This window comes from Amborella trichopoda, chromosome 7 (genome assembly GCF_054954075.1).
Source record: "Amborella trichopoda isolate Santa Cruz 75 chromosome 7, AtrichopodaSantaCruz75HAP2 v2.0, whole genome shotgun sequence".
Taxonomy (NCBI): Eukaryota; Viridiplantae; Streptophyta; class Magnoliopsida; order Amborellales; family Amborellaceae; genus Amborella; species Amborella trichopoda.
Genome location: NC_142342.1, coordinates 5,694,052 through 5,766,140, shown reverse-complemented (window position 1 = coordinate 5,766,140; position 72,089 = coordinate 5,694,052). Strand labels below are relative to the sequence as shown.

At 32.9% G+C, this 72,089-nt stretch overlaps 3 protein-coding genes and 2 pseudogenes across 7 annotated transcripts in view; 3 read left to right on the top strand and 2 right to left on the bottom strand.

The window, feature by feature from the left end:
* Nucleotides 1-18,228: 18,228 nt before the first annotated feature.
* Nucleotides 18,229-25,278, top strand: LOC105421672 (SKP1-like protein 1A). Of its 4 annotated transcripts, none has more exons than XR_016058839.1 (6): nt 18,229-18,958; nt 21,775-21,936; nt 22,584-23,318; nt 23,600-23,661; nt 24,252-24,469; nt 24,783-25,278. XR_016058839.1 is itself a non-coding variant. In XM_088871156.1 (2 exons), exons 1-2 carry the CDS (start codon nt 18,581-18,583, stop codon nt 21,916-21,918), a joined length of 522 nt encoding a protein of 173 aa, XP_088727282.1. In that variant the 5' UTR covers nt 18,229-18,580; the 3' UTR covers nt 21,919-22,161. The 4 variants fall into 4 exon arrangements, 1 of the variants encoding a protein (XP_088727282.1); XR_002283218.2 differs by having other exon boundaries at nt 23,593-23,661; XR_016058838.1 differs by lacking the exon at nt 22,584-23,318 and having other exon boundaries at nt 23,593-23,661.
* Nucleotides 25,279-26,679: 1,401 nt separating this feature from the next.
* On the bottom strand, nt 26,680-32,942 carry LOC18447319 (putative inositol transporter 2). The gene is made up of 6 exons (XM_006857419.3): nt 32,627-32,942; nt 29,941-30,011; nt 29,475-29,810; nt 29,203-29,310; nt 27,574-28,170; nt 26,680-27,491 (listed from the first exon to the last, which is right to left on the bottom strand). The coding sequence occupies exons 1-6, from the start codon at nt 32,757-32,759 to the stop codon at nt 27,030-27,032; spliced, it is 1,707 nt and encodes a 568-aa protein (XP_006857481.1). The 5' UTR covers nt 32,760-32,942; the 3' UTR covers nt 26,680-27,029.
* A 10,979-nt stretch (nt 32,943-43,921) lies between these two features.
* LOC18447318 (cellulose synthase A catalytic subunit 7 [UDP-forming]) lies at nt 43,922-54,625 on the top strand. The gene is made up of 12 exons (XM_011629891.3): nt 43,922-43,957; nt 44,926-45,124; nt 45,798-45,916; nt 45,994-46,060; nt 46,186-46,333; nt 48,193-48,805; nt 49,604-49,741; nt 50,375-50,500; nt 51,315-51,527; nt 51,754-52,254; nt 52,574-52,924; nt 53,572-54,625. The coding sequence occupies exons 1-12, from the start codon at nt 43,937-43,939 to the stop codon at nt 54,151-54,153; spliced, it is 3,078 nt and encodes a 1,025-aa protein (XP_011628193.2). The 5' UTR covers nt 43,922-43,936; the 3' UTR covers nt 54,154-54,625.
* A 12,851-nt stretch (nt 54,626-67,476) lies between these two features.
* Nucleotides 67,477-69,115, top strand: LOC110008386 (cellulose synthase A catalytic subunit 4 [UDP-forming]-like; annotated as a pseudogene).
* Nucleotides 69,116-71,973: 2,858 nt separating this feature from the next.
* Nucleotides 71,974-72,089, bottom strand: part of LOC105421671 (cytochrome P450 86A22 pseudogene) — a 1,921-nt pseudogene continuing 1,805 nt past the window's right edge. Inside the window, exon 1 of the transcript XR_016058836.1 lies at nt 71,974-72,089. This exon is cut by the window's right edge and continues 1,805 nt beyond it. The product of XR_016058836.1 is annotated as a cytochrome P450 86A22 pseudogene (transcript).

The window sequence follows — 72,089 nt, the reverse complement described above, 5'->3', positions numbered from 1 at the left end:
TCACAACAATGCTATAATCAAATGCAAAAATATCAATTTTCAGATAATAAGGCAATCATTTGCACATGAAATTTACAATGTCTAAATATTTAAAAACAGTAGAAAGAAATCTCACAATTTTACTAAAAGCATAAATATCACATTTATTTCTAATAATTTGATAGTATCTAAAATTTTCTAACAATAGACAAGAAAAATCAATAAATTTATTTTTCTAAGAATTGACAGCATTTAAAATTTCTAACATAGATAAAATATCACAATTTATATTAAAAAAGATTATTTTTCAAGATAATGAGGTCGCGTGCGCCTAAAATTTATCACGCTTAAAATTCATGATAATAAGCAGAAATAATTATTTCATTTTATTTTTTAAAAGAATGGATTATTTTTCGAGACAATGAGATCACTTATACACAAAACTTATAAAATAAAGATCCTGGACGGAAATATCACTATTTATTAAAAACAGACTATTTTTCAGAAAGACGATGTCACTTACACACAAATATTTGAGAAGGAGCTTCCGATAAAAATTCGGCTCGAGAGAGGAGTTCACTGTGTTTCGACCAGAGAGAAAAATCTCATAAGTTTTTTAAGGTAGGAGTCTTCACCTCTCTGAATTTAAATTCCACTAACATATTATTTTATTCTTTTATTACGTTACAGGTGTGAGCGTTAGTTTACGCTTTAAACACCTAAAGCTTTTATTACGTTATAGGTGTGAGCGTTAGTTTACGCTTTAAACACCTAAAGCCCACGTCCTTTAGTGGATGTGGCAAGAGCAAGGAAACACAAAGCTTTTAAAACAAAAGCTTTTAAAAGTAACGATGGTCTCTAAGGACCATCATGTTCAAATGAATTGTCATGTATTAATAGTTTTTTTTTTTGAAAGTTTAGGATTGTTACAGTGTTTTACCTGTTTTTCATATTTTCTTAATCCTTCTAAAATGATTTTGTCATCATGTGCTTTTTCATAATTAGATTGAGGTACTGAAGAAGTCGAACTTCTAGAAGGAGTATAAGTTGAAGGTACAATATTCCTGGCATGCAGCCTAGGAGCTAAAACAGTATTTGGAATACTCAATCTTGTTTTTTTAAGGGATAGAAACTGTATTTCAATTTCTCCATTTGGATATTCAATTATTTGTTCAGGCTCTTTATTTTCGGGAATAGGTAAACGAGTCTCAGTTTGTAGAGACCAATTTTCAGGTAAGTTTATCTGCTTCCGGCATATAGCTTTCGGTGTGACAAGATTGGATTTTTCCATATTTGTTTGAAAAAATATTGTCTATCCCTTGTTATCCATTACTCTTGCATTGGGACAAAGAGTGTTCATGACCTTATAACAAATTCCATAAACAAAAGCCAAATTCTGGGATCTGGGGTCCATGTCAAAACTTTGAGTTTTAAGGTTAAGGGTTAGCACTTTTAATAAATTCGGATCGGATAACGACACAGAAAAATTTGGAAAGCAGTTGAAATCAAGGTTTAAAAAATCGCCGAGTCGAGCCGGACTCGTCCGGTTCGACTCAGGAATCACCACAGAACGAGCCGGTTCCACAAATAAAGCGGGAATCGCCCGTGTTCGGAGAGAACCGGACGATTCCCAACAGTGACTCGCGAGTCAGGCCGAGTCACTTGGACGAACACGGGCTGCACAGTGTTCTTCACGGGGATTTCGATTTTTTTGGTCATTTTGTTATCGATTTTCAACTTTTTCAGCCTTATGAATGAATCTTACAGGCTTTAATTCAAATTTCGCATCAATTTCAATCAATAAAACAAATTAAAAAGCACCGTTTTTTATCAACAAATTTGGATCTTAGAGTTAGAGTTTTAGGGTTTCTGCCATTTCACTGATTTTAGGCTAAAGAGCGTATCATTTTTTGCAAAATTTCAGGCTGAGTGATCGTAAGAGTGTTGGTCGAAATTTTGTGTTCATAATTTGTGATTATCTTGGAGGAATACATATCAATTTTGAGTTTGAAGGCACGGGTGCATGAAGAACGGATAAAAACTGTGTTTTTTTTTTTTTCCCGCCATGTGATCAAATTCAGTTAATATTTTGCAAATCATGTATTAAATTTATAGGGTTTTGATTCATTGTAGTGTTGTTTATCATCACATGTATTCAATTTGATTGTATTTATTCAATTTGAGTTGGATTTTATAGAAAAAAAGACTGATGTCTGTTAAAAAAAAATGGACTGTGTTTTTTTTTCCATCATTTTCTCAATTTCAGTAAATATTTTGCAAAGAATGTGTTGAATTTATAGGGTTTTGATTCGTTATAGTGTTGTTTAACATTACATGTATTCAATTTTATCTGATTTATTCAATTTGAGCTTTATTTTTTAGATTGAATGACTGATGTCTGCGAAGAACTGCCTTTTTTTTTTCCTTCAACTCAATCGATTTTATTTAATATTTTAATAATAATGTGTTAATGTTATAGGGCTTTGATTCATTATAGTGTTGTTTATCAAAACAAGTATTCAATTTGATGTAATTTATTAGATTTGAGGCGGATTTTTGAGTGAATGATTGATGTTAGGTTGGTCTGTAAAGAACTGGTTTTTTTTTTTTTTAATTTATGATAAATTATTTTGAGAAATCGTGATTTTTCGAAACAATGTTTTTTATTAACATTAAGAATTAAACAATATTTTTAATTTTTATTGTTAAATTTATAGTTCAAACGGTTGCATGTTGATAGATTATTTATGCAAAAAAATACATTTTATTATATTTTTAATGCAAAACTATATTTTTTAATTTGTTGTTAATACAAAAAAATACATTAACAAATACATGCTGTTAAACTGTATTATATTTTTAATGCAGTTTTGCATTAAAATTTTATTTTTGATTTTTTAAATTTTTAATATAAAAAATACATATTGTTAAACTGTATTATCATGAGGAATTAAAGTGAATATCATTGTAAAAAAATCATGGAACGTTATTATATTTTTAATGCAAAACTGTATTTTTTAATTTGTTGTTAATGCAAAAAAATACATTAACAAATACATGCTCTTAAACTGTATTATATTTTTAATGCGGTTTTGCATTAAAGAAGTATTTTTAATTTTTTAAATTTTTAATACAAAAAATACATGTTGTTAAACTGTATTATCATGAGGAATTAAAGTGAATATCATTGTAAAACAATCGTGGCATGTTATTATATTTTTAAAGCAAAATTGTATTTTTTAATTTGTTATTAATGCAAAAAAAAATACATTAACAAATACATTCTATTAAACTGTATTATATTTTTAATGCAGTTTTGCATTAAAGAAGTATTTTTAATTTTTTTAAATTTTAATGCAAAAAATACATGTTGTTAAACTGTATTATCATGAGGAGTTAAAGTGAATATCATTGTAAAAAAGTTGTGGCATGTTATTATATTTTTATTGCAAAACTGTATTTTTAATTTGTTTTTAATGCAAAAAAATACATTAACAAATACATGCTCTTAAATTGTATTATATTTTTAATGCAGTTTTGCATTAAAGAAGTATTTTTAATTTTTAAAATTTTTAATGCAAAAAATATGTGTTGTTAAACTGTATTATCATGAGGAATTAAAATGAATATCATTGTAAAAAAATCGCTGCATGTTATTATATTTTTAATGCAAAACTGTATTTTTTAATTTGTTGTTAATGCAAACAAATACATTAACAAATACTTGCTATTAAACTGTATTATATTTTTAATACGGGGTTTTGCATTAAAGAAGTATTTTAAATTTTTTAAATTTTTAATGCAAAAAATACATGTTGTTAAACTGTATTATCATGAGGAATTAAAGTGAATATCATTGTAAAAAAATTGTGGCATGTTACAATGTTTTTAATGTAAAACTGGATTTTTTAATTTGTTGTTAATGCAAAAAAATACATTAACAAATACATGCTCTTAAACTGTATTATATTTTTAATGCAGTTTTGCATTAAACAAATATTTTTAATTTTTTAAAATTTTTAATGCAAAAAATACATGTTGTTAAACTGTATTATCATGAAGAATTAAAGTGAATATCATTGTAAAAAACTCGTGGCATGTTATTATATTTTTAATGCAAAACTGTATTTTTTAATTTGTTGTTAATGCAATTACATTAACAAATACATGCTGTTAAACTGCATTATATTTTTAATGCAGTTTTGCATTAAAAATTTATTTTAAATTTTTTAAATTTTAATGCAAAAAATACATGTTGTTAAACTATATTATCATGAGGAATTAAAGTGAATATCATTGTAAAAAAATCGTGACATGTTATTATATTTTTAATGCAAAACTATATTTTTTAATTTGTTGTTAATGCAAAAAAATACATTAACAAATACATGCTGTTAAACTGTATTATATTTTTAATGCAGTTTTGCACTAAAAATTTATTTTTAATTTTTAAAATTTGTAATGCAAAAAATACATGTTGTTAAATTGTATTATCATGAGGAATTAAAGTGAATATCATTGTAAAAAAATTGTGGCATGTTATAATGTTTTTAATGTAAAACTGTATTTTTTAATTTGTTATTAATGCAAGAAAATACATTAACAAATACATGCCCTTAAACTGTATTATATTTTTAATGCAGTTTTGCATTAAAGAAGTATTTTTAATTTTTTAAAATTTTTAATGCAAAATATATATGTTGTTAAACTGTATTATCATGAAGAATTAAAGTGAATATCATTGTAAAAAACTCGTGGCATGTTATTATATTTTTAATGCAAAACTATATTTTTTAATTTGTTGTTAATGCAAAAAAATACATTAACAAATACATGCTGTTAAACTGCATTATATTTTTCATGCAGTTTTGCATTAAAAATTTATTTTAAATTTTTTAAATTTTAATGCAAAAAATACATGTTGTTAAACTATATTATCATGAGGAATTAAAGTGAATATCATTGTAAAAAAATCGTGACATGTTATTATATTTTTAATGCAAAACTATATTTTTTAATTTGTTGTTAATGCAAAAAAATACATTAACAAATACATGCTGTTAAACTGTATTATATTTTTAATGCAGTTTTGCACTAAAAATTTATTTTTAATTTTTTAAATTTTTAATGCAAAAAATACATGTTGTTAAACTGTATTATCATGAGGAATTAAAGTGAATATCATTCTAAACAAATCGTGGCATGTTATTACATTTTTAATGCAAAACTGTATTTTTTAATTTGTTGTTAATGCAAAAAAATACATTAACAAATACATGCTGTTAAACCTTATTATATTTTTAATGCAGTTTTACATTAAAAATTTATTTTTAATTTTTAATGCAAAAGATACATGTTGTTAAACTGTATTATCATGAGGAAGTAAAGTGAATATCATTGTAAAAAAGTTGTGGCATGTATGATAATTATATTATCTTGTAATCTTCAATTTTTTTATTAAATTTTTAATACAAAAAATGTATGTTCTTGATAATTGAGTTGTAGCCATGTTTGGAGCGTGTTTTTTTTTATTATATTATCTTGCATATTTGTAATTGAGATGTATGAATATTTGTGATTATTTCAATCGAGTTGGGATTGTGCCGACTATATCATTGTAAATTTTATTTGTGGCATTGTGAGTGAATATATCATTATAAATGTTTTTTGTGTCAAATATACGTGTAGTGGCATTATGGATGACTATATTAATGTAATTTTTTTCTTGATTCTAAGTGTGAGTTATAAAGACTTTTTTTTATCTATAATGTTGCATAAATATTATTTTTTTCTCAGTAGGAACTAATTCATGTTTGTCGAAATGAAGATTTGTGACAAGTTCATATGTATTGGCATTGTGAATTACTATACCATTGTAAATATATTTTTTATTGCTACTATATCAATGTAAATTTATTATTCTATATGTAGTGGCTGACATAGGTTCTTTTTATCTATAATGTTGCATAAATAAATTATTTTTCCCAGTAGGAATTAAAATATTTTTGTCAATAGAAGTATTTTGCATTAATAACAAATATAACTTCATGAACTACCCCTATATATTATCATTATACATGGTGATTATTTTTCATGTTCAACTGTCAGGTTAATTTTTAACCTTTTACATATTAAAGTTGAACCATGGCAAGTTCTACGGAAGACCATACAAGGCAATATGGGGTCAGACTTGATCCCAACAAAAAAAACCAAATTATTTGTAATTACTGCCAAAGAGTGATAAGTAGTGGGGTTCATAGGTTCAAACAACACTTGGTAGGGGTTAAGGGAGATGTTTCGGCGTGCAATAGTGTCCCTAATAATGTAAGAAAGCAGATGTCGGCATTTCTCAAGGCTACCAAAGGTAAAATAATTGCTAAGCAAAGGATAAATGAGGAGATAGCTAGTTTATATACGCCATCATTCAGGAATGATTTAGAAGAGCAATATAGTAATGACTTGGAGATGACTACAAGAATGAGTTTACATGAAACATACTAGAGGGAACGCGGGTTTAGAATGCCTGGTGGTTATGATATGGGCATGCATGGTAGGGCTAGCTCAGACATGCATGGCGGGCCCAACTCGAGCATGTATTGCGGGCCCAGCTCAAATATATATGGAGTGGTTTGTGGCAATATGTATCAAGAGGAATCAAACTTTGAAGAAATTTTTTCTAGTTTACCTAAGAGTGCCAGTATTGCAGGCGATGGTCGTATAGATCCATTTCTCTCATAGCCTAAGTTAGAATAGATGACCCTCAAAGGCATGGTGAAAGGTACGAGAAACACGTTGGGCAAATATATAAAAAAATGGTTATACGATAAAGGTATCCCCTTTGATGAAGCCAATAGCCCATTTTTTCCACCTATGGTCAACACAATCCAGAGAGCCGGGCCAAGGGTAAACCCCCGACGACATATAAGCTCAATGGGCCAATATTGGATGAAGAGGTAGAGGAAGTTAAAAAGTGGATTGAAGTATATAAACAAAGTTGGCCAAGAACAGACATTACTCTCCTGAGTGATGGTTGGTCGAATAAAGTTAGCAAAAAGGAGTTTGTAAACTTCTTGGCCTATTCCCCAAAAGGTACAACTTTTTTGTCTAGCAAAGACGTATCAGGGACGAAGAATGATGCAAACTTTTATATACGCCTATATGATCAGATAGTGGAGGAGGTGGGAGATAAACATGTAGTCCAATTTATTACGGACAATGCGCATGCATGTGTTTCTGCGGACAGCAAGTTGATGGATAAGAGGAAGCATCTAGTATGGACCTCGTGTGCTGCATATAGCATCGATCTGATAATAGAGCATATCGGTGAGATCAAAATTGTGAAGGGGACTCTACAGGAAACGAGGTTGGTGTCAAGATTTATATATAACCATTCTAAAATTTTATTTTTGTTCAGAGAACAATCTAAAAAAAAAAGAGATAATCAGGCTTGCCATAACCCGCTTTGCAACAGATTACTTGGATGTGGACTCCATTCGAGAATCTGAAGGTGCAATAAAGAGATTGTTTACCAGTGAAGAGTGGTTAAATGACCACCTCTCGAAGTCCAGTACCGGGCTAAAAGTGGACGACATAGTCACAAATAGGAGGTTCTGGTCTCAATGTTTCAGTATCCTAGAGGTCACTGCCCCTTTGGTCATGGTGTTAAGAATGGTGGATGTTGATAAGAAAGCTACCATGGGCATCTTTTTGAAGGTATCGAGAGGGCCAAATCAACTATTGGGGAGAAGTGTAGTTTTGCTAGTAAAGTGATTGAGATTATAGAAAGAAGGTGGAACACCAATTTGGACGTCCAAGTCATTATGCAGGTAAATATATATTTATATCATTAGAATGTTTCATTGTAAATTATTTTTTTATGAAATTTTAAATGACATTTCTCTATCTATATATTTTCCAGTTTACTACTTCAACCCAAAATTTTTCTATTTGACACCTGAACATCCCCACAAGATTATGGAAGGGGTCAGATACATTATTGCCAGGTTGGAGAGAAGCCATCGAAACCAGGTAGCAGCAATATAAGAGGTATTATTTAATATTTTGGTAAGAACTTGATTGAATTGTTATATTTGTGAGGAATAATGCACTAAAACGAAATATTTTGTTTTAGCATGCTATGTATAGGGATGCTATAGGATCCTTCAAAACTAGACTTGCCAGGAATTCTCGAACTATGATGGATCCAGGTTATCCCCTAACTAATATTTTGCTCATTCATATATTTAATCTTATGAGTTGTTCTTGCCCTTACAATGCTTTTTGCATTTTAGTCAAGCTGAATGGTGGGAGATATATGGTAGTGATGCACCTCACCTAAAGAGGATAGCAATCAAGGTGCTCTCCCAGGCATGTTTTGCTACTGGCTGTGAGCGAAATTGGAGTACGTTTCAATGGTTGTACACTACTAAAAAGAATCGACTCGCTTCGAAGAAGCTTCATAAACTAGTCTACGTTCATTACAACTTAAACCTCCAAGAGCAACAAATAAGAAGGAAGCTTGAAGACTATGAGCCGACAGACTTGGACACAATATTTGTCACAGACACAACAGAACAATGGATAATAGAAGAAGAAGAGCCAGTGTTGCACAAGAGAGCATTCATTGAGGCTATCAGTGAGGAAGATCTTGAAGAAGGTGATGAGCAACATGAAAGTGGAAGCAGCACGCCAACATATCCACAATTTGTCGGAGATGTCGGTGATATTGTACCAAATGAGGGAGAGTGGGAAAGGGGTCTAAGGGAAAATGAGAGAGATGATGATTCTGAGGCCACCCAATCCCAACCAAATTATTCACATATCGAGTCCCAACAAGGAAAGGGTGGGGATGAGCACGATAGTGTAGGTGAGCATGAAGGATGGACAAGCTTTGGGGATTTTAGATTAGGACCACAACAAAATACTAACGCTCAAGGATTTTGGGATAGTCAGGTGCACACTAATTTGGATGATTCGTTTTTAGATCGAGTCAATGAATTGTCACGCGAATTCAATCAATGGCACCAGCATGACCAAGATGAAGAACGACGTCGTCTGTCATTTGATTTTTAGATCGTATGTTATGAATTGTATGCTTTATTGTAGTTCATTTACGATGATATACTTAATCCATGATAATTCTATGTTTATCCTTTTGTATGATGTAAATTAAATGGTAAATAGTAGTTTATGCAGGGAAAGAACATATCAATATTCGCATATTCAAGCAAAGAAATGAAAATTCTTAATGGAGTACCCTCATTTCTTATTGAATTCCTAAAAACATCATTTATAATGAATTTTAATAATTTTCTCTGATTTTTTTTAAGGTTTAATTCGACCGATTCAGCCGATTCCCGATCCGGATCGTCGATTCGTCGATCCGAATGGGTTTTGAGATACCCGATTCGGGTCACCGATCCGTATTTTAAGCCACTGGTTGAAATATATGGGTCTATTACAGACACTCGACTCAACGATCCCTAAAAGAGAGTCACTGAATCTTCTATGTCTACTATCTCTTAGACATAGTAAAACCGAATTGTTTAATCCTTCTCTAGTTAATGGTTTTACTGCTATTTGAATAAGACCTATTCATGGTATCAGAGCCGAGTTTATTCAGTAGAAAACTGAACCAATTTGTACATTTTATTTGGTTAACATACCTAAAGTTGCTGTCACCCAAAGACCACCGTGAGCTAGGAAGGCTGTAAAGTGCAAGGACTGTTTCCGGTTGACTCAGGAAAAGAAAACCAAAATAAAATGACAAATTTGTTTCGAACACTATCGAGTAGAACCGCTTCTGGTAGTTCTAGTAATAATACTTTATGAGTGAATAATAAAGAAGAAATAATAATAGATAATATTGAGAAACAATTGCAAAACTGGAATATCCCAAAGGTTCCTACAAATGATATTTATGAGAAGGGAACATTTGAGTTTAAAAGTAGTTTTTCAATAAAAATGATTGAAGAAACTCTCTCAATTATGGAAAATCAAGATAGCTTTCAACTCTTTTCAACTAGAATAATTGTAGATCATATTAAAAAGGGTTATAACTATCTTCATATAGGTTGGTACGAGGAAAATCAGTTAATAACTATCTTCATAATGTTGATCATATTAAAAAAGGTTATTAACTATCTTCATATAGGAAAATCAGTGAATGTTAAACTGAACCAATTAATATATATATATATATATATATATATATATATATATATATATATATATATATATATATATATATATATATATATATATATATATATATATATATATATATATTAAATGGCTTAGATATATCCTCAAGAAGGAAGGAGTAAAATACCCAGAAGTTCAGGATAATACTATCCATAATATTAATATTGTCCAAAACACTTTTCAAACCTTTCATACAGTTAAAGGAGAAAGCATTGAAGCTATCCATCCTCTTGAAACTAGTTTAAATACAAGATTATAAATATGTAAACCTCCTGAATAAAGTGATAACCCAAAGATGATTTACCATCACATAAAAAGTGGTACAAAAGGAATTCACTTTTCAAACTACTGCTCTTATCGATTCAGGAGCCGATCTAAACTGTATAAATGAAGGACTGGTTTCAACCAAATATTTTAGCAAAACAACTCAGGTTTTGAATATTGCTGATGGTAGTAAAATGATAATAAAATATAAACTATTTGATGCAGCAGTTTGTAATAATGATGCATGCTTTAAATTTCCTTTTATAATGGTTAAAGGATTAAGTCAGCCTGTGATACTTGGAACTCCCTTCTTAAACATGCTCTATCCTATTAAAATTGAAAATACAGAGATAAAAGCTGATATTGAAGGATATGAAGTAAAAGTTGACTTCATTGATAAACCAAGAATCCATGAAATAAATAACATCAAAAATAAGATTTGTACAAAAGAAAGATTTCTTTTTCATTTAAAAGAAGAGGTTAAGTATAAAACTATTGATGAAAAATTAACATCTCCACAAATACAAAGTAAAATCAATAACTTCAAAACGATATTGGAAAAAGAAATTTGTGCAAAAATCCTTAACGCTTTTTGGAATAGAAAACAACACATTGTGGACCTTCCTTATGAACTAGGCTTTAACGAACAAAAAATGCCAACTAAGGCCAGGTCAATACAAACGAATAGCAGACTCCTAGAAATTTATAAAACTGAAATACAATAACTCCTTGACAAAAACCTAATCAAAAAAAGTTTTTCACCTTAGAGCTGTGTAGCTTTTTATGTAGAAAAAGCTTCGGAGATTGAAAGGGGAGCCCCACGCATTATTGTAAATTATTAACGCTTGAATAAAGTTCTGAGATGGATTCGCTACCCTATTCCAAATAAAAGGGATCTCCTTGATAGATTAGTCAATACTTGTATTTTCTCAAAGTTTGATTTAAAATCAGGATATTGGCAAATTTAAATTTTGGAGAAAGATAAATATAAGACAACATTTAATGTTTCTTTCGGGCATTTTGAATGGAATCTAGTGCCTTTTGGGTTAAAAAATGCCCTTCAGAATTTTAGAACATTATGAATGACATTTTTAATCCATATACTAAATTCATTATTGTCTATATTGATGATGTCCTCGTATATTCTGATAATATTGACTAATATTGGAAACATTGAAATATATTTTTTAAAGCTATAAAAAATGCCGGACTAGTGGTTTCTGCAAGAAAAATAAACCCTTTTAAAACAAAAATTACGTTTCTTGGACATAATATCTTTCAAGTAAGGATAATTCCTATCGATAGGGCAATTGAATTTGCTTCCAGATTTCCTAACATCATAAAAGATAAAAAAGAATTACAGAGATTTTTAGGATGTCTAAATTATATTTCAAATTTTTATAAATATTTAGCCTTAGATGCTAAACCTTTATTCCAGAGACTAAAAAAAGATCATCCAGATTGGACTAATGAGCATACCATGGCAGTCAGAAAATTAAAACAAAAGGCCAAAAAATTACCCTATTTAGCTCCATCCAATCCTATAGCGTTTAAAATTATTGAAACAGTTGCTTCTAAAATAGGATTAGGAGGTATCCTTAAACAGAAAATCTTAGATGATGAACAACTTATAGGCTTTACCTCTAAAGCTTGGAATCCGGCATAACAGAAGTATTTTACTGTTAAAAGGAGGTCTCAGCAATAATACATTGTGTCACAAAATTTCAAAGTGACCTACTTAATAAAAAGTTCCTCATACGAACTGATTGTAAATCAACCAAAGACATTTTAGAAAAAGATGCCAAAAATCTCGTCGCCAAGCAAATTTTAGCTCGATGGCAAAGTCTTCTTTCCATTTTTTATTTTGATATTGAACATATTCAAGGGAAAAATAATCATCTTCCTGACTTTTTGACTAAAGAATTTTTGCAGGGAGGGAAGGAGAAGCCAACAGCCGATGGATATAGTCCCTAGCTCAGGAAAAGGCTTGACTATATATAATAGTCTAGAAAAACACCTGGCTACAAATAGTTCTAGCTCAAGAAAATTCCTGGCATCCTCATCAAATCGGGATGCTTTAATAAGAAAGCAAGCTCAAGAGATTCAAATATCTCCTCAACTATCCCCTCTGAGCTATAGTAGTCCAAACCCTGATAGAACACCATTTCTTGATACAGCTTATATACCACTGATCACTATATATATATATATATATATATATATATATATATATATATATATATATATATATATATATATATATATATATATATATATTAGATGCGCATTGATGAGAATAATGAATGCTTAAAATTTCAAGTGATTTGGTTTTTTCTTAAAAAATAAAAATTCAAATACAAAATGAGATTGTAACCGTTAGATCTGATTAGATTGAATCTGGGTCATTGGCTGACACTGTAGTAGTTAGCCCGTGGGCTAACGGAAATCTACTCTTATATATATATATATATATATATATATATATATATATATATATATATATATATATATATATATGGAAAACACTACGCAACGCCTATAGGCAAAAATGAACAGTGATTTCGCCTACCCTCATCACCGTCCAAAGTTCATCGTGTGGTCATGATTTGTCTGGTAGTGTTTCATTTTTCATTTTTTTTTTACAAATCAGAATGGCTTGAAATTTGGAGTGTAAATTCATAAAAAATAGATGAATCTTCGAAAAATATAAAAAAAATATTTTATACGGAAAATTGACCAAAATAGCCCCGAAACATTTAGGGGGTATTTTGGTCAATTTTTTTTCACGGATAAGTTTTTTGATATATTTTTATTAGATGCGCCTCAGTAAAATGTACATGCCCTCCAAATTTCAAGTCATTCTGATTTATAAAAAAAATAAAAAAATAAAAAATTACCAGATAATCGTGACCGTACGATGAAATTTAGACGGTGATGAAAATAGGCGAAATCACTACTCATTTTTGCCTATAGGAGTTAGAAAGACTTTTCCTATATATATATATATATATATATATATATATATATATAGCAATGATCCAATTCAACGGTTGTATCATAGTATAATGAAACGACACTTCTAGAAAACCATGTTTGTGGTATTTGTATGACCCCAAATTTTGCACACACACTCTCTTCATCTCAATAATCAATTTCCCAAAAAAGAAGATTCGATTTGAACCCTAGATATTGTCAAAATGAGTCCCCTCCAAAAATGAATCTAGACCATTTATTTTGTGAATTTCAAGATCTTAGCGTTTCTATGTTCAAAGTAATTTTTTTCATTTTTGACATTGTTCATCTAATGATAATAAAGCCAATAAAATGAAAAAATCCTTTTAAGGCCTAGATTTAAGCATCTCACCAAAATGAACGGTCTATGTTAATTAGGCTAAAATAATACTTTATAAGTTGTTGTTTTCAATTTTTTCTTTTTTTTTATGATTGATCATTAGAATGAAAAAAATGTATATTTCAAAATTTGGATCAAACAAATAGCTATAAGATGGTTTTTTAAGGTTACTGCATCATTACTATACAACGATTGCATGAAATCATTGCTTATATATATATATATATATATATATATATATATATATATATATATATATATATATATATATATATATATATATATATATATATATATATGATTTGTTCAGGTTAACAACCCCCCAAATTACATAGGTTCAAGTTAGAGACCCATGTGAAGCGTATTTTTACTTTTACTGCCCCTATATTACTTGAAGACCAAAGGATACAAAAGGATATTTTGAACTTTTTACTTCCAAACTTGTAAAAATTTGAATTTTAAAATTTAAAGCTCTTCTCTCTCTGATACACATTCTTACTTTTTCTATCTCCTTACTGTCCCCCATCCTCTCTCTCTTTTTTTCTCTCATTGCTATCCCCCTTCGTATTCTTTCTCTCTCCATGCTATCCCCTTTTTTTTTTTTTTATTTCTCTCTTTTTCTCTCCTTGTTGTTCCCCTTCCTATTATTTCTCTCTTTCTCTTTCTTAATCCCATATGAGAGATTTCTGATCAAAAGAGAGTGAGGATGGGGAGGGAAAGGAGAGAGATAAAGAGAGAGAAGATGGGGGACAACAAAGAGAGAGAAAGAATATGAAGGTGTGAGAGCGGAGCTTTAAATTTCAAGTAAAAAGTCCAAAATACCTTTCTATATCCTTTGGTTTTCGAGTAATATAGGGGCAATAAAAGTAAAAATACAGTTTATAAGGGTCTTTAACTTGAACCTATGTAATTTGAGGGGTTGTTAACTTTAGAAAATCTATCTATATATATATATATATATATATACATACTTGATTTTAACCATTTTTGGATTTAAAATTTTTTAATTAGGTATGAAAATAGATTTTAAGATAATACTAAGAATTTTTTACAACAAAATTACATGTTATGATAAAATTTTAAGGTGCAACTTAATTGGATTGTTTAAGGATGCAACCTTATAGAAACCATACCCATATGTAAAAGATCCAGTTTCTATGCTACTAATCCCGCATATGTAAAATGCGGGCTTATTAATGAATCTATTTTTGAGATGGATTTTTGCACGTAATTTTTAAGGACTTGTAATCTCTAACATGGAGATCATGAATATGAAAAAATAAGTAAAATTTTAAAACTAAAAATAATTATAGTAAGAAAATATTTGGACGATTAGCTTCCACTGTTTTTAGATGAAACACCTACTTGCATTCATCTTTAAGATGTATGCTTTAAACTTTTTGGACCGCATATGTAGTAGTCATGCGGTCTATTTTATTTTTTATTTATTTCTTTTACAAATCGAAATGATTTAAAATTTGGAATGTGTGTACATCTTAGTAAGGCGGACCTAATAAAAATATAAAAAAAATAATTCGTGAAAAAATAATTGACCATAATAACCTAGAGTCGTTTTGGGGGTACTTTGATAAATATTTTCCATATAAAATATTTTTTTGATATTTTATTAGATTCTTCTATTTTTGATGACTGTACGCTCCAAATTTCAGGTCATTTTGATTAGTAGAAAAAACATTAAAATTGAAACACTAATGGACAATCGTGACCGTGCGATGAACTTTGGACAGTGATGACTGTAGAAGAAATCACTGTTCATTTTCGCATATAGGCGTTTTGTAGTATCTTCCTGTGTATAGGGTGAGCCCACTAGCTCAAAGGAAAAAATGAGCTCAATGGCCCAAATTGAATCTGGACTGATCTGACGATCATGGATGTCCAGTAGTGTTTAAATTTTAATTTTTTTTCTACAAATATAAATCACTTGAAATTTGGAATGTGTGTACATAAAAAAATAGATGAATCTTTGAAAAATATCAAAAAAATATTTTACATGCAATAAGTAGACCAAAATACCCTCGAAAAGGTTATTTTAGTTAATTTTTTTTTGTGAATTATTATTATTAATTTTTTATATTTTTATTAGGTACGGCTTGATGAGAAGAACACACACCTAAAATTTCAAGTGATTTGGATTTGTAGAAAAAAAATTAAAATTCAAATGATTTGGACATCTGTGATCGTCAAATCGGTCCATATTCAATTTGGACCGTTGAGTTCATTTTTTCTTGTGAGTTAGTGGGCTCACTCAAGCTTTTATATATATATGGAAATCATATATGGTACGCATACTCCCTCGCCTAAATTTTCTCTTCCCCTAAGCATCTTAAGCAATGTTTTTCTACATTTCTCTCTTAAATTTTATTTCTCGATAAAAGAGTAATGATCCTATAGGACCCTCCTCCATCTATTTACGTAAGACCCTAAAAGATCACCGTTAAAGTTGGTACGGATTTTAAAAAAAGTTATCACATGGGTATAGGATTTGGCTTTTTTGTAAATTCATGCCAAATTTAATGGTGATTCCCTGGGGTCTTACCCACATGGGCAGGAGCGGGTCCTATAGGATCATTTCTCATTATAAAATAAGTGTTTACTCTCTCTATTCCCCTAAATACGATAGACATCTTTCTCTCTCTCTTAAATTTTATTCTCATATAGGAAATGGTATGTTCTTCAATGTTTTGGGTAGTAAATGGTATGTTGTATTTGGTGCATTGTCCAATGTTTAAACAAGGATTGATTTTATTGTAATACAGTAAATGCAGTGGATGAGATCATTAGATCGATTTTAAATAAGGATCAAATTTATATAAAAGATGACAATGCAAAAATATGGTATTTTTAAATTTTATTCTCGTGTATGAAACGGTATGTAATTCAATGTTCGTATAGTAAATGGTATGTTGTATGTGGTATATAATATGTGGGTCCGATTGGCATACGGATGCATTCGTAGCTGTAGAGGTAAGTTGCACCTTCAAATTTTATCATGGGTATATAATTTTGATGTAAAATATTTTTAGGATTATCTCAAAATCTATTTTTATATCTAATTATAAATTTTAAATTTAAGAAATAGTTAAAATCAAGTGGATCTATAAACATATGAAAATCTTGAAAATGGACGGTGTAGATAATATGGTGTAAAATGCACTATTTCTGAGACGTAAAATCTTTTTATTTTTCATGGTCATACATTTTGATGTCAAGATGATTAATCAAAAGGTTTTTCAACATTAAAACGACCTTTTTCGATGGATTTTTGAGGTGCATCCATAGCTCTACATTATAAGATTGCATCTTTATATAAACTTTTTCCATAATATGTTGTCTTAATTTTATTGTAATAAAAAGAATGCAATGAATGAGATTATTGGATCGATTTTAGATAAGGATTAGTTTTATACAAAATATAGGAACATAACCATGTTGTATGTTCAAATAAGGATGGATTACACATCTCTCTCAAAAAAATAAAACATGAATGAAGCAGCTTTTCCATTTTGTAGACATGATAACGTAAGTATTTATAAACACTTTTAAACTATTAAAATATAGTATAGATAGTTTTATTTGCATTATAATAATACATATTAATTGTTATTTTTAATATCATAATGATATTTTCAAAAACATGTTATCATGTGAGTGTATTGTGAGGAGAAGAAACATCGTATCATAACATATACATAAGTATGATAAATAACATTGTTAAAGGCTTATTTTATCAACCACTTGATTCTTACAAGTAAGTAAGAATGAAAAGAAAAGAGAAAGAATAAGAGAAGGCAGGAACCACATTTCTACATTTGCGGTCCCTCAATATAACTATAAAACATCCAGCTTAAAAATGGATGCAAATAGGTGGTTTATTTAAAATCAATTGAAACTAACTATCCAAATGTATTTTTAATAGAATTATTATTTTTATTTTTTATAAAAATTATTTATTTTTCATATTTATGATTTCCATTTTAAATGTCTTAATAATTAGGTCAAAAAATTCTATCTAAAAAATAACTAGAAAATTGTTTCATGCGAGTTGGACCGCATTTCTACATATATGTGATTTAGAAAATATAAAACATCCATTTTAAAAATGGATGTAAGTAAGTGTTCTATCTAAAAACAATAAAAACTAACGGTCCAAATGTTTTCTTACTAGAATTATTTTTCTAAATTTTAAAATTGATTTTTTTTTTCATATTTATGGTCTCCATGTTAGAGACTGCAAGTCTTAAAATCCATTTGATAGATTTACTAAGGGGCCCGCATTTCTACATATGCGGGATTGGCGGCATAAAAACCGGGTCCTAACTAAAATTTTAAGAGGTGACTCACTTCAAACTGGACATACAGAAACTGTGTAAGGCGATGGTGCCGAAGAACCTTTATAAGCTTCCAAGGATTCGCGGTTTTAGGCAGAGAAGCAGGATTTTTTTTCAGCTTACAAGGGATCGCGCAGAGAATTAGGGTTCGGTTTTCTTTCTTTTTACTGGAACGTTAGAAAGAGAGAGAGAGAGTTTTTCTTTGATTTGAGAGATAATTAAGGAGAGAGAAGTTGGGTTAGAGTTTCTCTGGTTACAGAGAAGGGTAGGGAGAGAGATTATTAAGCAGAGAGAGAAAGGGTTGGGGTTTCTCTGGTTTTCAATTTTCTCCAGAGAGAAGGGTAGAGAGAAGTAGGGGTATAGAAAGTAGGGTGGGAAACACTTACCCTGACACAGAGAAGAAGTGACCTTAAGATGAACCAGTTCCAGCAAGATGACTGAAGAGACCAGTTCCAGCAAGATGACTGAAGAAACCAGTTCCAGCAAGATGACTGAAGAGAAGAAGACGATCGTCTTGAGAAGTGGTGATGGAGAGATTTTTGAAGTTGCACAAGAGGCTGCTCTACAATGTGAGACAATTAAGAACATCATAGAGGATGGGTGTACTCTTACTGAGAAGGGGATCCCACTGCCTAATGTTTCGGGCAAGATTCTTTCGAAGGTAATCGAGTACCTCAATCACCATATGAAGGACCACAAGGGAAAGGGGAAGGATGGAGAGGAAGAAGAGAAGAAGGCTGAGAAAGACCTCACGAAGTGGGATGAGAAGTTTGTCGAGGTTGATTGGCCAACCCTTTTTGATATCACACTGGTACAGATACTCTTTCTCTCTCTTCTTTATTTATCTTTCATTTCTCTGTCATGTTTCCTTTTCATATTTTATTTTTTCTTTGTTTTCCTGATTATTTGCTTGGAATTTTATTTTACTTTCTTGTTTTAACTTTGCTTATCCATCATCACTTTTGATCATGTAAAAGAAGTGGTTATGTTTTATATGTTTGTGTAAATATTTGATCATGTGGTGGTTATTGATGGATTCCTTTGAGTTTGTTTTTTATCTTGTGATGGGCTAATTTCCTTTATTTGGTGGGCGTCTTTATTTTCTCGTATAACGATATCCTTTGATTTTCCCCTTTCTGCAATGTTGCTTATCTTTTGTTCTTTGATGTAAAATTTCTTATTTGACACTGTGAAAATTTGTTTTGGCTAGCTTTACTGATGCCTTGTTTCCGTTACAACATAAGCAGAGTGTTTTCTCCAATGGATTAATTCATGGAAGTATATTTATTGTAATGGTCCTTTGGTTATAGTATTTAACTCTGTCCCTCTCTCTAAGTCACAAACTAGGTTTTCTTTGAGATTTTATTTTGTGTTTATTTTAGTGTTTGTAAGTTTGTTTTATTTAGTAGGGTTATAATGGGATATATGGTGGAGATAATAATGGGTCAATAGCTATGATTTCATTGAAGCTTTTATGGATTTTGGTGTTTAAAGTTATTTAAACAATGATTTAGGGAGTTGAGGGGAGTCTTTGTATATTTACCTCTTATTATTGATTTATTCTGGAGAAGAAATCTAGAGAACAAAGAAGCTTGTGATGCTTTGGTGATTGATTTCGTTATTTGGTCACTTTGTACATGAATTTGTGTTTGGTGGTTTGATTTTTTTTCATGCTCTAAGATTTTCATTCAATTATAAGATATTAGGGCTTGAGTCAAGATGTTGATTAATTTGGAGGGGTATACACTGTTATGAGCGGAGTTTTGGTTAAACCTCTTATGACTAACATTTTCACTGCTAGATGATTATTATTGGAAGTTCTTTTCGAACAAATTTTAATTGTTTATTATTTGTATCAATTAGATATTCTTCCTCTTGACACCTTAGTTTTATATTTGCTTGTTTCTTCTTGTCTAAAATTGTGAACATTATATGGGGCTAGTCATTCTTTATCTAAATTCAAGCTTTAGTCCATGCGTGCTTCTTGGTGAAGTGCCCATATGTTGAACTCCTATTTTATGTTTTGTATTTGGGAGAAATTTTTTCATTATTTCTCTATAATTGTCAAGTCAACTCGTCATCTTTCCATTTGTTTGAGCTTTCCATGAGATTGAGATCGATCTTGTTATATCTATATATATATATATATATATATATATTGGCTATGAGTTCCCTTCTTGACTTTGTATTATTATTATTAATACATCATAGCTTTCTTATTGGCAGCTTAGGCAGTCGTTTGATCTGGGAATTGATACACTAATGGTAGCACTTTGTTGTTTTGCTCTTTGAAATATGACATTGAGTGGTTAGTGTAATATATATCAAAAAGAAAAAAATAAAAGAGGAAAACTCGAAAGCCCTGATGGTTTTTTTTTTGGGTAATTTAGTAGGGAAGACATGCCCCTACCCGTTTTTTCAATAGATTGGGGAGTTACATTTTGAAGGTGTTAATTGGGGGTATCAACGGTAGGAATGGATACCATGATGTAGTAACTGGGTGTGGGGATGCTACCACCACGACCCCAGCCCCTTTCCTTGAAAAAGTGGTAAGTCAGTGGGGATTTGGGCCCTTACCCTTTGGTGAGAATGGAGTCAGAGACCTTACAATGGGGCTTGGCAATACTACCGCTAAGGCCCCATGCCATTCTTAGAAAAAGTGGTAAGTCAGTGGGGATGTGGGCCCCTACCCTTGGGTGAGAGTGGAGGTAAAGACCTCGTCATGGGGCTAGGCAATAGTACCGCTAAGGCCCCATACCTTGATGGGTGACTATCAAAATATGGTGATCAAACTTTCAAAAGAAGAAAAAAAAGAAAAAACGAAGAAGAAGAAGAAGAAGAAGAAGAAGAAGAATTGCAAATTTCTCAATCCTGGCTTTTTGTAACATATAAACCCCATATTTACTTGAATATTTACTATTAGGATAATTATCTAGAACAACCATTTACTTTTGGTTTGTCTACTTGTAATACTTTGTGTAATGCATGTTGTGAGTTTTTTGCCCTACTAGCTTGAGTGCTTGACGTGGTAAGAATGGTATATACATTGAGTTGAATTTATCGGACTTGTAAGTTATGCATGTTGTAAATATTGTCTCTTCATGTTGTAAACCTTGTGTCGTGCTAGCTAGATTGGCCTGGTGTTTGTGATGTGTCAGGCCTTGGGTTGAATTCATTATACATGTATGTCTTTCTCCCTTGCCATTCATCCTTGTTCTACAATGTGACCAATGGATTTATTTCCTTCCCGAATTTTGTCAGTAATGGAGTTTATATCAAAGATGCGTAAGTTGCTCTCTCAAGTCTCAAGTGCTATTAATTTATATAAATGTGAATCTATGTTATTCTGAGCTTACAGTTGATATGTTACCATATATTTTTTTTCACTTAGTTTTGTTTTTTCTCAATTGAACTCGACTTGAGGGTTTCTTGAATTGTAAACTGAGCCTTCATCAGTTTCCTTTCTTTTTTCCATTTTGTTTTCTTATTGTCTGTCTCTTTTGAAGCAGAATGTTTCGAGTTTCTGTGAATTCTCTTGACTTTACAGAACAAATGATGCCTCTCTCGGCATCCTGGGGGCGTCTATTTCTTCCATATTGATTAATTACCCGTGTATTGTTTTTGCAGGCGGCAGATTACCTGAACGTGAAGAATTTGCTTGACATGACTTGCTTGACTATCGCAAATCACATGACTAATAAGAGCCTTGAAGAGATCTGGAAGATTTTTGGAATTGAAAAGATCTTTCGCCTGAAGAAGAGGATGAATTGAGGGAGGAAAACAAGTGGGGTATGGAATGAGGGCGCTCTTTTCTTCTATAGTACTCTCTTTTCAAATAATTTTGTTTTAGGACACTGGAATTTTTTGTTTTAGAACCATAGCTAAGTGATTTACATGGTGGATTTTGGCACTTGGTATCAATACCATGAGTCCCATTAGTGTTGATTTTTTGGTGATTTGGGCATGTAAGTACAATTGGATTAATGTGAAGGCTTGAGTTGCAGATTTTGTAAAGGTGATTTGCCTATCTCTCCTTATTTAGAAAGATCTTTTTAATTCAAAGTATTTTGCATAATGATTGAATCTTGGTCTTTAGAAAGAGCTAGATGATATTTGCTTGGATCAGAAATGGGATCAAATAGAAGTCCTTTTGATGTGGAATATAATTGGGGATAGGCTGAGTATTTACCCAAAATTTGGGGTACTTCGCTTGGCTTTTGAGCGAAGTATCATAGACCTTGGGGTTTTGCAGTGCCACAAAGCAAAGTTATGAGAATTTCTATTGGCTTCTTTTTAATGCAATTTCTACAGAATTGCTGTTGACTTCGTTCCAAACGCCCATTTTTTAGTTGGATATTTTAAATAAAGAAAATGGTTTGGTAGGTAATAACTAGAGCTGCAGCCCTCCTCACTGTTCCTTATTTTGGATGGTGCAGATGTTACAAGGGAAAGTCAATGGGAAACTGGAGCACCTAGAGCCCTTGTAGCCCCAGCCCTTTCTGAATCAGTTTTTTTTAGAAACCTCCCTTTATATTTTTGTGAAAGGAATATTTTGATGAAGAGAGAGAGAATAAAGAAGCGTAGAGGAGGAGCAGCTAAGATCTCATTTCTTACACAAGTATACTGCGTAACGATTGAATTTTGGTCTCTAGAAGCAGTAAATGAATATTTCCTTGGATCTCACATAGGATAAAATAGAAGTCCTTTTGATTTGGGATATATATTCTACACCACATATGAATATAATTAGGGTACTTTTCTTGGCTTCTGAAAGAGGCATCTTGGGCCTTTGGGTTTTACCTTAGCACCAAGTCCGGAGAACTTCTATTGGCTTCATTTAATGCACTTTTTATAGAATTTGTGATTCCTTTGTGGCCATGAGTCAAGGGACATGCATCCCATCATGGGTTGGTATTGCGTCCAATTTGATCCAAGCTCGGTATAGTTGGGCGCACTGGAAGTGGCATGTCCGCTTTGATCCAAGCTCTTCCGTCTTATTGAACCTGCGGATGGAAAGATAATTATTGGTGGCATTGATATCTCCACAATTGGCCTTCGTGATGTGCACACTCGTCTTAGTATCATTCCCCAAGAACCTGCCTTTTTTGAAGGAATCATTAGAGGCAACCTTGATCCCCTTGAAGAGCATTCTTGATCTTCAAGTATGGGAGGTTAGTGTTTATCTCTTACCCATTAATCTTTCTGTCTTTGCAAAACCTGACTTTCAAAACTGAAGTTCACCAGTGAGGCTCTCTGGGTTGGCTCTAGTTTCCTTGATGAGATTATGAAGTATCAGAAAATGCAAAAGAAAAACTAATCTCAAATGCTTTAGCATGTGGGCTTTTGTGTTTCCTTTTCTTTTTCTTTAATGAAATTGTGAAGTTTCATTGCTAGTGGATAAAAAGATGATATTAACTTTCATTCCTATCTGATCTTATTTGGTAGTTCCCAGGCACTTGAAGGGTGTCAGCTTGGAGAAATTGCCAGCAGAAAAGATCGAAGCTTGAAACTCAGGTATGGGTGTTTCTGCTGAATACAATTGTTTGTGTGTGCTTGCAGATTCCTTTAGCTAAGATGTTACTTAGCAATTTAGATTAGCAATTAACATCTGTTTTTTTTCCCTTGAAAATTACATGAAAGCTTTAGATATTATGGCAAGATCTCGACTCTTTTTTTAAAAAAATTTAAAACAAATTTTTGAAATAAAATATGTTTATGTGCAAATGGAAGTATAAGTTTTTGAGAAATTAGAAGGATATGTTGATAGTATAAGATCAATATAGTTGTAAGAAACTCTTTTTTTGTTTTTAAGTAGTTGAGCCGTGGCTCAGATGGAGGGTATTTGTTGCAACCTTGAGGGTATAAGTTCAAACCCATGTAACCCATTGAAGTTAGCATAGAAATGAAAGAGTAGAAAATAAATAGATTTTCAAATTTTTATCATTCTCTCCAATGCTTGTTACTTTTTAGCTTTCTTATTTTTCACCTAGAATTCCTTAAAAATAAAAGAAGAATTCCTTAAAATCTCCCTAGAAATTTCTTTTCCTTTTCAATATGTGGGAATCAGATTTTTTTTACATTGGTCTTTATATGTTCATATACAGTTCTGGAAAATGGAGATAACTGGAGTTGGGCAGTGGCAGCTTGTGTCACTGGGTCAAGCCCTTACGAATCAGGCACGTATGTTGGTGCTCGATGAAGCAACAGCATCTGTTGACACGGTCACAGATAACTTAATTCAGAGGATCATTTGAACAGAGTTTTGAGACTGCACGATCCTCACTATGGCACATCGTATCCTCGGTTCTAGTTCTTAGTGATGGTGAGTATAGGTTTAGTATTTGGATTTGTATTTATAAAAAGGCAAACTATACCATAATTCAATGGACAGTGGAAAAAGTGTAGGCCATGGTTCAAGACCATTCTATAAAAAATAGATGATGATGGACAGTGGAACCCATCATCGGGTTCATGTCTTCCTGTACTAGTACCCTATTGTTTTCATAACAAATCATAGTTAGTAACTCTCTTTTCATGCCCTGTTCTGATATTTTTCTACCATGCAAAGGCAAAAGGGACCATTGTTTTTTTTTTCTAATTCCTTTTCGTTTTTTTTTTTCTTTATGCATTTACAGGGCCCTTGTGTTCCGTGACGAATAGATATCTCCAAACCATGCTCTGATCTGAATTCCCCTTCTCCATATGAAATGCAACATCCTATGCCAGATGTGATACTGGTGAGAAATTACAGTCGCCTTCGAGGATCACAACGCTCTTCTTGCAGAGGTGCAAGTCATAAGTTATGCTCAAGCATTTCTTCTATTTGTTTGTTGATTATCGAGGATCACATCGCTCTTCTTGCAGAGGTGCAAGTCATAAGTTATGCTCAAGCATTTCTTCTATTTGTTTGTTGATTATCGAGGATCACATCGCTCTTCTTGCAGAGGTGCAAGTCATAAGTCATGCTCAAGCATTTCTTCTATTTGTTTGTTGATTAGTGTTTTTTCTAGGTCTCTAGACTTTTTCGATATAGAAATTGGGTTACCCGAATGCATGTCTTAGGCCAAGGACAGGGCGCCCTTCTTTTGCATATGTTTTACAATACATTCAATCTAAATAACGTTTTTACCAGATTTTCGGGCCAAAAATAAGTAGAAATAGATTTTCAGGCTAACAATTTTTGGAGCTCTTAATTTCATAATTAGGAGTGGAAATGGATTTTTGGTTTACGGTACTAGAACTACTATTGCAAGGACTCCAAAATCACACATATGAGTGTAATCATGTTTGCTTTGGAGCATTTGTTCTAGAACTATTATTACAAGGACTCCAAAATCATGTTTGCTTTGGAGCATTTGTTCTAGAACTATTATTACAAAGGACTCCAAAATCTCTCATATGAGTGTAATCATGTTTGCCAAAATCTCTCATATGAGTGTAATCGTGTTTGCTTTGGAGCATTTGTTTTAGAAGGTAGCATTTCTTTGGAATATTCGGGGAAGTTTTCTGGTCGTTTTAAAAGCTAAAAAAAATAAAACACATGTATAACTTAGCACTTCTATAAAATTGTTTAGAAATAAAGGCATATCTTATAAATTATGAATATTATGAGTTATGCTTTTTAAATTTTGTATATTTTATGGCTGTTTATGGAAGGTAGATTTTAAAATTTACCTGAGAATATGTACCACCTTCGGAGACATCCAATAAAATTGGAACAATACAGATGGGGAAAGCAGAGAATATCTTGTGAAACTGTTATCACACATCAATGATTCCAATCCTACCATACTTAACAAACTCTTAAAACTAAAAATAAAATGGACAAAAAAAGTTCTGAATTCATAAAACTGCTTTACAGAAAAAACTCTTTTAAGGCAGAGTTTTTGATGCCCCATACCATAAGAAAAGGGAAAGCTTTCTATGAGATTGCCTCCAACCGTCCATTTTTTAATGGAGGGCTAAAATTGCCCCAATCAACCCTCCATTTTTTTAATAGAGGGTTAAGATTGTCTCAATCACAATGTCACGTCTCTACACTATTTTATTTTAATTTTTTTTCTATAAACTATTAGACGTCCATTCCTCTATTAAACTCACTAACGAAAAATATAAAAAAATATTTTCAATAATAAAATGATCAAAATACCGTATTTTGGTCATTATTTTTTATCGAAAAATTATTGTTAATATTTTTATTGGTGCGCCCCAACAAGAAGATGCACGTACCAAATTTCATATTCATAAAATTTGTATAAAAAAAACTAAAAATAAAATGCTTTGAGATGAAAAATGAAGAGTCAGATGGTAGGGGGAGTATAAAAAATGGAGAGCTGGATGATAGGGGGAAGATAAAACTTCTATGTTGTAAGGGGAACACTAGTTTTTTCTTGCTGAAGTTTTTTCTTGCTGAATGGTGGTGCATTATTGTGCAAATGCTTTAAAATATCTCTCTCTCACACACAACCGAGAGGTCCAAAAATTTCATAATTAATGTGGAATGTTTCAAAAAAACAAGACTGCAAGTAGTAGTTATCTCAAGGAAAATATATATGTTTATTATCAACCATTACAGAAAGCGTCTAACCATTAAGGAACTGTCTTAATATATGGTTAACCATTATTATTCACAAGAAGATAAATAGATCTAGGAGAGCTCAGCTCCAGCTAGTACAAATACCTCTGTATAATGAAGTACTAATTCCAACCGAAAAAAGAGCTAAATAAAAAATCTCACTCGAGCAGAGAGAGAGAGAGAGAGAGAGAGAGAGAGAGAGAGCGTAAATGTGTCAAATAAACCTGTTGGAAAGATCAACATTGGCAACTGTAAACCTGAGTGTTGATGTGTCAGACTGAAAAAAGGATTGTCCTTTCTCTATCGACTAAGGCTTGCCAGAAGGTGGACTCTTCCTCCAAAAACTAGACTTCTCCTCAAGCATCCTCTCAACCTCCTCAAACTGCATCCCCTTTGTCTCCGGCACGAAGAAGAACACAAATATTAAACCAATGAAAGCGAAACCACCGAAGAGTAGGAAAGTCCATGAAGGTCCTAGGGACTCGGTTAGAGTGAGGAACGTTTGGGAAACGATCAAATTAGAGATCCAATTCGAGGTGGCTGCAATTCCTCCACAGAAGCCTCTTACATGCAAGGGGTAGATCTCAGAGTTGACAATCCATGGAACTGTTCCCATACCAGGAGAGTAGCAGATGATGTACAAAGCGAGACCGACAAGTGCAAGCCAACCAAAGCTGGTTGGGCAGCCCTGTGTGTACCAGATGCGGTGCTCACCATTGCACGTGCTCTTCACAGCCTTGTTGTTAAGGAGGCATGCCCCTGGTTGAAGCTGCACACCACAGAGAGATTGAAATAAAATTTGAGAGAGAGAGAGAGAGAGAGAGAGAGAGAGAGATTGAAACAGAGTATACCTTGTTAATTTTGGAGGAGCAAAACCCACAATCTGGCGCTTTGAGGCATGTAGTGCAGCTCCATGCTGCTCTACCCGACGATTTGTACAAGGGGCATGTCAAGTTCCCACCGAAATGTGAGGTCTCAATACCACTGACCGGTGGAGAATGTGATGCAGTTTGGTTGAACACCACCATCAAAACCACAAGGGAAGCGACAATTCCAAACAAACTGCTGAGCAAAAGCTTTCGCCTCCCATTTCTGTCGACAAAATACATACTAACAATCGATCCGATAGCATTAAGGCCAGACGTGATGAGAGAGAGCAAGAGAGCTGTTTGGTTTGATGCGACACCCGCGAACTGAACAATTGTGGGACTGTAATACATAACAGTGTTTATTCCCACAAATTGTTGAATAACTTGAAGACCAATACCAGCAGTTAGGCCTCTTCTGGTTACTTTGTTTTTCCATAGAGCTAAAAAACCAGTATGCTTGGCGACTTCTTGTAATTGTTTCTCTTCTTCAACAGAGGTTCTGAGGGCATCAATCTCCTGCTCTAATTCATTGGGGGGGTAGATCTTTTCTAGGATTGCAATGGCTTCTTGTTCTCTTTTCTAATAAGAGTAGACAGGAAGTTAAAACATAAGACTGATGTATAGATTGTTTCTTTATGTGAGTCAATGTGTGTGTGTAAGAGTAGACAGGAAGTTAAAAAATTAAGATTGATATTTGCATTGCTTCTCTAGTGAGTTAATTTGTGTGTGTGAGAGAGAGATTAAAGTTTAAAAACCCTTTCTCAGTCTCTTTTCCTGTCTTGTGTCTTAAAGAGAGAGAGAGAGATCTGTTAATTAGTATTTCCATGAATGTTGGTGTGGAGGAAGGCTCATATTTGAGGTAAATCATGGGATAGTAATTGAGAATAGGAAATTAAAGACAGAGATAGATGAATAAACAATACAAGGAATAGGGAATTTGTTCAACCTTTACCATATTCTATGAGTCTGTATGAATATTGGGAATAGGAAATGAAAGACAGACATAGATGAATAAACAATATCAATATTGAGAATAGGAAACGAAAGATAAAGAGAGGAATAAACAATGCAAGGTTCGACCTTTACCGTATTCTATTAGTCTATATCAATAATCCAGTTTTTGATTACTCGTGATCCAGCTTGGACTTGCTGGTTCCGCTCAACTTGGGGATCTTAAAAAAAATTCAAAAAAAATTATAAAAAATTTAAAATAAGAAATTTATTTGTAATATGTTTTTTTTTGTGTTTGTTAGAAAAGTGTTTTGGTCATAAATACTTATTTTTACATTTTTCCTTCTTTTTGAATTATTTGTAAAATGCCACTATCACAAATTTTTTTTTTCAAAATCCATTTTTGCACTACTTTTTTGATCCCATTTAGATGTGTTTTATTTAATTTTATTTTAAAAATATTTTTCAGTTTTTTTTTTTTTTGGAAATTTTGCACTACTTTTTTTAACAATTTTTTACTTGCCCAGCTCGATTCAGGCGGAGTACTCGAGCCTGGGCAGAGTACATGGGCCCAGATTATCTTTCCAACACTGCAATAAACAAAGATCAGTAAGGAGGCAGATAAAAAAATGTATTATTATATAGAATAAACAAACATACCATTCTAAAGAGCCACCTTGGAGATTCAGGTAGCCTCATCATCAAGATAATTTGTAAGATGGCAGGAATCCCTGCAACTCCAAGCATCCACCTCCATGTCCCAGGTGCCTAAACAAACAAAAATGAGAAAAATCCATAGAAATGAAAAATATAAAAACCAAAAAAGAAAAAGAAAAATTCAATTGTAAAGCATAATAATAAAATGTGCAGAAAAAAACCCACAAAAAATGTTCGGTTTTTCTACCTCATATTAAAATCAATCCTATTATTACCTTGGTAAAAGCCAAATTGATTAGGTAAGACAAGAACTGTCCTCCTGTGATGAGGAAGCCATTAGTACTGACAAGAGCTCCTCTAATTTTAGCAGGGGATGCCTCGGATATATATAGAGGCGAAGTCATTGAGGCCATTCCAACCCCCAAACCCACAAAAATTCTTCCCAAGATAATGACACCAGGATTAAGAGCAGCAGCCATTATAATTGCTCCAATTAAGAAGAGAACATCAGCTACTATGATTGTTTTCTTTCGACCAAATTTGTCATTCGCCCAACCTCCAAATGCTGCTCCAATAATGGCACCAGCCACCGCCATACTAACGATCGTTTCCTGCCGTTTCAGGATGAGAAAGAGAGATTTTAGGCCAACTGGTGGTGGGCATTGTTGGTTTTATAGAGAGAGTATATGGGCGAGAGCAGTGTTTGCTATATTGTGTGTGCGAGAGAGAGAGAGAGAGAACCTGCAAAACTGTCTTCCGGTCCACCGACGGGAAGTCATCTCGGATGTAGAGAAGAGCACCGGAAATGACACCTGCATATGGTTTTGATGAAAAAGTTTACAGCATGTAGCATGCATCTTCATGAGGTTGCAACCTAAGGGCCTGTTTGGTTGCCTACAAATGGGTCTCTCCCATGAAAATGGCCAGTAAATACTGTTTGGATGCCTCCCTTGTTTGTTTGTTTTTTTTTTTTTTTTTTCAAATGTGGAATTAACATTTCTATGAGATTGGAATAGAGCCACTGTTCCCAAAAACTTGGGGTGGAATTATATTAAACTTGGGGTGGAATTATATTTTACAGAGTGAGTTGTGGTCCGCCCCCAAAAAAATACGTCACGCCCTGGAACTGCAATGATTATAAGGAAAACTGTCTCATGCGACCAGATGTTTTCTTATTAGAATTATTATTTTTAGTTTTCAAATTTTATTTATTTTTTCATATTCATGATCTTTGTGCTAGAGATTACAAATCTTTAAAAATTAAGTAACAAAATCCATCTCAAAAATACATTTATTAATATTCATAATCTCTGTGCTAGAGATTACATGTCTTTAAAAATTAAGTCAAAAAATCCATCTCAAAAATACATTTATTAATAGGTCCACATTTCTACATATGTGGGCTTGGTCGCATAGAAACCGTGTCCTAATTATAATAATTAATTTATAATAATGAGTGTGTATCATATATTATATTAATTAATATATATTATATATAATTAACATATTAAATTATTAATTATTACATATAATAATCAATATAATACATATATTATAATATATAATTAACATTAGTTATATATAATAATTAAATATTATATTTACAATATATACTAACATGAATTGTATATATAATAATTTCATATTATAATTATAATTAATTATATATTCTTCTTTATAAGTAATTTGCATATTATAATAGATATATAATATTATAATATATAATTCATACTAATAATAATATATATAATACAATGTTATAATTCATATAATATAATTACAATTAAATATACATTATAAGTAATATACAAATTATAATAGATATATAATATTATAATACATAATATAACATAATATTATTACATTATATTAGAATGTAATATTATTACATTATATTATAATATAATATTATTATATTATATAATATTATATTATATTAGCAATCGAAAGAGTAGATTATCCAAGCAGCAGACACCTATAACCTATATTATAGGAGATCTGAGTCCAAAGGATTCTATATTTCCGGAGAAGATACTAATTCAAAGAGGGGTCTCCTTAGGATACCCATTTCCAGGGAAAATATGCCAAAATATGCCGTCTTAGCCGTAGGATTTAACATCGGACTGTTAGGGATTATTGTAGCTTTATGTACAAAAGTTATTAATTATATATAGAAATAGTATTTTTCGGATACTATTTACTATTTCCATATATAAGGGTAGGGGCCGTCACCACATTTACTCATCCAAAATAAAATTAAATAAAAAATAAAAAATAAAAAGGTAACTAAAACCTTCTATATGGAAGGGATCAAAACTTTCTTGATAAAATTATAAGGAACGAATCAAATCAATTTACTCCTACTAATATTGGTCCGCAATAACTGTGATGTCATACAAGTTGGTCCCTAGGCCTGCTTGGTATATATAATTAATAGCTATCAGATTTCACATCGAAATGCCTATACATAATTATTAAGGTAAATGATCCCGTTTTTTAATTATATATAGAAATAGTATTTTTCTGAGGAAAAGATCTAGAGGTTCAAGAACTCAAAACCAAAGATTTTTTTTAAAGTAATCATATAATGGTGTTTAAATAGATCCCAAAATTTAGAATTAAGAAAAAAAAAATCCCAAATAACTATTTTACCCCAGGGGAGTTGTTGTACTGTATATGCTCCAATGGGACTATGCTATACACTCTCAATAAAACATTAGCAGTTGATAATAGAAAATAAAGTAAATAGATTAAAAATGCTTTTTATTTTGCTAAAAAATTGGAAATAGTTTTTCACTGTTTTTTTGTATAGTTAAGCATTTTAATTTTACTGGAAAAAGAGAAAGGAGAAATATTAGGAGAGAATATAACTAGTAGACACTAGAAACCCACATTTTGGGTCTTTTTCCTTCAATGAGAGAGATACAGAGAATGAAAACCAGAAAAAAGAAAAGCATGATCGCATAGTGCATAGAGCCATTTCATGGATTCAGATCTTCATTGATATGTAAAATAGAAAATAGAAAATAGTAAACGATAACTAAATGTGAGAGAGAGAGAGAGAGAGAGAGAGAGAGAGAGAAAGAGAGAGAATGAAAACCAGAAAAAAGAAAAGCATGATCACATAGTGCATAGAGCCATTTCATGGATTCAGATCTTCTTTGATATGTAAAATATCAAATAAATAATAGTAACTAATAAGTAAATATGAGAGCAAGAAGATATGTAAAATATCAAAATAATAGTAAATAACTGGTAAATAAGAGAGAGAGAGGACATGCAGCAGGAGTAAGTGATCATTGTTTGTGGGTCAGAGAGAGGAAGTGGAGCAGAGGGTAGAAGTACATTTTGAAAACATAATGCATTTTTAGAGAGAGAAACATCAATCTATTTTACAGAGAAAAACATCATCAAATATTTTCCTTACCTGTATCATAGCCAAAGAGAAGGCCACCAATACCAGCTGAGAAAGCAAGTCGCAGGATATAAGGGTTTTTGTTTACAACAGAGAAACATTCTTTAAAGGAAGTGCTATCTGCAACATGGATTTCACCTTCCATGGATTCATCAACCAAAAGAAAAACCCAACTTTCTCTCTCTCTCTCTAAACAGAAGAATGCTCCATAGAGTGGATAGACCAGGATTTAAAGCATTCACTTAGGAATACACAAGCCATTTATAGTAAGTATTCCAAAATTTATCAGTCCCCAGCAAATGTCTCAATGACAAAACAATAAATTGGCATGTTTATTATGTTAAGGTTGTCGTTTGCATAAAGCTGAAGCTCTAAACATTAAAAATGATATCGAAATATATTGTTTCAGTATCAAAAATCTTTATGATGACCTAAAAAATTATTTTTATCTCTAATTAGAAAGTTTAAAGTTAAAAAATAGTGTAGATTCAGCTGATATATGAACACTTAAAATTTTTGAAAATTGATGGTCTAGATAATATATTACAAGATGCATTATTTTCAACGCTTGAAATCTATTTTTTTTTGTGTCCATATATCTTGAGCTCACAATGATCGAATTGAAGCTTTTTCAACATCGAAATGACTTTTTTTAACAAATTTTTGAGGTGCACTTTAATTTAATTGTTTAGGTCTAACTCTGATATGAACTTTTTTCTTATGTTAATGACCGTGGCTCAGAAACCATCCAAAAGCTTTGAATTATTGTGCAAAAGAATTATATAAACATATAAAGTAGAAAACAAAATTTTCATGGTAAATTATTTTATACACGCAGGCCCTAGATGTCTGTATAAGCTAAACGATGGAGATTGCAACATGTTGCTACATTCTCTATTGTCTGCTCGCGTAAAACCTCTATTATTTTTAGTTGGACAGTGGAGATTGCATCATCTTTGCATAAAATCTCTACCGTCCAATGTAGTTGGATAGTTGCAGCGTATCGCTATAGTGGAGACGATGGGTTTGTCTCCAGTTTTAGTGTTTATTTTAGAAACAAATACATTAAAACTATGTATTACATAAAAGTATTTTTTTGTGTGTGCCGGTGTCAAGAGCAAGGCAACACTGTATTTAACCGCATCACATTATCTGATATAATCCAAATAAAGATTGCACTCAAATATCGAGATTCAAACCTGATCTCTATAGTAATTAGATGATACATTTGTGAGAACGTATTAAAACTAAATCCCTATGTAAATCACTTAATAAGATTTTTAAGCCTATTTTTGGAGTTGGGGTATGTTAGGCATTAAAAGTTTAGCAAGGGTATAGCCCCTCTTTTAGAATGGAGTAACGTGGCGAGTTTATATTGGGGGTGCTTTAATTTTGGATATTGCCACAAATGGCAAGGTTGCATAGCAAAACGGCTATAAAAAGGGTGACATTTTTAGCCAATTTAAAATTATTTTTAGGATACGAAGAATCAATATCAGCCGTTGAATGACCAACTGATTATAAAGTCAATTAATCCCAGCCGTTGGTATCGTTTTTGACTAAGTGGACTGCTAGTGAGGTGGTAATGGTGCACTGGGAGGATAAAATATTGGATAAGATTAACACATGGCACTCAAATAATATAGATAGGGTGTAATTATTCAAAAGAGATTTAAATCTTATGTGCTTTTTTTTTTTAATTTTTTAAAAAATGTAATTTAAATCTTACATGTATATATGTATGTGTGTAGGATAGAAACTAGTATCTCTCTATTACTATACTATCTCTGTAGATGATCCCTATTTTATACTTCAAGTTTTGAGCCAATCTTTTTGAGTAATATTTTATACTTTAAGTTCTCTTAACCAATCTTTTTATTCAAAGGAAAAAAAAAAAAAAAGCTCTTGGCCTCTTTCACTTTTCACTCGCACTTTCTCTTGGCCTTTGTCCAGCTGGAGCTGGGTCGGGCCAAAACAAATGAAATTTTTTTTAAGGAAAACGTTAGAAAAGGTCAGCCCAACTGGGTTGACACTAGCCACAACCGAACCCTTGGGACACAGTTTGTGCCCAAAGCCCCAACTAGATTGCAACTAGCCACAACCAAGCCCTTGGGACACAGTTTGTGCCCAAAGCCTTACGCTTTAAGGAAAATTATAGATACCCCAAAATAAACTTTGTGATATTAAAAGTATTGGGTAGGATGTCTATAAAATTTATTTTAAAAATATTTTAAAAAAAAGTCTTAAAAAATAAACTACACGGTCAATTTAAAATATCTTAAACGATTTTTTTTACCACGAGATTTAAGGCATATTTACGAAATTTAACGCATATATCCTAAAGTTTCTCAAAAGTTGGATATAGATCTAGTTTTGTTTCAAATTCGATTGACTGATTCTTACATTTAGGCGTGATTGAGTCAAAACCTATCCCTTGTATTCAGGTATAATCCAGTCTAAGGGAAGTTATCGCACCAGAGAGAACCTTTGAGTTTGATTGAGCATTGGGAAATGGGTGCGGTTTGTATATATCCTACGCTCTAAACAATCAAATTAGAGCCACTTTCAAATAGTATCGAGAAATGTGGTTTTAATATTGAAATTTTTTGCGATAACTTTAAAATATACTTTCACCTTTATTTATAAAGTTTAAATCTTAAAAAACAATGTAGATCGATATATCTATGAAAACTTGAAAATTGATGGTCCAAAAATGTGTTATAAAATACACTATTTTCATAACTTAAAAATCCATTTTCTTCTAATGTTCATGTATCTTGATGTCTGAGATGATCAATTTGAGGATATTTAGACATCAAAACAACCTCTTCTAGTGAAATTTTTTAGGTAGGCGCTAATTTGATTGTTTAGAGCCTCAGCTCTATATAAACTTTTTCATTGGGAAATAATCACACACTTTTGATATAAGGTGGTCCTAATTAATTTTGACAATTCGATATAAAATTGGATAGTTACATTTATTCTATTGACCAAGAACAAACTTCAAAAGAAATTTTTTTGAACTTTGTGACACACCCAAGCTACATGTATTCGCATCAGATGATTATAAATAATTGTGACCTCCTTGATTCTAAAGTAAATGGTCTCCTTGTATACAATCTTATAATCACATTGAGAATCCTATAATTTATTTGGGGGTTGTTTATAAAGGGAAAAAGTTTATATGAGATTGTAACCTTAAAATGTAGAATTACAAATGCACCTCAAAAATCCATAGGAAAAGGTTGTTTTAATGATGAAAAAACCCTTTAATTGACCATCTCGATAATGATATGTATGAATATGAAGAAAAAAAAAGATTTTGAATCCTAGAAATAGTGCATCTTGCAACACATTATCTAGACTGTCACTTTTCAAGATTTTTATATGTTTATAGATCTACTTGATTTTAACCATTTTTAAAGTCTAAAATTTTATAATTAGATATGAAATGGATTTTGAGATAATCGTAATAATTTTTTATAAAATTTGGAGGTGCGACTTAATTGGATTGTTTAAGGTTGCAACCTTATAGAAACCACACCCTTTATAAGTAGACCATCTATCGTTTGTATATAGAGGTCACAATCATTTACATTAATTAGATGTCAAATTACGAACTTTGTGTCTATTCAATGACACTCTTACAACTACCCATTTTGAAATTTAAAGGATAAGAAAGATTGTGACCTCCATATACAAAAGATGGTCGTCTCTTTGTAGAAAGCGAGGAAAGGTTTTATGCTTATCCTATAACATAGAAGTTCTATACTCCCCCTACCATCCAGCCGCCCAATTTTGATTAAGAGAGCCACTTACCGTTTGATCTTAGATCCGACGTCTCAAAGTGTTTTATTTTTAGTTATTTTTATACAAATTCTATGAATCTGAAATTTGGTACATGCCATCTTCTCATTGGGGCACACCTATAAAAAGTATTAAAAATAATTTTTTGATAAAATATAATGACCAAAATACCCCTTAAAACTTTCAAAGGTATTTTGGTCATTTTATTTTATTGAAAATATTTTTTCTATATTTTTACTTGTGCGAGTTTAATAGAGGAATGGACGTCCAAAATTTGATGTTACAAGAGTTTATAAAAAAAATTAAAAATAAAAAAGTGTAGAGACGTGACATTGTGACTGAGGCAATCTTAAGCCTCCATCCAGAATGGACGGTTGGATAAGGGGGAGGATACAACTTTTATGTTGTATGGGAAGCATAGAAAGCTTGCCCTTGTAGAAAATCCTATTTATTTATATTGTTTTTTTTTATGCATTCGATTAATTTATGCTGAAAAATTTAATAACGCCATGCTAATATTTTAAGTTTTTTATATAAGGTATAAAATTTAATGCTTTTTATTTATTATGTATGGTGAAAAGTTGGGGGAAATTTTGGAAAGGAAAAAGTCTATGTATGGTGTCAATCTAAAGCAATGTGCACCTCAAAAATTCCTCTAGAAGAGAGTGTGCTGGTTTTGGAAAACCCTTCAATGATCATCTTGACCTCTAGAATCCTCTAGGGTGTTTTGATATTGGAAAATCTTCCAATTGAGGATCTTGACTACGAGAGGATTGTATATTACGAGACCATTTACAATTATTGCAAATGAAGTCATAATCACTCTTAGCCTTTAGATGACAAATTGGATGGCTTGGGTTGTGTCACAAAGTTTGTTTATTTTTTGATCTTTAAGTATAGCTAATGACACATTTGCCGCCATCCGATTCAAATATGACAGACAAGAGTGATTGTGATCTCATTGTACTCAAAATAGTTGATCAATTTATATATTTTTCTAAAACAATTTCAAGCCCTTAAAATAATATATCTTTTAACAAGTTATATGGACCATCTATTTTGAGGATTTTTCAAGTATTTATAGATGTGCTCAACCTATACTATCTAAAATTTTAAATTTCATGAATAAAGATGAAAATAAATTTTTAAACTATTTTAAAGTTTTTGATATTAGAACTATATTTTCAAGTAAAATTTAGAGGTTAACCTTACTTCTACAACAATATAAAGGTGGCTCCTTATGTAAACCTAACATGTATCCCATTTTTACATTGGGTGTGCTTCCCATATACATTAAGGGCCAGTTTGGATAGGAAGAAATTATAAATCTTAGATATTTGAAATCCAAGGAAAATTTTAATATAGGAGGAAATTATGAATCTTAGATATTTGAAATCCAAAGAACTCTATGGATTTTCAGTATCAAGGATTTTTGTCATGAATTCCTCAAATCTCTTGTTTGGATAAACTATACAAAATTCATAGATTCCTTGCAATAACTTCTATGTCCATTGTTTGGTAATAAAACTTGATACAATTTCTCTCTCTAAATTTTTATATACTTTCGCTCTCTCAAACTTAAAATTTGGGATAGTGTAGCTATAAAATTTTTGAGATAGTTTCTCTCTCTAAAATTTGATATAGTTTGTCTCTCTAAAATTTAATATACTTTTTATCCAAAATTTAAAATTTGAAATTGTCTATCTAAAATTTTGAGATAATTTCTCTCTCTAAATTTTTAGGTGCTTTACTCTTTCTAAAATTTAATATAGTTTATCTTTATAAAATTTTAAGATACTCTCTCTCGAAAATTTAAAACTTGAGATAGTCCCCCTCTTCAATAATTTTGAGATAGTTTATCTTTTTAAACATTTTTAAGTAGTTTCTCTCTCTAAAATATGATATAGTTTTTCTCTCAAATTTTAAGGTACTTTCTCTTTCTAAAAGCTAAAATTTGAGATAATTTCTCTCTAAAAATTTTACGATAGTTTCTTTTTCTAAAATTTTTTATGCACTTTTTATCTCTAAAATTTGATATAGTTACTCTCTTAAATTTTAAGATGCTTTCTCTGTCTAAAACTTCAAGGTTGAGATAATTTTTCTCTCTATAATTTTGAAATAGTTTCTCTTTTGATATAGTGTCTCTCTAAATTTTGATATACTTTCTCTTTCTAAAGTTTAAAATTTGATATACTTGTTCTCTTTAAAACTTAAATTTTGAGATAGTTTCTCTCTCTTTCATGTACTTTATCTATTTAAAATTTGATACAGTTTATCTCTCGAAAATTTTAATAAACTTTTTCTATCTAAAACATAAATTTTACGATAGTTTATCTCTCCAAAAATTTTGAGATAGTATCTCTCTTTAAAAGTTTTTAGGTTGTTTCTTTCTCTAAAATTTGATATAATTTCTATTTCTAAAATTTTAATATATTTTTTCTTTCTAAAATTTTAATATATTTTCCTTTTCTAAAACTCAAAATTCGAGATAGTTTCTCTCTAAAACTCAAAATTCGAGATAGTTTCTCTCTAAAACTCAAAATTCGAGATAGTTTATCTCTAAAACTCAAAATTCGAGATAGTTTATCTCTAAAACTCAAAATTCGAGATAGTTTATCTCTAAAACTCAAAATTCGAGATAATTTCTCTCTCTAAAAAACAAGATATTTCTCTCTAAAATTATTTTTGGCCATTTCTCTTTCTAAAATTTATAATAGTTTATCTCTAAAAGTTTAAGAATACTTTCTCTCTCTACAATTTTAAGAATACTTTCTCTCTCTAAACTTAAGATTTGATGTAGTTTCTCTCTCTAATTTTTTTTAAGATATTTTATATTTCTAAGACTTTTTAGGTATTTCCTAAAATTTGATATAGTTTCTCTCTCTAAAAATTAAAATATTTGATTGTTTATATCTCTAAAAATTTGCATATTGTTTTTATCTCTAAAAATTTGAATGTACTTTTTTTCTCTAACACGTGATAGTTTTTTTTTAAAACTTAAAATTTGAAATGGTTTCTCTCTCTAAAATTTTGAGATAGTTTCTCTCTAAAATTTGTTGGTACTTTCTCTTTAAAATTTTAAGATACTTTATCTCTCTAAAATTTTAAGATACTTTATCTCTCTAAAATTTTAACATACTTTCTCTCTCTAAAAGTTAAAATTTGAGATATTTTCTCTCTTTAAAATTTTGTGATAGTTCATCTCTCTGAAAAAAAAAAGTAGTACTTTCTCTCCCTAAAATTTTAACATACTTTTTCTCTTGAAAAGTTAAAATTTGAGATAGTTTTTCTCTCTAAAATTTATGAGACAATTTCTCTTTTTAAAAAATTTAGGTACTTTCTCTCTCTAAAATTTTCATGCCTACCAAATGCTCCCTATGTTTCGGGTCAAGGGAGCCATTGAGTGAAATCCGTGGGCCTTGGAAATGCACAAAAACACGTTTTGGTGTAGAAATGAAATCGTGAAAAAGTTGATGATTTTGATTTTCCTGATTTTAAGTATTCATTAAATAATCCAAACAATGGATTTTGACAATATCTAATGATCTTATAGGACCCTCTCCCACCCATGTGTGTAGGACCCCAAAGGATCACCATTAAAATTGACACAGATCTCTAAAAAAGTTATCACATGGGTGTAAGACTTGATTTTTCTATGGATCCGTATCAAATTTAATAATGATCATTTGAGGTCCTACACACATAAGTGGGAGAAGGTCCTATAGGTCATTTTTCATCCAAAATATTAAAAATCCATGCCTTAAAATTCATGTACCCAAACAGAACTTAAGAGCTCAGCTCCATCAATTTGGACTTGAATTTCAGTGAAAAAGTGTAGCATTTTCTATTTTTGCCTTTTGGGTTTCATTGGGTATTTTTGCCTTTTGGGTTTCATTGGGTTCTATGTTCAACTCTTCATGACTAGTGCGTTGCCTTTTTCAATGATATCCACTGCACAATTGAGAGTTTTGTAGCATATCTGGAGCAGTGAAGCAGTTTTTGGGTTTTCTTTTTACCGATTTTGATAGGTTGCTTTTGATGATATTCATGACTCATGTGGAGTATGCAAAGCATGATTTAAAAAATCTTGTGAAGGTATTTTTTCACTAGAGTACCATAGTGGACCTCTTGTTCATGTGAATCCTTGCGCACTTGATCTGAGCCTTTCATTTTCTTCAATCTGTTGAGGATGAGGAGTGTTTAAAAAATAGCCTCCACATAAGACAGATCGGTCATATATTATTAAAAAAATACAACAAGATCATTATCTTTGGTATAGGGAAGTCACAATTACTTACAACCATTCGATGTAAAATCTGATAGCTTGGGTGTGTCACAAAGTTTGAAAATAATTTTTTTATTTGAACTTGATCAATAAAATAAATGCAGTTACTCAATTTCACATCCAATTGCCAAAGTTAATTGTGACCATCTTGTATCAAAAGTAAATAATCTCATTATATATTTTTTTTTAAAAATATATGAACCGTTCCAACCGCCTTATTCATATAGAAGCCCAATTTTCCGGGCTATAGGTTTGCATAATTTCAAACATAGGTCCACATAATTCTTTGAGATTCTAAACAGGTTATCAAACACAATTATTAACATTTGGAGAGTGTTAATCTTTCGGTTCCCGAAAAAGAAGAACTTTTAGTTTTTAAGGAACATTTACTTTCAATTCAGGCTTCCACAAACCTATGTCCAAACCCTAAAACTAATTCACCACTTTCTCTCTCTAACCTACCATTCCATTTGAGCCCTTTGCTTTCTCTCTCTAACCTATCCTAATGGATCCACAGTCCTTGAAGCTCCCACCAGCAAGTTCCATTAGGCCTTTTCCATATTTTGAATATGGTAGAGTTTGTTAAGGTGAATATTAAGTGTTAAGATCTTCAGTCTATATTTGAATAAGTGGAAGTCGTTAAGTGGATAAGATAATTAGCTTTGTACTTTCTGTTAGGGTCCCTGATTAGCAAGGAAAGATGAAAATGAGAGGTGTAAAGATAATGGAGCTTTTATCAAGGAAAATTATGAATATCTCTAAAATTAACTTTATAGACATTTTACCCTGATATTTTTGGTATCACACTTGCAGTCACATTACTGTTTTTTTTTTGTTTTTACCTGTAAATATTTTAAAAACTAAAGTATCATTTCCCTGCCGTACTCCCTACCCATTAAATCTCTCGACCCGGCCCCTCTTTCTCTCTCTACCTACTCTCTCGCTCTACGCGCCCCCTCTTTCTCTCTCTGCCTACTCTCCCTCTCTCAACACGCCCTATCTCTCTGTAGATCATTGCCTCCCCCTAGTTTCTGATATAAAATTTGTCAATTCTAAGCATCTGAGGTGTGGACGATGAATTATTGGTCCATGTAAATGTCATGCCAATTATACTGAGATCTATCAATGCATTAGTGATAATGAAGTTATTAAAGCATTTCATTGTAGGAAGAATTCGATTTGTTGTGTTAGACTCATCTGGTCTTCTAACTTGGTTTTAATTTACTTCCCCACACCAAGGTAACAAAGACATTAGATGAGGAAAAAGTTTGTATAAGGTTCAACTTTAAAATGTAGAACAATAGATGCACTTAAAAAACCCATCGAAAAAGGTTGTTTTAATGTTGAGAAATTCTTTAATTGAGCATCTTGACATCGAGATATATGGTTATGAAAGGAAAAAGGATTTTGAGACTAAAAAATAATGCATCTTACAACACATTATTTAGATCATCCATTTTTAAAATTTTCATATATTCATAGATCCATTTGATTTTAACCATATTTGGAATTTAAAATTTTATAATTAGATATGAAAATAGATTTTGAGAGAATCTTAATAATATATTACATCAAAATTATATGTTATGATCAAATTTGAAAGTCCACCTTAATTGGATTGTTTAAAGTTGCAACCTCATAGAAACCACACCCTTTAGATAATACTAGACAATTCAATTAAAAGGTCCTCTTTATCATTATGATGGTTAGGACCACATAGATTATTTATTTTAAATTAAATAAATACGTCTCTAGATCTCGTAAGAAAGAGATTGTTAGGACCATATAGGTTTCATATTTCTTAAAACATCTCATTTCCTCACTAGTTTATTTATTGGAAAATGGTTTGACAGGGCTCCTCACCACAACTCATAGAAAATTGTAGTTCAAGCATCGGTAAACTTTTATATTGATCATCTTGGCTTGATCTTTATCATTATTATCATAACCCTTTCTTAATTAATTGGGGTCGGTTTGAACTTATGGTTGTGAAAAAAAAAGGATTTTAAGCTGTAAAAATAATACAGATATTATAATAAATTATCTGGATTGTCCATTTCGCCTTAAAAATAAGTGTTCATAGATATGTATGATCTTACATTTTTTGAGTTTCAATTTTTATTATCATTGTTGGAAATTCATTTTAATGCCATCATAGATATTTCTGTTGCCGAGAGTGCTTTATGGACGAGGATATGAGGTGAGGCTTTCTTGGAAGAGCTAGGTTTTTAGTGATAAAATTGTTTAGAAAAAGAATGAGATATTTTAAGAGGGGTGCTGTTTGTATAGAGCCGAGGCTCTAAACAATCAAAGTAGAGCGCACCTTCAAATAGTGTCGAGAAATGTAAATTCAATCTAGAAATCTTTGTGATAGCCTTAAAATATATTTTCATCACTAATTAAAAAATTTAAAGCCTAAAAAATAATGATCTATAAAAACTTGAAAATCTTGAAAAATGACCGTCCAAAAATGCATTACAAAATACACTGTTTCAAAACTTGAAATCCATTTTTTTCTCATGTCCATGCATCTTGAGGTCGAGATGATCAATTTGAAGATATTTGGGCATCAAAACAACCTCTCCCAGTAAAATTTTCGAGGTGCATTCCAATTTGATTGTTTAAAGCCTCACATTTATATAAACTTTTCCTTTTAAGAGATGGTGTGTATTTGTAATATGCACACGTGCACATTGATGCGTGCATGCGTGTGAGAATCGAGAACATGAAAGAGAGATGTAGGACCAAGAGCCATTTAGAGAGAGAGAAAGAGAAAGAGATTGTTTCTAGATGCAAGGAGAGAGAGAGGGAGAGAGAAAGATTGCTTTCATATGTAGAGAGAGAAGAGAGAGATAAGAGAGAGGAGAGAGAGATTGATTTCATATGTAGAGAGAGAAGAGAGAGATAGAGAGAGAGGGGAGAGAGATTGCTTTCATATGTAGAGAGAGAGAGATTGCTTTCATATGTAGAGAGAGAGAGAGAGCGATTGCTTTCATATGTAGAGAGAGAGAGGAGAGTGAGAGAGATTGCTTGTAGATGTAAAGATGTAACAGCCAAACCTCCTTATTTTCTAAGTTTGGAGGGTAGAAGGTGACAGGGTTGGGTAGAGGCCTTGACGTCTCTTGGACTCAACTCGACACCCTAACTCGCATTAGGTGACAACCCTCTCACTCTTTGAGTTTCATATATAGGGACTCCTTTCATCACGCCACTACATCACCTTACTCAAAATGCACGCCCAAGAAGGAGATGTAAGTTTTTATTTATTTATTTATTTTTATTTATAGGCTTCCTTTTATTTGTGATTTTGTTCACTCATGCCATGAATTTAGTTGTTTTAGTTGATGACATGGGAGTAGGTGCCCCTTTGTTTGAGTATAATTTGTATTATCTCAAAATAATACAATGTAATTTGTATTATCTCATTACATTCAACGTTTTTTTCTTTTTTGTATTATCTCAAAGCTTAAGAGTATATAATGTAATTTCAGGCTTAAGAGTATATAATGTAATTTCAGGTAAAAAAAGGATAAAAGAAAAGAATAAAAAATAGGTGTCGTTTGTATGAGGCTGTAATTTTAAACAATCAAATTAAGTTGTATATCCAAACTTTTTTATGAGGTGTAATTTTGGTATCGAAAATTCTTAAATGGTGTGATAATATATTTTTATCACTAATTATAAAATCTTAAACTCCAAAAATAGTTAAAATCAAGTATATCTATAAAAGTATAAACATCTTGAAATTGGACGGTCCAGATAATGTGTTGCGGGATGCATGATTTTTAGGGTTTGAAATATTTTTTTTTCTCCATATCTATACATCTCGATGTCAAAATGATCAATTATATGTTTTTCCTACATCAAAACAGCAATTTTACAATTTTAAGGTGTCAACTTTGAACAAACTTTTTTCATAAAAAATTTTCCCTAACTTTTCAAAAAGAAGAACATGTATGACATTATATGTAATTACTAATGCGTGTCTCCCTGAATAGGCTCATGTATTTTTATTTATATCATAATACTAATACCTTCAAACTTGGTAGTCCGATGTTTATTTATTTATGATTTTTGGGTTTACTTTAGATTTATCGAATCAGTATATAAAATAAATAAAATTAGATGTTGGGTTTTTAAATACTTAGATCTAATCATCCAAAAATTGGACAAAAATTAGATGTTGATTTGCACTTGTGTTGCTTGTTGTATACAACAGTCCCCGGTGGGTTTCCAACGGTCTAGATCAAAGCTATGCTGCGTATGTGGGGATGAGATTGGCCGGAGAGAGGATGGGGAGTTATTTGTGGCGTGCAATGTTTGTGGTTTCCCGGTGTGTCGGCCGTGCTACGAGTATGAGAGGAAGGAGGGCACTCAGTGTTGCCCTCAGTGTAACACTCGCTACCGCCGCTACAAAGGTGCCATGCTCATTCGTTAGCTCATTTTGCATTATAATTTCAAGGGTATTTTGATCAATAATAAATATTTGGCAAACTTTTTAATGATGGCAATACACAAAATTAATTTCCACATTGTTTAAAGGGATTATTTCTCTTAAAAATATTTCATGAAGTATCAGTCAGTGGCAATAGTTAAAAATATTAGGGGTGGTTTTCCGTGAGACTGATGATTCACTATTTTGATAAAGTTAATTGTAATAACTAACTTATCTACTAGTATCAATGTCTAAGTCATATGAAATAAACTTATAGATAATTTAACATTGAAAAACTATTTTATTTTATTCAAAATAATTTGCTGAAAATCACAAAAAAGACTAGCAACGGTGCATCTCCACTCAGTAAACAATGCATCTTCGCATCTCACCGCTCACCCTGAATCCCATAACTCATCCTCCACTTAAGTTGCTGAAAATCACAAGGTTTTAACCAGAAATAGGTAAAAATAGTTGGAAATCACAAAAAAAGTTAAATGTTTAAATAATACTTTGCATTATAGAAGTTATGTATCAAACAACTAATAAAATAACATTATCCGAAGTATTCTACTTTTAGATTAAGCTAATCTATTCCAAATAAAATTAATTGTTTGGACCTAAAAATTTCATATCACATGATTGGAATTTAATAGGCTGCCCAAGGGTAGCTGGAGATGAAGAAGATGATGATGATGACAATGATTTTGAAGAGAAGTTAGATGTCAAGAGCCATAGAGATCTTGGAGTCCACCGCTCTGCCATTGTTCCCTCGGTAATAGTAACTCTAACTCCATCACTTGATATGAGAGAGAGAGTGTGTGCGTAATTCGGAGGCGTTGCTTGCTGCAGGAAAATGGAGATCCGAACCCGCTATGGCAGCCCGGGGGTCCTGCTTATTCTTCATTCACCGGAAGTGGTAAATGTTTTCCCTTTATACATAATTCTGAAGTTCTCTCTCTGGTTCTGTCTCTAAATTGGCATAGGAAATGCATGGGAGAATTAGAGAATTAAAGTGGGGATGTTTTTGGTGGATGACAACAGTTGCAGGGAAGGAAATGGAGGGTGAGAAAGAGGTTTATAGCAGTGCAGAGTGGAAAGAGAGGGTGGAGAAATGGAAGGAGAGGCAAGAAAAGAAAGGCCTCGCCCCTAAGCAAGATGCACCTGCACAAGATGAACCAGATGACATGTTGTGAGTACTTCTGTCCATCGATTCAATATACTTACTCTCGAACAAAAAACCAAAAAAAAAGAAAATTTAAAGGAAAAATATGGCATAATGTTATTTATTTTTGATAAAAAAAATCATAATCGAATTTAGCTGTTAGGTTATGAAATTGGGCGGTTATAGGGTCCCATTAATCAGATTCAAAGCCAAAAAAAAAAAAAAAAAAATTCAACTTAGAGTAAAATCCAGACATTTATTTTTTCTTTTTTTTCTGCTATTTTTTTTCTTTCCAATTAATCCAATAGAAAAAGTCCTTGTAGAATAAAAAACGCATATATAGTAAAAGAAAGCAAAAAAGAAATATTAGAGAAAAGAGACAGCATAATGAGTATTTTTTTATTTTTTATTTCTAATAAATCAGTGGAAAATACAGGCCGCTACCTATTTTAAAGAAATTGTTTATGGTTTTCAAATGTCTTAGTAAGAATGAAAATCTAGACTGATAGCTCCGATGATGCTACCACCACGATCTCAACACATTCCCATAATAAGTAAATTACTTGAACTTGTTATCCATTAGATTCCATACAATGGGTGAATATTCCTTAAACTAAGGTTGGTTAGACATTTACACCATGGTGTGCCATGTACCAGCGTATGGTATCCCATCCCTTTCACGCTTGTTGGGATAAATCTCTTGCTTTTGCTTTACCAAAGTTTACATAGTGAGAGCATTTGCTTTTGGTACAAAAATTTACAACACCCTAAGCCATCGAATTGAGATTGAACAGTTGGGATCACATTCTTTCATGCAGAATATGAGACAATATGTTGGGTCTTCCAGCACAGTCAACTACACACCTTAGTCATCAAATTTAAAATCTGATTGCTCTTAAGTTTTTTACTGTGTTGTACCAGATTTCCAGAAAATAAGATCCAAAAAATATTGTATAAACCAGTGTAGGAAAAATTGGGCGGATCCAATTCTAACCGCTCCGTTGGCCGGTTTTGGTTTCGGCTGGTTTTGGTGAACTGACTAAGTATTTAAAAAACTATTAAAAATATATATATAAAATCCCAAAAAATAAGGAATTTTGTTTGTAATGCATTTTGTGATGTTTTTCATCATTTTGGCAAAGATCGAAAATTGTTTTGGCCATTAATATTTACTTTTACATTTTCCCATTTTTTTTAAAATTTTAAAATTACTCTTGGGCACAAATTGATTATTTAAAATCTAATTTTTTATTATTAATTTTCAACTTCATTTCGATGTGCTTTGTTTAATCATGCTTTAAATATATTTTTCATATTTTATTAGATTTTGTTTTTTGTATCTTTTTTAATTTTTTAATACTTTTTTGATCGCTCGAGACTTGCCCGATAGGCCGGTTGAACTGACCGGTTCACCGGTTAGGCCTATTGAACTGCTTTTGACACATGTCCGATTAACCGTTCCGGTTGGATTTTTCCTCCAATAGTTTAAACTTGGTGTCAAATACGAAATCGGATTGCTCAACGTGGCTAAGAATGTGTTCAAGGACAATTTTTAAACTTTGGGCATTATCAATAGCATATCCCCAACTGCTTGATTTTAAATTTAACAATTAATTATAACTTTCTTGTACCAAGGTAAACGGTCTTATATAATTTTCCTTAATTAAATACCCTTATGCCCTCTTTTTTAATGCGACATTCGTCTATAGAGCTGGGAATGGGTCAGGTCAGGTCCAGGTTGATCTGAACCTAGACCTGACCTGACCAGGTTTAAGCTATACCTAGATCAGACCCAGATGTGGGTTAGGTCCAGCTCAAGACCGACCCATCTAGTCTCCCACGGTTTTGGAGAATGGCTGCTAAACTTCTCATCCTTTATGCAACAGGATGGCTGAAGCCAGGCAACCACTATGGCGAAAGGTTCCAATCCCATCGAGCAAAATCAACCCCTATCGCATCGTCATCATCCTAAGGCTCGTGGTCCTTGGCTTCTTTTTCCGATTTCGCATAACCAACCCTGCATCCGATGCATTCGGACTATGGCTCACCTCAGTCATATGTGAAATTTGGTTTGCTTTCTCTTGGATCCTAGACCAATTTCCAAAGTGGTTTCCTATCACTAGAGAGACATATCTTGATCGCCTTTCAGCACGGTTTGAGCCCGAAGGCGAGCCTGATCGACTCTCTCCAGTCGATGTCTTTGTCAGCACAGTTGATCCATTGAAAGAACCTCCAATTATCACTGCAAATACTGTGCTATCGATACTATCGGTGGATTATCCTGTGGAGAAAGTGAGTTGCTATGTCTCGGATGATGGTGCGTCAATGCTCTTGTTCGATACTCTTTCGGAGACCGCAGAATTCGCAAGGAGATGGGTTCCTTTTTGCAAGAAGTATAGCATCGAGCCCAGGACTCCAGAGTTCTATTTCTCACAAAAGATCGATTATTTGAAGGATAAGGTGCAGCCCAGTTTTGTTAAGGAGCGTAGGGCCATGAAGGTAAACCATACTGCTGGTTTTTTCCTTAATTCCTTCACTTCTCCTTTTCTAACTTATGATAGATTGTGGAAAGAGCAAAGTAGAATTTATTGAGATTTCAAGTTCATCATTAAGATCGTCATCGACATCATCATCTGAGTTTTTTTTCCCAACTATTTGGTTTTAGCTACACGAATCTTGGTCCGCCATTATGCTCTATTAAGGGCCATACTTTTAGGAGTCTCGTATATTTTCTTACTACTTCCAAGAATGTCTAAGTTCATCATTAAGATCTAAATTAAATGTTTTGAATGTTGAAGCTTTGGTAAGTTTTGAATCACTAAACTCCAATTATGTACAAAAGTAGTGAAATTTATATATATATATATATATATATATATATCTACCCATATTTTCAGATTTTTCTAGAAATTTATTGAGAGAAAAAAAGTGCATGAAATCTAGACTTGTGCTTATATGAGTTTTTTTTTTTTTAAAAAAAATGTAATATCATTATATTGTATAACGCTTGATTACTTAAGATTTGCAGATTTGCCCTCCTTTCAAGAATTTTCATTTGAAAAACAATTACCTTAGAGGCAAGGAAAAACAAAGATTTGGACATCCCAAAGAAATTGCTCTTCCAGAAAATCATAAAACTTCATTAGAACAACTCTAAAGAGCCAGAAATCAAAGAGTTAATATGAATATTGACAGTAATGTATACTCTTTATAAATAATATTCCTTTTGTTTGCAGTAGTTGTGTATTCATATTGTCATTATTTGACATAAGGAAATATGAACTGTTTTTGTTGCAGAGGGAATATGAAGAGTTTAAAGTGAGGATAAATGCTTTGGTAGCCAAGGCTCAGAAGGCCCCAGAAGAAGGATGGGTAATGCAAGATGGTACTCCATGGCCCGGAAATAACACAAGAGATCATCCTGGCATGATTCAGGTTCCAATTTTCTCTTCTCTATGAAAATATTTGGGTAAACTGCTCTAGTAGTCTGCCCTCCCCTTTTGGGGGCCTTAAGGATATTTGTATCACTCCAAATTTGGCACATACATTTTCATCAATCTCGTGAAGAAATCCGCATAACAATATTTTGAAAAAAAAAAAAAAAAACTCAAAAATAAATTTTTAACTTGATGAATGTGGGTAGCTACATCTAGCACTTTAAAATCCCCAAATCAATTTTCTTTTGAGAATAATCATCAAGTGATTCTTCTTAAGTAGTTCCCAAAATTTCAGATTGAAATTATCCTCTCAAATAGGTTTTCTTACTAAGGGAGTGGATGTACACTATGCTCCCGAGGGAGCATAGCATAATATCTAAGCTATTATGTTCCTCCTATGGATCCACTATTGTAATAAATGCAACATTACTGTTGGAATATTTCGGGATTTAATCTCACATTTACAACAAATTTATAACAAAGTTTTTTAATTCAACCGTAAGTATATCATTTTGGTGAAATGTCTGTAAGTACCTTGTACTGCTTGAAAAATAATTATGCCCCTACATTGGGTACTTTTGTTTGTTGACCACACTACGTTGGTAGATTGTAATATGAACCTTTTTTGCAGGTGTATCTTGGTGCTGAGGGTGCACACGACGTTGAAGGCAAAGAACTCCCAAAACTTGTGTATGTTTCTCGTGAGAAACGTCCTGGTTATCAGCACCACAAGAAAGCCGGAGCCATGAATGCATTGGTTTGATTTTTCTCCCTTACTTTTTTCCATAATAAGAAGAATTTTTATAATTCAATTTTCAAAGGCATTCAAATAATGGTGCCGTTTGTTAGAGCCAAGGCTCTAAACGATCAAAATAAAACACATCTTCAAATAGTATAGCGAAATGTGGTTTCAATTATGGAAATCTTTGTGACAGCCTTAAAATATATTTTCATCTTTAATTATAAAATTTAAAGTTTAAAAAATAGTGTAGATCCAGTAGATCTATGAAAACTTGAAAATCTTAAAAATTAATGGTCTAAAAATGCATTACAAGAAGTTTATATAGAGCCCAGACTCTAAACAATCAAATTAGAGCCTACCTCAAAAATTTAACTAGAAGAGGTTGTTTTGATGCCCAAATATCCTCTAATTGATCATCTCGACATCAAAATGCATGGACTTGAGAAAAAAATAGATTTCAAGTTTTGGAAATAGTGTATCTTGTAATGTATTTTTAGACTGTCAATTTTTAAGTTATTCAAGTTTTCATAGATCTGCTCGATCTACACTATTTGTTAAGCTTTAAATTTTACAATTAACGATTAAAATATATTTTAAGGCTAGACAAAGATTTACAGTATTGAAACCACATTTCTTGACACTATTTAAAAGTGGGCTCTAATTTGATTGTTTAGAGCATTGATTCTATACAAACCACACCCTTAAGTAATAGGGTATGTTACAAATATAAAGACAGAGATGCATATGTCCGTGAGCATTGGGACCCCAATAACCAATTTTTATTTTGTATCAAAAGTTTCTAACATGTTGTTTGGTTGACTTGTTTCAGGTTCGAGTCTCTGCAGTCCTAACAAATGCTCCTTTCATGTTAAACTTGGATTGTGATCACTACATTAACAATAGCAAGGCCGTTAGAGAGGCTATGTGTTTCTTAATGGACCCTCAGTTGGGAAAGAAGCTTTGCTATGTTCAATTTCCACAACGTTTCGATGGCATTGACCTACACGATCGATATGCGAACCGAAATATCGTCTTCTTCGATGTATGTTTCTTTAACTCTGTCCTAACTGCTGGATTTATTCTTGTAACAAGTATATTACAAAATGAGAATCTTAATTGCATGAGTAACTATGAAGCCCAAATTACCAAATCCCAAGTTCAATTGTATCTTTTCTTTGAGCCATTCATGGAGGTCATCAGCAACTACTTATCAGTGTACCCTTCTTTGCATTCCTCCTTTTTAGCTAATTTAGCCGTTTCTTTTGCAGATCAACATGAAAGGCTTAGATGGAATTCAAGGTCCAGTGTATGTGGGAACCGGTTGTGTGTTCAATAGGCAAGCACTATATGGTTATGATCCCCCAGTAATGCGCAAGCGTCCAAAGATGACCTGTGACTGTTTGCCATCATGGTGTTGTTGCTCTGGTGGAAGGAAGGCCAAGAAAGGGAAGAAGAAGGGCTCATTTGAGCCATTGTATGATACAACGGCTACAAACAAGAAGCTCTCGAGACGGGGGGGAAAGGGAGGTCCTGTTTTCGATCTTGAGGAGATTGAAGAAGGTCTTGAAGGGTACGAAGAGCTAGAGAAGTCATGGCTCATGTCTCAAAAGAACTTCGAGAAGAGGTTCGGGCAATCGCCGGTGTTCATCACTTCAACTCTAATGGAAGATGGGGGCTTGCCTGAGGGGACAAACCCTTCAGCTCTAGTTAAGGAGGCCATCCATGTCATTAGTTGTGGCTATGAAGAGAAGACAGAGTGGGGAAAAGAGGTGTGCCTTTTCCTTCTCTTTTCTGTCTTTCCTTTGCTATGATATTGTTTCTTTTGCTAACTTGAAGAGTCTATGATGTAGCTTTTGTGTAAGTGGCTTGAATTTTTTGGACAAAGTTTCCAAAACATAGGCACCATATACAAAATTTGAATCTGAGTTTTATGTTTGTGGTTTGAAATTTCAATGAAGACCAGAGTTTCACTGATATAGGCAACATATACAAAAATTAAATCCAATTTTGATGTTAGCAGTTCAAAATTTAACGACTATGTTCAAATTTCATCCAAATTGCTAAAATGTATGTCTATACATGTTACAGATAGGGTGGATATACGGTTCGGTCACAGAAGATATATTGACAGGATTCAAGATGCACTGTCGAGGATGGAAGTCGGTTTACTGCATGCCTTCAAGGCCCGCATTCAAGGGATCTGCACCCATAAACCTTTCTGATCGTTTGCACCAAGTTTTGCGTTGGGCATTAGGCTCAGTTGAGATCTTCCTTAGTAGACATTGTCCTCTTTGGTATGGATATGGAGGCAACCTCAAATGGCTTGAGAGGTTCGCGTACACCAACACCATTGTCTACCCTTTCACTTCGATCCCTTTACTCGCGTACTGCACCATTCCTGCTGTTTGTCTCCTTACAGGAAAATTCATCATCCCTACTGTGAGTATCATGCCCCTAAAACACTCTGGTTTTTTATCGACCTTTTTGACATGTTAATGGTGGGAATGGAAGGTGCAACATTATATTGAGGCGTCAGACCCCCTAACCACAGATGCCCCAAACCCATCACTTACAAAGAATGCTAAAGCATATACTATAAGACCATTTATATTTGTTACAAGGAGGCCACCATTGCTCCACCATTAGATATCAAATTGGATGGCTTGGGTATGTCATGAAGTTTGAGAAATTTGTTTTGAACATTGAATTTAGCTGATGACACATTCATAACTACCCTGCCCTATTTAAAATTTAATGGACAAGAGTAATTGTGACCTCCTTGTATTAAAAGTAAATTCTCTCTTTATATGCTTCTCCTTTATAAAAGTATTGGACTTGGGTCACACTAGTGCAATTTTTAGCATTGTCATCCTGATCTCGCACTCTGCCGGATCCAAGTTTCTTGGATGAGCCCGAGCCCATGTCAACAATTCTTTAAACACTGATGTGTCCTAAATTCACTTCAAGTAACATATCTAGATGAAATTGGGGAATAAATAGGAGTGCAAATTTTAAATTTATACTTTTACGAGTACTTTTCCCTCCAATTTCTTTAAAACATGGGGTCTTGATCTCCTCTATCTCAGCTCACAAACCTAGCAAGCATCTGGTTCATGGCCCTCTTCCTCTCCATCATCGCGACCGGAGTTCTTGAGCTTCGATGGAGCGGCGTAAGCATCCAAGACTGGTGGCGAAACGAGCAATTCTGGGTGATCGGTGGCGTCTCCGCCCACCTCTTTGCCGTCTTCCAAGGCCTCCTCAAAGTCTTAGCAGGTGTGGACACCAACTTCACTGTGACCTCAAAAGCAGCTGAGGATTCAGACTTTGGAGAACTCTATCTCTTCAAATGGACGACTCTGCTCATTCCTCCCACCACATTGCTCATTATAAACATGGTGGGTGTGGTGGCTGGTGTCTCTGATGCCATTAACAATGGTTATGGCTCTTGGGGTCCCCTATTTGGAAAGCTATTCTTTGCTTTTTGGGTCATTGTCCATCTCTACCCATTCCTTAAGGGCTTGATGGGGAAACAAAATAGGACACCAACCATAGTTGTTTTGTGGTCTGTTCTCTTGGCCTCCATCTTTTCACTTGTGTGGGTTCGTATTGACCCCTTCTTGCCTAAGCAAACTGGGCCACTGCTCCAACAGTGTGGGGTCGAGTGCTAGTCTCTCTCTCTCTAGCCCCAGTTTCTAGTTATGGGTCCAAGTTTTAAGCTCTCCTTTTTTGTCTTTCTTTCTATCTCAATTTCTAGATATGGGATCTAAGCGTAAAGCTCTCTCTGCCTCTCTTCGCCCTAGGTTAACCGGTGCTTCTTGCTTTCAAGTTGAAGTTTGCTGGGTGCACTAGCTGCGAAGAAAACGTAGTGCGCTAGTGCACACGTCTCTCTCTCTCTACCCAGTTTCTAGATATGGGTCTAAGTTTTAAAGTCTTCTTTTTTGCCCTCTCTATCCCTATATGCCCAGTTTCTAGATTTGGGGTCCAGTTTGAAGCTCTCCCTTTTGGCCTAAGCAATGTATCCAAAGAGTTTGAACCCCTTCTCACTCTATGTATATGTTTTGATTGTACAAAAGTGATGTTTTGGTTGTTAATGTGACACTTCACCGGATTTGGATATAAAGTGTGAGGATTCTTGCTTTATGGGTGTGAGTTGTGTTGATTTTTTGGACTTGATAATGAGTCAAATTTCAGAAATGGCAACTCTTAATGAAGTTTGTCTCATAAATTTTTAAGATAGAAATTGTTTCTTGAAAATAAATTACCTTTTAGGTGTGCTCACTGCATTGATGGTATGAGTACGCATTATCATCTTAGAGAGAGAGAGAAAGAGAGAGAGAGTTGAATGGAGAACTACAAAGAATGGAGAAAGTAATGAAGAAACATTTGAAAAAATATATATATTTACACAGAAGGCTTCAACGACGGCTATGACAAGCTTTTTATATTTTTGTTACCTGCACGTATACTATGCTTCCCCTGAAACCTACATAGTTTACTTCTACATCCTTAGTCAGAAGACCTAATTGGGAGAATTTTATCAATCTCGAAACATTATTTTTTCGAAATGCATAGAGAATGCAATTAGAAAATTCTTTTATTGAGATTAATCTATAAGTTGAAGAGGTATCACGATAAATTCGCTGCCATGAATAAGCATGGGCATTTCAATACTTTTACCCCACTTAAGTAGCCCTGGCCAGATGATGATGTAAATACCAATGCTTGTTTGGGATTCTAAATCTACAACATATTTTCATATTCAAATCTCGTGTTTAGGTTTCTTAAAATGAAACAATGGTATTTATATCATTTGACTCAAGCTCAAGCCAAGGTGACGTGAGCCAAATGACTAATGTACCTTCAATTTTTCAAGTTTAGGGATTTATTGCTCATGTCTTTCATTGGATATGCTTGTTTCGCGTTCCTAACCCTAAAAAAGGACATATACTTTGCTCATAATGCTAAAAGTGGGACGAAAAAATTGATGGTTATACCCTTGATTGTTTAGAGTTAGAAACAAGAATCTCACTTTTTCCATTACAAATTCTTGTGTGTAGTCCCTAATTTTGAACATGCAAGGTGGTCTCATCATTTTTGCCTTAATTAAGTACCCGGAGCAAAATAATGGTTCTACCCCAACTTTTGAACTTGGATCTTTTTTTCATTCAAAATCTTGTTCTAAGATATTAGTCCTGAACAAGCGGAGTGTTCACATCATTTGGCTCATTTCGTACCAAAATACCTGTTTGTTCAAGATCCTTAACCCTAAATAGGGCCAAGGGTATTTTTAAATAATTTGAGGCGAAATCTAAGTGGATTGAATCTTATAAGTAATCATTTTGATCTTTAAATTGAACGATTTGATCACCTAATGATGTTTTATAATAGTTTGGCGATTTTGGTGATATTTTCTTGAGAACGTTTGGTTCGCCTAAGCTACTACATAAGGACGAGGAGAAGAAACAACAGATCAAAAGGATTTTGAATTTTAGAATACATTACAGTTCATAGTTTAACTGAACTCAAAGTTTGATTACATTATTGGGAAGATCTGCCATAAGCACTTGAAGAATCTCAAAGAACGGCAGGAATTGGGCTTGAGTCAAAACTGTAGAGGCTGGTTTTCATAGCACAACATCTCAAGTTCCATTTTTATATAATTTTTTTTAAAAAAATAAAAAATTCACGAAGAATGGTGTGATAAGCAATTTGTTAGAAATAATAAGTTTGTGATGCCCATTTTCTATTGAATATAATGAATAAAATTCAATAAATTTAAGGGGCATAAATCCATGAAAAACAATCCATAATGACCACTAATATTAATATCAATATTTGCTAGCATCCTTTGTAAGTTTATCAAGGAAATTTATATTTTTAAATAGTTATTTATTATTACTGCAATAATTATTATTCAGAAAAAAGGAAAATTTATTAAAATACACCTATCTTCTCTTCAACTTTTTACTATTTTCAACATATTGCAACTCATGATCGTGTATTTTGAGATTAATTTAAAAGATATGGGTGAACTGTTGGACACTTCAAGTCTTACGTCTATCTTGATAAATTTATCTGAAAAAAATAATATGATCCACATGTTACTAGTAAGCATAGGTAGCATTTCATGTATTACCTTCCAACCAGTGGGTTGAACCAGTGTTTTAAAACCCAGATCTGCCTAATGGACTAGCCATTCAGAAATCTAGTCTACATTTACAAATTTGATTGATTCTACAGTGTGAGAATCAATCCAAACGATAAAAAATAAAAATTAATTGGAAAAATAAAATATGTGGAAATGGGTGATTTAGCTGCTCTGGATTGTCCGTCTCCCTATCAATATCTCTTGGTTCCCTGACAGAACTAGATGATTCTAAGGGAACGAAACCAATTCCCAATTCCAAGAGGAGACTAGGGCAGTCTACACCATTTCTCGATACAGATCGTGGATTCCCAATCTGGATCCTAATATGAACGCTTATTTAGGGATGGTAGAGTTGTCCAGTTTAACTACTAATCGTGTATTTTTAGATTAATTTAAAAGATATGGGTGAAATGCTGGACACTTCAAGTCTTAAGTCTATCTTGATAAATTTCACTACGAAAAATAATATGATCCACATGTTACTGTTTAGCACAAGTAGTTTTTCATGTACTACCTTCCAAATGGGTTGAACCAATGTTTTAAAACCAAGATCTGCCCAATGGACTAGCCATTCAGAAATCTGGTCTACATTTTCAAATCTGACCTATTCCAGAGTGTAAGAATCAATCCAAAAGATAAAAGATAAAAAATAAAAAATTATTGAAAAAATGAAATACGTGAAAATGGGTGATTTAGCTGGTTCGGATCACCCGCCTCCCTAACAATATCTCTCGGTTCCCTGACAGAACTAGGCGATTCTAAGGGAACCTAACCAATTCCCAATTCCGAGAGGATACTAGGGCAGTTTACATCATTTCTCGATACAGATCGTGGATTCCCAATCCGGATCGCTAATGTGAATGCTTATTTAGGGAGGGTAGAGTTGTCACGTTCAACTGCTGGACACTTCAAGTCTTAAGTCTATCTTGATAAATTTCTCCGAGAAAAATAATATGATCCACATGTTACTGATAAGCACAGGTAGCATTTCATGTACTACCTTCCAACCAATGGGTTGAACCAGTGTTTTAACACCCAAATCTGCCTAATGGAGTAGCCATTCAAAAATGTAGTCAACATCTGCAAATATGACCGATTATATAGTGTGAGAATCAATCCAAAAGAAAATAAAAATAAAAATAATTGAAGAAATGAAATATGTGGAAATGGGTGATGTAGCTGTTCCGGATTGCTCGCCTCCCTAACAATATCTATTAGTTCCTTGATAGAACTAGATGATTCTAAGGGAACCAAACCAATTCCTAATTTCGAGGGAGACTTGGTCACTCTATACCATTTCTAGATACAGATCGTGGATTCCCATTCCTGATTGCTAATATGAACGCTTATTTAGGGAGGGTAGGGTTGTCCAGTTCAACCACTAATCGGGTATTTTAAGATTAATTTAAAAGATATGGATGAACTGCGGGACACTTCAAATCTTAAGTCTATCTTGATAAATTTCTCTCAGAAAAATAATATGATCCACATGTTACTGGTAAGCACATATAGCATTTCATGTACTACCTTCCAACCAATAGGTTAAACTAATGTTTTAAAACCCAAATCTGCCTAATGGAATAGCCATTCAGAAATCTGGTCTACATTTTCAAATCTGACCCATTCTACATTGTAAGAATCAATCCAAAAGATAAAAAATAAAAATTAATTCGAAAAATGAAATACATCGAAATGGGTGATTTAGCTGCTTTGGATCACTTGCCTCCCTAACATTATCTCTCGATTCCCTAACAGAAGTAGGCGATTCTAAGGGAACCAAACTAATTCCCAATTCTGAGGGGAGACTAGGTTAGTCTAAACCATTTCTCAGATCGTGGATTCCCAATCTGGATCGTTAATATGAACGCTTATTTAGGGAGGGTAGGGTTGTCCAGTTCAACTACTAATCGGATATTTTGAAATTAATTTAAAAGATATGGGTGAATTGCTGGACACTTCAAGTCTTAAGTCTATTTCGATAAGTTTCTCTCAGAAAAATAATATGATCCACATGTTACTGGTAAGCACAGGTAGCATTTCATGTACTACCTTCCAACAAATGGGTTGAACTAGTGTTTTAAAACCAAAATCTGCCCAATGGACTAGCCATTCAGAAATCTGGTCTACATTTTCAAATCTGAACCATTCTACAATGTAAGATTCAATCCAAAAGATAAAAGATAAAAAAATAAAAATTAATTGGAAAAATGAAATACATGGAAATGGGTGATTTAGCTGCTTCGGATCACCAGCCTCCCTAACAATATCTCTTGATTCTCTGACAGAATTAGGCGATTCTAAGGGAACCAAACCAATTCCCAATTCCGAGAGGAGACTAGGGCAGTTTACATCATTTCTCGATACAGATTGTGGATTCCCAATCCGGATCGCTAATATAAACGCTTATTTAGGGAGGGTAGAGTTGTCATGTTCAACTGCTGGACACTTCAAGTCTTAAGTCTATCTTGATAAATTTATCGGAAAAAAATAATATGATCCACATGTTACTGATAAGCAAAGGTAGCATTTCATGTACTACCTTCCAACCAATGGGTTGAACCTATGTTTTAACACCCAGATCTGCCTAATAGAGTAGCTATTCAGAAATCTAGTCTACATTTGCAAATCTGACCTATTATATAGTGTGAGAATCAATCCAAAATAATAAAAAATAAAAAAATAATCCAAAAAACGAAATATGTGGAAATGGGTGATTTAGTTGCTCCGGATCGTCCTCCTCCCTAACAATATCTCTCGGTTCCCTAACAATATCTCTCGGTTCCCTGACAGAACTAGACAATTATAAGGGAAACAAGTCAATTCCCAATTCCGAGGGGAGACTAGGTTAGTCTATACCATTTCTAAATACAGATCGTGGATTCCCATTCCTGATTGCTAGTATGAACGCTTATTTAGGGAGGGTAGGGTTGTCCAGTTCAACTACTAATCGGGTATTTTGAGATTAATTTAAAAGCTATGGGTGAACTGTTGGACACTTCAAGTCTTGAGTCCATCTTGATAAATTTCTCTCAGAAAAATAATATGATCCACATGTTACTGGTAAGCACAGGTAGTATTTCATGTACTACCTTCCAACCAATGGATTGAACCAGTGTTTTAAAACCCCTATCTATCTAATGGACTAGCCATTTAGAAATGTGATCTACATTTGCAAATTTGACCAATTCTACAGTGTGAGAATCAATCCAAAAGGAAAAAAAATAAAAAATAAAAAATAATTGGAATAATGAAATACATGGAAATGGGTGATTTAGCTGCTCCGGATCGCATGCCTCCCTAATAATATCTCTCGGTTCCCTGACAGAACTATGCGATTCTAAGGGAACCAAACCAATTCTCAATTCCGAAGGGAGACTAGATTAGTATACACCATTTCTTGATTCAGATTATGGATTCCTAATCTGAATCGCTAATATAGACGCTTATTGAGTGAGGGTAGGGTTGTCCAGTTCAACTACTAAGCGTGTTTGGTGGGACTCATCCAGATCATAAATATCCAAACTCATATATAGTAATGAAGTTATGATGCCCTCTTGGGTGAGGGCCCCAATGGTTGGTTATTTTGTCAAACTTTTTATTTTCAGCATCCTTAACATGATCTGCTGGAGTCTCGTTCGTTAGGATACTTGGCTCTAATGCGAGAAACCCGTTTTCAAGTTCCTGCAACGGAATAAGTATTTTACCTTTCAATTACTATACAATTGTTTTGTTTTTTACTTTGAATAAAAATATTTGGGCGTGGTTTCTATAAGGTTGCAACCTTAAACAATCTAATTAAGATGCACCACCAAATTTTGGGTGTTTATTTTTTACTTTGAATAAAAATATTTGGGTGTGGTTTCTATAAGGTTGCAACCTTAAACAATCTAATTAAGATGCACCTTCAAATTTTGGGTGTGGTTTTTATAAGGTTACAATCTTAAATAATCTAATTAAAGTGAACCTCCAAATTTTATCATAACATGTAATTTTGGTGTAAGAAATTGTTAGGATTATCTGGAAATCTATTTTATATCTAATTATAAAATTATAAGCTCCAAAACTAGTTAAAATCAAGTAGATCTACAAACACATGAAAATCTTGAAAATGGATGGTCTAGATAATGTGTTGTAAGATGTACTATTTCCGGTACTCAAAATCTTTTTTTTGTCATATTCGTACACCTCTATGTCGAGATGATCAACTAGAGGGTTTTTCAACATTAAAACAATCTTTTTCGATGGATTTTTGAGGTGCAACCTTATATAAACTTATTCCAAAATATTGTCCTATATCCTATTAGAAGTTTGTATATTACCAAGTTTAGTCCTCTCTCTCTCGGCTAAATAAATTTATTTTTAGTGTTTTATTTTTTTATTTTTCCAAATATGAACATAATTTTCATTAAAAACAAACTATACAACAACGGGGTTGTATAGAGAAAGTGAGGAACAGAAATTAAAATTGAAAGGAAAAGTCATTTATAAGGAAAAACTTACATGGCTAAAATGAATTTAGACGGTGTAAATATTTCCCATAAAAATTCACATTTTAAATATTGATTTCTTTTTTTCATAATCATCTTAACCTAGTCCATGAATCCCTAAAATTTTGGATTAAAAATCCATTTTTATGATAGGTTTAAGTGGGGGCCCGCATATGCATGGCTGACTCTAACCATCCAAATTAAGAAGCAAATATGAAGTATGAATTTTTTTTAAAAAAAAAGAAAAAAAGAAACAGAAAAAAGCAAGTAAAGAGTTGGACGAGGGGGTAAGTGCAAGAGAAAGGAGAAGAAGAGAGATGGAAAAAAAAAGTGAAAAATAATTGGACAAGGACAATATTTTGATGAGTCTACCGACTCCTTGTCGTCCCTCTAAGATCCATCTTTTAAGTTTAGATCCAAAATTTAGAGGTTGAGAATCTATAGAATGGTGAACATGAATATTAAAATATTAATTTATGAAAAAAATATATGTATATTTTTTATTTTTTTATTTTAAATTTTTATACTATCTCTTCTAAGTTTTTGTTGGAGTATACTAATATAAAATTGTGTCCCCTTATGCACGAAACACTTGTTCATTAGTAAGGCTGGTAATAGACTGGGCTTGGGTCGGGTGGGCCAATCCTGCTCCCTAAGAGCCACTTGTGGGCCTCTCATGGCCGGACTGGGATATTCTGAACTAGGCCATGCCTGGCCCTCGGGTTACGCTTTGTTGCCCAGGCCCTAATTTTTTTACGATAGGTATGATCGGGCTGGGCCGGTCCTCCCCTTGGCCCACTGCCACTCCTATTTATTAGACAAAATGTTGATAGAAAAGGAAAAATAAAAGATAAAAGATAGAATAGAAAAAAAAAAAGGGTACGCTTTCTGCAAGGTTGCAATTTTAACAATCCAATTAAGGTGCAACTCCAAATTTTATCATAATATGTAATTTTGGTATAAAAAAATCTTATGATTATCTAAAAATCCATTTTTATATCTAATTATAAAATTTTAAACTTTAAAATAGTTAAAATCAATTATATCTATAAATATATGACAATCTTGAAAATGAACGGTCTAGATAATGTGTTGTAAGATACGCTATTTTTTGGACTCAAAACCTCTTTTTTCAAAATTTTTTTATATTCATACATCTTGAGATGTCGAGATGATCAATTAGGGGGTTTTTCAACATTAAAACAACTTGTTCCGATAGATTGTTTTAGGCGCATCTATAATTCTACATTTTAATGTTGCAATCTTATATAATCTTTTTTAAAAAAAAAAAAAAGGAAAAGAAAAAGACGGGGTAGGAAAACAAAAACAAAAAAAATCATGAAGTGTTGCTCATTATTCTCCATGAGGCCCCAAGAAAACCTGTCTTGTCAAAGTGTCTGCCTCGTGGCACTGACTTTCCATGGGCCCGTGTCGTCAAATTGCACCAAGCTTCACATTTGTGATCTCTCTTTTGGACGAAATAATGACCAGTTCGTACAAAATGGTGGTGGCAATGGGCGGGACGGCTGGCCAAGCCCAACACGTCAGCTTGGCCCTAAGAAAACTAGGGGCAAGGCCATAATATATGGCCCGAAGGCTCGGCTCGGGCTGGGCAACCATGGCCCAAGGGTAGGGCAAGGTTGGGCCTGAGCCAAGGTCGGCTCCACCTAGCCCTCTTTTTCTTTGTTTCTTTCGTTTATTATTCCTAATTTTATATGGCCCAACCCGGCCCTTAGCACTAGGCCGGGCTTGAACCAAGTCCTTTTAGGCTCGGCCCTATAGGGACTAGGGCCTGAGCCGGCCCTATAGGGACTAGGGCCAGGGTTGGCCCAACCTGTTGGCAGCCCTAGTACCAAAGATTATTGTGTTTAGTGCTCTCTCTCCCACACTACCCTTTTTACCAGTCCTTTCTCTACTGTTGCAAATTGATTTTTCATGTTTCTCTCTCTAAAATAACACTTTTTTTGGAGAAAAAAATGCTAAAGATTTGAAAAAAGATGTGAACTTGAGAGAAGAGAAATAGAAACAATTGGCCTTTAAAGAGTAAGAGAGAAGAAGCGGCCTTGCTAGAGAGTAGCATGCAAGGAGAGGTTTGAGAGAGAAATGGGGGTTTGTGGCATGCGGAGAGAAAGGGGTAGAGCAAGGACGGTGATGTAGAGGGAGCAACAAAAAGATGGCCGGAATTCGGGTATTAATGGTCCGGGAAATATGTAATTCCTCGTGTTATAATTGAACAAAATAGAGAGAGAGAACAGTGTTCTAAAAATCTGCCGAGTCAGCTCGAACATGGTCGTGGGTTGGGGTAGTGGTCGAGCTTGAGTTTTCCCGAGTTGAGGGGTCTTACTTAGGGTTATTAAAAGAAATGGATGTGTAATATCTTTTTTAGGGATTATATATAATATTATAATAAGACTATTTACATTTGGTGTGGGTTGGGGTAGTGGCCGAGCTTGAGTTTTCCCGAGTAGGGGATTTTACTTAGGGTTATTAAAAGAAATATATTTGTAATATCATTTTTAAGGATTGTATATAATATTATAATGAGACTATTTATATTTGGTCCATGGAGGTCACAATTATTTACAACCATCCGACATGAAATCTAATATCTTGGGTTTGTCACAAAGTTCAAGAAATTTTGTTTTGAACTTTGAGTTTGGTCAATGAAATAAATATAACCACCAAACTAATGGTCAAGATTAATTGTGACCACCTTATACCAAAGATAAATGGTCTTTTTATAATTGTGATCACCTTGTACCAAACGAAATTAGAATACGTTGAGGGAGCATGGTTTGGTTTCGTTGTAAGGACACAATAACATCATTGAACATTATGCAATGGTAGCATTTAGTGTCCTAATTGACCAATTTTTTGTTAAAAATTTCAATAAACACTACAACATCATTTGTCATGGTACAAAACATATAAAAAAGAAAGGTGATTCTCTTTTAAAGTCCTTTGTTCTCAATGAATTTGAGAAAATTGGATGTTTTTTTTAAATTTTCATTTTAATAGGAGACTTGTTATATTGTCGATCCTACGATCATGGATAAATTTTTTTTTTTTAAAAATAGAAGTCATCCGAAGCCCTATATATAGTCTTGTCTATACCAATTTTCTTTTTGGGAAAGTATATAACGAAATTGTTTATCTTTTTTACAAAGTAGTCACAATTAATCTTGACCATTGAATGAGAAATTAGATGGCTACATTTATTTTATTGACCAAACTCAAATTTTTTTTTTTTCAAACTTTATGACATTTCACATCGGATAATTGTAAGTAATTATGACATCCCTATTCCAAAAGTAAATAGCATGCGGTCCCCTTTTATTTTTCTCTTTTACTAATATTAATGAACTTTATTAATGAAAAGAGATAACATCAAGGAAACAACATCTTCGGATAATAACAGCGATGAAAGGGTGACACCCGTTTTTGCAAGTGTCACCTAAATCATTAGTCTTGCCCGAACCAAAATTTGCAAGACTGTCCATTTCAATACTTAAGAGGCTCAATCATAGTTAGCAAATCGCCATATTAAAAGTGATTTTTTCATATTAAACGTGATTTTTTCAAAAAATTGGATATTTTTTAAAAAATATTTTAATCTGCGTATTATTCAAAAGAGCGTAATCACGTTTTTTTCACGAAGAAGTTTAAAAAACAATTTTTTTATATTTACAAGAAATCGTTCCAAAAGAACTTTACAGTTAATAACATCTCTTTTTTTTTTTTTTAAAGTTTATTTATATGTTTCCTATTTTTTAAAATTTCATTTTTTATACCTTCAAAAAACCTGCATTACCTTTTTCCTGCTTCTTTTTTTTTCCCTTTTTTTTTTTTTAAAAAATCCTAAAACTGGCTCATTGCATATGGCTTCTGATTTATTGTAGAAAATCACTGAATGCTCACATAGATTTATGGGCTTCATTTTATTGCAGCTTTATATGGTATTCAACACTAGTTTATTTTTATTTTTTGAATTAAATCTCATTTAATATCTCATTTTATTTATTTACTAGGTATTAATCCATGTTCATAATGCTTGATATAAAGCTCCAATACACAAAGAGAGAGAAAGAGAATCACTCATAGAGAGAAATTAGGGGAAAATAGATTGGAAAATTTATTTACTAGTTATCAATCACTCTTTATAATGCTCGATATCAAGCTCCAATACAGAGAGAGAGAAAGATAACCACTCATAGAGAACCATATCAAAGAAATTAGGAAAAAATACATTAGGGAAAAACATAGATAGAAATAATTATAAAAAATCCCCAAATTTAACATCTTAAAAAAATTAAGAAAAAATAGATTAGGGAAAAAAAAGAACTGTATGATAGTGAGTACTTTCAAAGCACATATTCAACATTAACTTTCAAAACTCCTGAATTTTAAGATAGCTCAAAAATCCCCAAATTAACATAGCTCAAAGAATGTTACATAAATCCGTGGTCACCCCCCTTCTCAATCATTTTTCTCTCTTACAACCACTTCTCTCTTCTCTCTCCCTGCTCCTTTTGTTCTATTAAAAATAATGGCTTTTTGGGTAAGTAATACTTAGCTTTTTGGGTAAGTACAACACGTGTCATGAGTAAATCGGTAAGTACCTCAAAGAAACATGCACAGCCTTTGGATTTGGAATTCAGCAGCATGACCAAATAGTTAGTATAGTGCACAAGCACAAGCTTTGAATTACATGACTAAATGGTTAGTATGACTCAAGCTTTTAATTTGGAATTCAAATTAATATGGTTAGTACGGTACATAGTTATGATAGTTAATATGATGCATAGTTAGCATAGTTAACCTATCCGTTTTTTTTTTCCAATTTTTTTAGCTTAGTTCGATATATTTGTGATATCTTTATATAAAGTATTTTTGTTGATCCGTATTTTTTATCCATTTTTATCCGACTTTTTAAAATACAAACGATTTATTTTCGATTTTATAGTGTGCCGTTATATTGATACTCCCTGATTTGCTAAATATGGGTTCAACTGATTCAGATCATTTTCAGTAATCCAAATCCATTATTTAAAATAAAAATAGATTTTCTAGACTAGTACGTGGTTCGTAAAATCAAACCGGAACAGTTAACCGGACATGGGCCCGAAAGCGGTTTAACAGACCTAACCGGTAAACCAGCCGATTCAACCGTTCTAATCGGGCAAGTCTAGGGCAGTCAAAAAAGGTTGAAAAATAAAAAAGATGCCAAAAAAAATCTACTAAAATATGAAAAATATATAAAAAATGATTAAAACAAAACACATTCAAATGAAGTTGAAAATTAATGAAAAACTAGATTTTAACGAATCGATTTTTGAATTAAAGTGAATATTAATGACAAAAACAAATTTTAATCTTTACCATAATGTAAATAATATTAAAAATACATTAAACTAAATTCCTTATTTTTAAGAATTTATATATATTTTTAATTTTTTTTTAAAATATCGGTTGATCACCAAAACCTCTCAAAATCGAAACCAACCACTGACCGATTCCGATCTAATCGGGCAGGTGTTTAACAATAAGTGGTTCACAAATGCTCAAACCATGGGTATTCAGGGGCCCATTTAAACCTCACCCCTTTTTGAAGAGAAGATGAGATAGAGCCATCAGATTTGAGGAGCTGGGGTCAAAGGTGACAGCTATCCCAAACCCTAATATTAATTTACATATAATAATGCTTAGTGTTATCCACTTGCTAAGAATGTGCTTAAAATGTTCCCTTGATTTGAAAGCATTTACCATTTCAGCTTTAATCAAATACTAAATAATGAAACTACGAATTCCCTACTTATCCAATTCTCCCTTTTTCTCTTGTCGGTTTTTATTTGCTCCTTCAAGTTAGGCACGTACGCGAACCCATGTATCAAGAGAGAGACTCAATCTCTCTTTCACAGTGTTCAAAAACTCGGGCGAGCCAACTCGGACTCGTCACCCCGGAGAATCCGGGTAGTCCAAATCGGGCACTTAAAAAGAATTCAATAAAATTTATAAAACTTAGATGATGATGAGACATACATATCCGCATATCATTCAAATAAAAGGGGATGTGGGATTTTAGATGGCTAGCTCTTTACTATTACATTTCAACTAAAAAAGTTAATAAGAAGTGTCTAAATTTTTTAATTATCAAAGTGTTGTGTGCCTATTGTGTGGACCGCTTCTAAAATTTCTAATATGTGTCCATGCTACATAGATTGGAGGAAATGTTTTGAGCAATGCTATCTATTATCAGTTTTGGAGAGGGACCATAGGAATGTCATTTGTACTCCTTAGAACTCATCTTGAAATATATCCAATAATGCCCCAAAAAGAGCCCATCAGTCCTCCAAGTTATGGCCTTAGTTACAGGGAACGCTCCTAAAGGGCACGATTCTGGCTCCGGAATCCAGGTTCTGGATCGATGTCCATCCGACGATCCTATTCCAGTTCCGGAAGCAATTCTCGCTCCAACTCTCGGTAACTATGGTTATAATCCTTACAAATTGAAATGGTCGAGATACCCCCCAATATCCCATTTTTATTTTTTTTATCAAAAGTTCACTTTGTTTCAGGTTCGAGTCTCTATAATCCTAACAAATGCTCCCTTCATGTTAAGCTTGGATTGTGATCACTACATTAACAATAGCAAGGCCGTTAGAGAGGCTATGTGTTTCTTAATAGACCCTCAGTTGGGGAAGAAGCTTTGCATGTTCGATTCCCACAACATTTTGATGGCATCAACTGACATGATCGATATGCGAACCGAAATATCGTTTTCTTCGATGTATGTTTCTTTAGCTCTGTCCTAACTCCTAACTGCCGGATTTTTCTTGTAACAAGCATATTACAAAATAAGAATCTTATTCTTATTTGGAGCTTGTTATGGAAATTAAGATCATGCTTAGAGTTAGGAAAATTTCACTGTAATGCTAGTGATTGAATAGGGAAAAATATTTGGCGCTCGAATATCCTTCAAAATTAATTTCATGACCCCAAGATGTAAGTATGAAAGCCAAATTGACCAAATCATAAATTCTCAAGTTCAAATATATCATTTCTTTGAGCCATTCATGATGGTCATCAGCAACTACCAGTTATCAGTGCACCCTTCTTCACAATCCTCCTTTATTTAAGCTAATTTAGCCCTTTGTGTTGCAGATCAACATGAAAGGTTTAGATGGGATTAAAGGTCCAGTTTTGTGGGAACATGTTGTGTGTTCAATTGGCAAGCGCTATATGGTTATGATCCCCCAGTAACGCGCAAGCGTCCAAAGATGACCTGTGATTGTTTGCCATCATGGTGCTGTTGCTCTGGTGGAAGGAAGGCCAAGAAAGGCTCATTCGAGCCATTGTATGATACGAAGGCTACAAGAAAGAAGCACTCGAGATGGGGGAAAAGGGGGGCCCAATTTTCGATCTTTAGGAAACTGAAGAAACTCTTGAAGGGTACGAAGAGCTAGAGAAGTCATGGCCCATGTCTCAAAAGAACCTTGAGAAGAGATTCAGGCAATCGCCAGTGTTTATCACTTCAACTCTAATGGAAGATGGGGGCTTGCCTGAGGGGACAAATCCTTCAGCTCTAGTTAAGGAGGCCATCCATGTCATTAGTTGCGGCTACGAAGAGAAGACAGAATGGGGAAAAGAGGTCCTTCTCTTTTCTCTCTTTCCATTGTAATGATTTTGTTTCTTTTTCTAACTAAAGAGTTCATGTTGCAGTTTTTGTGTAAGTGGCTTGAATTTCAATAGATTTTGGACCAAGTTTTAAAAACATCGGCACCATATACAAATTTTGAATATGAGTTTTATGTTTGTGGTTTGAAATTTCAATGAAGACCAAAGTTTCACTAATATAGGCAACATATACAAAAATTAAATCCAATTTTGATGTTAGCAGTTCGAAATTACTATGTTCAAATTTCATCCAAAGTATTAAATGTATGTCTGTACATGTTACAAATAGGGTGGATATACGGTTCGGTCATTGAACTTTGAGTTTAGTGATTGTGACCTCCTTGACATACTGGCAACCATCCGATTTGAAAATTAACAGGCAAGAGTGATTGTGACCTCCTTGTATTAAAAGTAAATTGTCTTTTTGTATACTTTTCTTTTATAAAAATATTGGACTTGGGTCACACTCGTGCACATTTTAACGTTGTCATCCACATCTGGCATCCTTCTGGATCCAAATGGATTTTGAATTTTAGAAGATATTATAGGGATGTGGTTTCTATAAGGTTGCAACCTCAAGCAATCCAATTAAGCCGCACCTCCAAATTTTATCATAACATGTAATTTTGGTGAAAAAATTATCAGGATTATCTCAAAATCTAGTTTTATATCTAATTATAAAATTTTAAATATTAAAATCTTGAAAATGGATGGTTTAGATGATATATTGCAAGATACACTATTTCTAAGACTCAAAATCGTTTTTTTTCATAGTCGTACATCTTGATGTCAAGATGATTAATTAGAGGTTTTTTAAACATTAAACCAACCTTTTTCGATAATTTTTTAGATGCATCTGTAATTCTACATTTTAAGGTTGCAACCTTATATAAACTTTGTCCACATTATAATTCATAACAGTTCAATTACAGTTGGATAAACTGAACTCAAATCTTGCTTAAATTATTGGGAAGGTCTGCCGTAAGCACTTGAAGAATCATGAAGAACGGTAGAAATCGGCCTTGGGTCAAAACGGTACGAGGCTGGTTTTCATACTCAAGTACCATATCCATGTAACCTTTTCAAAAAAAAAATCTCGAAGAATGGTGTTTAACTGATGAGCCATTTGTTAGAAATAGTAAGTTCGTGATGCCCATTTTCTATTGAATATAGTGAATGAAATTCAATAAATTCAAGGGACATAAATTCATGAAAAAAAAATCCATAATGACGACTAATATTAATATTAGTCTTTGCTAGTATCCTTTTGTGAGTTTATCAAGGAAATTTATATTTTTTTAAATAATTATTTATTATGACTGCAATAATTATTATTCATAAAAAAGGAAAAAATTATTAAAATACACCTATCATCTGTTAAGCTTTTACCATGTTCCATATATTTCAACTCATGATCATGTGCATTTTGATAATAATTTAAAATATATGGGTAACCTGCTGGACACTTCAAGTCTTATGTCTGACTTGATAAATTTTTGTGAGAAAAATAATCTGATCCACATATTACTAGTAAGCACAGGTAGCATTTCATATGCTACCTTCTATCCAATGGGTTGAACCAGTGTTTTAAAACCTAGACCTGCCAAGTGGACTAGCCATTCAGAAATCTGATTTATGTTTGCAAATCTGACTGATTCTACAGTGTAAGAATCAATCCAAAAGATAAAAATAAAAAATAATTCAAAAAATGAAATATGTGTAAATGGGTGATTCAGCTACTTCGAATCGCCCGCCTACCTAACAATGTCTCTCGGCTCCCTGACAGAACTAGGCGACTCTAAGGAAACCAAACCAATTCCCAATTCCGAGAGGAGACTAGGTCAGTCTACACCATTTCTCAATTCTCTCTCTCCTTCACAAGGATCTCTCTTCCCCTCAGGCATCTCTTCTTTCTTCCACTCTCTCAAGCATCTCTCTGTCTCTCTCTTTCTTGGAGGAGAGAATGAAAAACGGAGTGAATCTCCACCCTATTTTAGTGAGAGATGCAGATTTCCTCTCTTTTTAGAGAGAGATGAATAGGGATGTAGATTTGACCTTTTTTGGACGGTAATTTGGGCTTTCCATTACAATGCCCCCGCGCCCCCAAAACAAAAAAGAGAAGAGAAAAGAGAATTATAAAAAAAAAATACTATAAATAATTGTAGGTACATTCCCTGCTTGCCAAAGCATCAGCCAAGGAGTTACTCTTTCTTTAACAATGGGAAAATTGCACCTCAAAGATGGTGCAAAATCCGTGATCTGATCAAAGATGGGATTCAATATCCAAGGAATGGTTCGAGCTCCTTTAATTCAAAAGGATGACGTTTAAAGAATCCCCTTCAACAATGATCTCCCTTAAGTTACCAATGAAAGCCGCTGTAAGACCACTTGACCCTCGGCTTCATTAGTATGGCATGGGTGGAGAGGTCCGAAGAAGGCAATCAACTGGTTTCTTGATGAATCATGAAGAACTCCTCCAATACCTGCCTGACGTGAGCCCCCCTTGGACTATTAACTTATATTTACCAAAGTGGGGAGGGGACCAAATTGATCTTCTAAATTTCTGCATTGTGTAAAGGTTTAGATTCTCTACCCTCATAGAGAGAAAAATGGAAAAATAGATGTGAAAGGACGGGACAAAAATCCATCCTCATTTGAGGGGGCGGTGCACCATTTTAATGTATAACAGCAGTTGGGCGAGCACTGTGCATGCCTGCCCATGTACTATAAAACTCGAGCTCACGTGTTGGAGTTCTACAATACTCCACTATGAACATTACTTTCCAATATATTTAACAATGGGAGGGCTTTTTATGTGGCCACACCTCAGTAATGAGATGACTTGAGTCACAAGTTAGCGCTTAATAGTTATATCTTGATTAGACAGCTAAAATTTGGGGCATGCATAGATCGTAACAAGGGTGCACATGATAAAAATATTAAAAAAATGCTTTTAATGATGAAAAATTACCAGAATACCTTTGAAAATTATAAGGGCATTTCGGTTGTTTATTTTTACAGAAAATATATATAAGTAATGATTCTATAGGACCCTCCTCCACCCATGTGTGTAGGACCTAAAAGATCACCATTAAATTTGACACACATCCCTAAAAAAGTCATCACATAGTGTGAGATTGACTTTTTTAGAGTTTCGTGCTAAATTTAATGGTGATCCTTTGAAGTCCTATACATATGGGTAGGAGAGGGTCCTATAGGATCACACCAAACGGTGCCCGCACAAAACATGCAACAATGGCATTCTGCCCATTACAGCACACAAACTTGGAAGCAA

Excerpts from the sequence above, each read along its gene's own strand:
- LOC18447318 (XM_011629891.3), top strand. The coding sequence starts at position 43,937 with ATGCACGCCCAAGAAGGAGAT. Across the intron at positions 43,958-44,925 it reads TGCACGCCCAAGAAGGAGAT|TCCCCGGTGGGTTTCCAACG; the intron begins GTAAGTTTTTAT and ends TGTATACAACAG. Across the intron at positions 48,806-49,603 it reads AGGAGCGTAGGGCCATGAAG|AGGGAATATGAAGAGTTTAA; the intron begins GTAAACCATACT and ends TTTTTGTTGCAG.
- LOC105421672 (XM_088871156.1), top strand. The coding sequence starts at position 18,581 with ATGACTGAAGAGACCAGTTCCAGCAAGATGACTGAAGAAACCAGTTCC. Across the intron at positions 18,959-21,774 it reads CCCTTTTTGATATCACACTG|GCGGCAGATTACCTGAACGT; the intron begins GTACAGATACTC and ends TTGTTTTTGCAG.
- LOC18447319 (XM_006857419.3), bottom strand. The coding sequence starts at position 32,759 with ATGGAAGGTGAAATCCATGTTGCAGATAGCACTTCCTTTAAAGAATGT. Across the intron at positions 29,311-29,474 it reads TCAATTTGGCTTTTACCAAG|GCACCTGGGACATGGAGGTG; the intron begins GTAATAATAGGA and ends TTGTTTGTTTAG. Across the intron at positions 28,171-29,202 it reads CAAGGTGGCTCTTTAGAATG|AAAAGAGAACAAGAAGCCAT; the intron begins GTATGTTTGTTT and ends TACTCTTATTAG.